This window comes from Rhamphochromis longiceps, linkage group LG23 (genome assembly GCF_057381845.1).
Source record: "Rhamphochromis longiceps isolate RC_006_pf linkage group LG23, R_longiceps_female_GT1.1, whole genome shotgun sequence".
Classification (NCBI taxonomy): Eukaryota; Metazoa; Chordata; class Actinopteri; order Cichliformes; family Cichlidae; genus Rhamphochromis; species Rhamphochromis longiceps.
In genome coordinates, this window is record NC_140578.1 from 29394229 (window position 1) to 29455176 (window position 60948).

A 60948-nucleotide genomic window follows, 5' to 3' on the forward strand; every position below is an offset into this window, starting at 1 on the left:
TGGCCTCAATTTTTTATTATACTAGCGGCTTAAGTCTTACAAATTTAAAAGAATTTTCCAGATGTGAACAATATGCCCTAGGCAGTCATTATGTAGTAGTGAGCTTCATGTGGGTCTGTAGGTGGGTGAGTGATGAAGATTGGGGATTTTACTTGTTACCCCTGAAGATCACTGCATAGTAGCCCCATTACAGGCTACATCTTAATGACTCTCTGGTTGCTATCTATTTTGTGAAATGCCAAAGGTCGTATCCTCCGGTCCTCTGACCAAATGCAAACTTTGGTCTTTTGGCTCAGTCCCACGTACCATGTTCAGTAGTCTGTAGAAAATACGAATCAATTTTAATTTAATAACACTTCATTTAATTAAACCTTGACATTTGTTCAAGCACCCGTTGCAAGGATCAGCAACAGCAGATGAGTCTGTGGCCATGGGCTTTGTCAGAACTTTATCATAACAGCCCTGGCTGAGTGGTTTTTAAAATAGATTTTAGGGTTGCAGGAAAGTCAGATAAACTGAACAAGAAATGTTAACAGCTGACTACGCAGCTAAAACAGCCAAATGTTGAAGTCTTACATGACTGCTGCATTTGATAATAAGGTTTTTTTTATTCCAGAGCTGGCTTTAGAGATTTGTACCAGTGAGCCATACACCAAAAAAAACAAACAAACAAACAAAAAAAAAACTGTGGGTTTCAAGTTGTTCAAGTTACTCAAGATGGTGAATTAGAATAAAAAAAGTAGTCGGGAGGAACAAATTTACAGTTGAATTATTACCAGTGTTGGGACTAACGCGTTATTAAGTAACGCGTTACAGTAACTACCGGTACGTTATTATTGTGGTAACGAGAACGGTAACTAGTTATTATGCCAAAATCAGGAACGCGTTAATTGTTGCTGGGATTTAGATAGGCTCGTTATTCGTTACTTCGTGTGGTGGCTATCGCAGAGCTTCCACAGATTCAGTAACATTAGCAAGTGGTGGAGGCCAGCAGGTGGATGAGGGAAAGGGGAGGCAAGAGGAGAGACCCGGGGCGGCCGCCGGTCCGAGTGTCAGGTGAACTGAACTTCAGGTAAGAAGTTATGACCTGCAGTCCATCTGGGTCAGATATAAACCAAGTTTAGGTGGAGTTTATTTTCGTTATGCTGACTTTTTCGTACTGCGTGCTAGCTAGCATGACAGGGTTTCTATACAGCTGGATGGGTGCTATGATGTTACTGATGTTGAACTTTATTTTGTTCATAAGGTTAATTATTAGAGTTGCCAACCGTCCTGTAAAAAACGGTATTGTTCCGTATTCAGAGAAAATATCATGCGTTTCGTATTGAGGTGAAAAGGAACAGTTTGTCCCGGACTTCAGCTACAATGAAAAAGACACAAAGCTGGAGTTATTCTGTCTTTGCGCTGTCAGCTGCTTCTTCTTCTTTCATTCTCCCCTCTCCCTCTCCTGTTTCTACACCAATTATGAAACTGATCAATGATCAGCTGATCGGCTTTTCTCTCTTGTTTGTTTATCTCCCACTTTGCGCCAGAAAGAAGAAACCAGCGGAGGTCGCGTTAAACAACAGCAGCACTTTTAAGCTTGATCAGCTGTTGTTAGAATTTATTTAATATTACTTTCTAGTATCAGCTGATGTTTGCTGGAGCCACAGCTGTAAAAGCTGCTGGTCATTATGTCGGTTTGGATATGTGGTGAGAGGGAAACATGAAGATGAAACCAGGAGATGCCCTTACTGAATCATCAGAGCTGAACAGGTGATGGAGAAACAGGTTTACCTTTTAGGTGACATGAATGAGTTGAAGGGAAGTTATGAACAGTTTCTGAGAGACAAATAACACCAGGATCCTTTTCTAAGTAGCTGACAGCTGGTAACTGTGCAGGGGCGGGTCTAGCAAAGTTTTGCCAGGGGGGCCAGGTAGGGCATTAACAGGGAGAGGGGGCACAAAGAATACTTTTCTTTCTTATTCTCATTTAAAATGTCTAGCTTTTAAAAAATAATTATCTGAATCTTACAACAAACGATTGATAGATTGATGCATATATACCATCAAGACAGTGTACATCACTGTCACAACAGTGTTTGTTTTTATTCAAAGGCTTTATGATTTTTCCTATAATGGTGGGCCGGTCAGTCAAAACGCCCAGGCCGATTTTTTTGTCCCAGTCCAGCCCTGTATGCAGCTCATCTGCAGTCTGGTGTTACCTACATCTTCCTATTGAGAAGGCAGAATTTCCGAGTTCTGAGTACAATCAAAGCACCACGACTGCAGTTTTTGTGTTGGATGTAAAAAGCGCACATGACGCTGTGACGTAGGCTAGAATCATGGCGGCGGTCAACGACGGTCCAGGCGTGGGATTTCTCTCGTGGAAATATTATTTTTTCCCTTCTATTGGTAGGTGGCACAGTGCACTTGTGGCAAGTAAGCAAGCTAGAAGACTGGCCATCTTGCTGAGTATCCAGTTACGGAAGCAACACATTCACAAGAGAATTCTGAGTAAAACCAAAGTTACTTTCCCTAGTAACTAGTTACTTTGAAAGTAACGAGTAACTTGAAGTAACTGAGTTACTTTTGATAGAAGTAACCAGTAATGTAACTAAGTTACTAATTTAAAGTAACTTACCCAACACTGATTATTACTTATTTTAATATATTAACAAGGCTCACAACATAATTAGATGCCAAGTCCTTGCTCATCTGGGAACATGTGTTTGTAGAGGTTTCTTTTTAATCATGTTGAGTCTTTAGATCGTAATATAAAGTACTTTTGAGACCTGAGTATGTGGGAGTTAACATTCCATGTACCATGTTGATCAAGCACTCTTCATGACAGCAGTGGTCTCCTCCAGTGGGACAGTCTGCCTATTATTCTAAATATATTAATCAGAAATGGTCTAGGAACAGGACAAAAACTTCAAGAAGTTCACCTCAACTCCAAGTCCTGCAGGTCCCACCGATCAAGCATCACTGGATTAACCCAAACATCATCACAGGACACCCCACGTGGTCAAATGCCCATGTGCTGAAAGAAAAGAGCTGTTTTGTTGACATGAAGATGACATACAGGACTGTGCAAAAAGTCTTGAGTTACCCCCATTTCTTTATATTTTGCCTCCCAGGAATCAGACTTTCTTGTAATTCTTTAAATGTGGTCTTGTGCAATAGTTTTCCAGACGGTTTTAGTTTATTAACACTCAGCTATGAACCATTGAAGGATAAATAAAGGTTCTAATTCATGACCCACTGCTGCATGTTGGCACCTTTCAATAAATTTCTGCCCATTTTCCTTGCAAAATAAGGATACATCTTAATACTCTGTTAAGATGTGGTTTCAATAATGTGATTGATATGTATGATTACATTTTATGTGACTAGTCTGAAAAAAGCTTAGAAAATTATTTTTGTCAGTGGACCTGCTCCATTTAAATGAATGATAGCATATTTTTACCCAGCGCTGCTGTCTCTGAATCTGACAATGAAGCCAAAATTGCGTTGTTTGATACTGGGTTGTAAGGTCACAGTGAGTCTTCCATTTCATAGAGGTGAATCAAGTACACTAACAACAAACTGAGCATTTGTCACAGTGAAACTGAAAATCATCTTCTCCAAACTGTTGGCACAAAGTTGGAAATATCTTATTATTAAAAAAATCTAATTGTCCAATGTAGAGTACAAGATACAGTGGGGCAAAAAAGTATTTAGTCAGCCACCGATTGTGCAAGTTCCCCCACTTAAAATGATGACAGAGGTCAGTAATTTGCACCAGAGGTACACTTCAACTGTGAGAGACAGAATGTGAAAAAAAATCCATGAATTCACATGGTAGGATTTGTAAAGAATTTATTCGTAAATCAGGGTGGAAAATAATTATTTGGTCACCTCAAACAAGGAAAATCTCTGGCTCTCACAGACCTGTAACATCTTCTGTAAGAAGCTTTTCTGTCCCCCACTCGTTACCTGTATGAATGGCACCTGTTTGAACTCATCATCTGTATAAAAGACACCTGTCCACAGCCTCAAACAGTCAGACTCCAAACTCCGCCTTGGCCAAGACCAAAGAGCTTTCGAAGGACACCAGGAAAAGTATTGTAGACCTGCACCAGACTGGGAAGAGTGAATCTACAATAGGCAAGCAGCTTGGTGTGAAAAAATCAACTGTGGGAGCAATCATCAGAAAATGGAAGACATACAAGACCACTGATAATCTCCCTCGATCTGGGGCTCCACGCAAGATCTCATCCCGTGGGGTCAAAATGATCATGAGAACGGTGAGCAAAGATCCCAGAACCACACGGGGGGACCTGGTGAATGACCTGCAGAGAGCTGGGACCAAAGTAACAAAGGTCACCATCAGTAACACACTACAACGGCAGGGAATCAAATCCCGCAGTGCCAGACGTGTTCCGCTGCTGAAGCCAGTGCATGTCCAGGCCCGTCTGAAGTTTGCCAGAGAGCACATGGATGATACAGCAGAGGATTGGGAGAATGTCATGTGGTCAGATGAAACCAAAGTAGAACTTTTTGGTATAAACTCAACTCGTCGTGTTTGGAGGAAGAAGAATACTGAGTTGCATCCCAAGAACACCATACCTACTGTGAAGCATGGGGGTGGAAACATCATGCTATGGGGCTGTTTTTCTGCCAAGGGGACAGGACGACTGATCCGTGTTAAGGACAGAATGAATGGGGCCATGTATCGTGAGATTTTGAGCCAAAACCTCCTTCCATCAGTGAGAACTTTGAAGATGAAACGAGGCTGGGTCTTCCAACATGACAATGATCCAAAACACACCGCCCGGGCAACAAAGGAGTGGCTCCGTAAGAAGCATTTGAAAGTCCTGGAGTGGCCTAGCCAGTCTCCAGGCCTCAACCCCATAGAAAATCTGTGGCGGGAGTTGAAAGTCTGTGTTGCTCGGCGACAGCCCCAAAACATCACTGCTCTCGAGAAGATCTGCATGGAGGAATGGGCCAAAATACCAGCTACTGTGTGTGCAAACCTGGTAAAGACCTATAGTAAACGTTTGACCTCTGTTATTGCCAACAAAGGTTATGTTACAAAGTATTGAGTTGTATTTTTGTTATTGACCAAATACTTATTTTCCACCCTGATTTACGAATAAATTCTTTACAAATCCTACCATGTGAATTCATGGATTTTTTTTTCACATTCTGTCTCTCACAGTTGAAGTGTACCTCTGGTGCAAATTACTGACCTCTGTCATCATTTTAAGTGGGGGAACTTGCACAATCGGTGGCTGACTAAATACTTTTTTGCCCCACTGTATGTTGGCTGGAAACAAGGAAAAATGAAACACACACACACACATTTGTATGCATTTGTTGAAAATAAAATTGACCAAAGCGTATAAAAGCAAACTCTCATAAGCCTCTGAAAAAAATCAAACAGGGCAACCAATGCAACCAATGGTGGAGGAGTAAAACCAACAGGTGGTTAATTGAGACTCTTCTTAAACGTTGTAGAGATCAGCGTGAGGATGGGTTGAGAATTAGTAGATTTTAAATAACTATGTTCACAGACTGGTTCAAGGAGTATTGACAGAAAAATCCTTGATCAGGTGGCATTTGAGTTTGTGAGTGCAGGAAAACAGAAGAAGACACGATTGAAGACGCAGGAAGAAACAGTAGAAACTCACTCACAAAGAGGGGAAAAAAGGGAAGGGTTTTTATTGTGCTTTTGACAGAGCTTAAAGTAAAAATATCTGTTTGAAAAGAAGCAATCAAGTGTGCACAGTCACAGGAGATGAAACGTTTTGGATAGCACAATAGCAAGAAACAAATTTTATCAAGAAACCTGGGCGAGCATATATCTTTGTCTCCTTTCACCAACGCAGATTAAAACAGCGCCCCACTATTTTTTTTAAAATGAAAACTACCAGTCAGAATCAGGAAGTTGCTGCACAAGGAAGGAGTGAGTGTGAGGAATCTCCTTTCTTTCAGTCTTGACTTCCAATTCATCTCTTCCTGTGGGCAAAAATGTCAATAACTGAGCAAAGAATGAAAAGATTTTTGAATAAAGAAAATGTCAAAGCTTTGGAACAAATATATATTCAAAAGGTGACCAAGATAACCTGAGCCGTTCATCTTTTACATTTTTAAAGACGTGAAGGGGGTTTGGCTCGAACCTGGTGTCTAGCCAGCATTTGCAGGGAATACCAGCTATGGCATGGTGTATCTGCAATGTCTGATCTTCATGCAGCTTTTGTTGCTGTAATTGGTGTCATATTGTCCTGTGTGATCACAGTGAATGCCACAAGGAAGACAGAGTAGTAGCACAGCTAGTACACCAGCATGCATTCAGACTTTTGACCTGGTCTCCTCTTGCTTCTTTTTCTCGTTAATGCATGTGGTACATTTTTCTTCTTGGCTCAGTTTAAATAATTGGGCAGGTCTAACTTCTGAGCTGTTTACATAAAGAACTCTGTGTATTATTTATAATCTTAGGAGGAATCAGACGTGCGTGCAAGCAAGTGCACAGATTTCCTTTCACAGTTTAGCAGTTAGATTACTCTCTGTCGGCTTGTCGCCCCGACTGGGGTTCCAGCCTCGGTAAAATACACATCTCATCATGTGGAGCTTCCTTGCTTTACCTCAGAGCCTAGCTGCCACTCCAACACAGTAATTACCTTGTCCTCCTTTACTGCTAATGAGAAGGTAAAATATGAGCGTCTGGCAACCGCAGTCATTTGCGACCTTAGCTCGCTCCCGGCAGGAGTAAAGGGGGTGGGGAACTAATTTCTACCCACAAACCACCACTGAATGATGCCATATATCCTCAAACCACCTGTACAAGTATCCAAGGTAACCCTCCGTATGTTCAGCATGAATAATCCAGATTGTTTCTAAAAGAATCACGCATGTTTAATAGTATCCTTACTACATTCTTGTGACCTTTTCACTTTTTCTGCAACTGCTAGAAGATAAAATCGACTGTTCACTAAAACCCACTGTTGCTCTGCTTGCAAAGCTTCCATTCCCACACAGCACGTATGCAGGCTACAGTGAGAACTGGAACAGATTTACCTCTCTAAATGTTTGATTTTTGACACAATGGAGTTCTGATTTCACAGGTGGACAAAAGCCAGCTGCTCGTTTCTAGACAGCGACTTTTCATTTTCCAGCTGAAATGACATCTGGCAAGATTATTTCAGTTTTATAGACTAGAAGGGCCCAACTGCAGACCTCACATCTGAGACGACGATTGTAGGGTCATTGTACATGAGCACTCATGAGCACTTCTGTACGCTGTTTTATTTACAAACTCATACTTAAAACTTTTAAATCCTATTTAAATAACTTATAATATCTTATTAATATCTTCCAACTTAACAAGAAAACATAATACCTTTTCTTGTGTAATGTGTTATTTCGTTAAGATTTCATATGAAATTTGCTAGTGACCTATCTGCATATGCAGATAATTGCAACTTATGCTGGATCTTTTAAATGCAGTGACCAATCACTTCCTCATGCTTTTGCTTTTGTGTTTAGTCAGTGATAAAGAATAAGGAGTCGGTCTGCTATCGGTTTGCGATTGAGTTCAGTTTCCTATTAAAAAAAAGACACAACACAGACAAGTTCCACTCCCTGGCTCAGATTCACCATGAGTGTTGGCAGTCTGTCTTCATACATAAATTAGATGGCAGTTATTTGCAAACCTTTACCACTCAATCTGACACTGTGTTAGTCTGGATACAGCTTGCCATCTACCAGATGACCTGTGCAATTGCTTTGGGATCAAAAGTGATCCCCAGATGTTGAGTCCTTACATATGTGTGAAATCCAGTTTTGAAAACTCAATTTGTTCTACGCTTTCTTTCAGAATAAAAGATCTTGACCTTCAGTGTATGACCGCTATATGCAAAATTGCCTAAAAATTTATTTTTTTCTTGTATTAGTGGCATAAAGTAACTGAAAATTAAATACATTTGTATAATTATTCCTTAAATAATAAAATAGTAAGTGATAATAAAATACAATTTTTATTATGTATGTATAAAGACATATACCAAACAGCAAGTGAATGAATATAATTCAAGATCTTTTAGAACAAATTGAGATTCCTTGTACACAGCGAAACCAAACGTAGAGTTTAGCATGCTTACTTTAGCTTGTTTATTTACTAAGACTATCTAAGTCTCTATGTCCACCTTTTGTTCCGTCTTCTGTAGAGATTAGCATGCTATCCATAGCTTGCCTCCTCGCTAACACTGTTACCAACAAAATGCTGTCTGAAGTCACATAAAGTTTTGTTTTGCCCTCATGTGAGGGTTCAGTCATTTGTTCACATTAGTGGTTATTAGAGTCCATTTCTAAGTTAGCCAAGTTTGCTCACAGTTGTAAATTGTTGATACAGGGGACTGGAAGAGATGTTCTCAGGAAGCAAATGCCCTTTGGATACTTTATTCTTTACACAAAAATAGTTCATATTTTGTCAGCGTCAACTGAGAGAGTTGAAGAAGATTTATTTTTCTAGTTGCATTGTTAACATACAAATTTAACCCATGAAAAAAGCTAAAAAGGGTGAATTATGAATTGGTGAATGAAATAGTCTTGAATATGAATTAAATTTGACATCACAAAGACAACGTTCACCCTGTTTTCAACAAAACATGCCATCAGAATCAATCACAGTGCTTCGTAGGACCATTCGACTCCTCATTCAACAGCCTAAAGTTTCATGTCATCACCGCTCTTCTTTATTCAATTATATAATTTTTTATCACACAGGAAACAAATCAAGGCTTTTCACGTGTCAGGAACAAAAGCAATTTTCCTGTTGAAGGTTACAGAAAAGCAGAATGATGTAAGTTAAAAAGATTATATTGGTGCCCTTCAGATAGACTCCAATGTCACACATGAGAAGACAAAGAATTTCATCACAGCAGCAGTGGTTTTTGAAGGCAATCAGTAATATTTTATGCTTTTTGTGGGGCTTCATATTTGCCATAACATCTTAGAGATTGACTCCCAGCCCTTACAACAGGGGTGAAAAAAATCCTATTAGATTAAAAAACAGCAAGGAACATTGAAAATGTATTAGGGATAATAACAGAGATTGCCAGATGCATTGCATTCAGTATGACTATTTTAGTGGAAATAATAGCACCGGGGCATGGAAAAATGTAATTTATTTGAGAGGATCATGTAAATGCCAATGTTTACTAGTTACACAGACACTTCCATTAGAAAACCATTAGCAGGTCTATAAAGGTGATTAATTTATGATCGACTTAGGGCATCAATTTGCTGCTGACTATTTTGCAATGGAGTCACTGAATATGAAGACTTGTGTCAGTGTCTATTCAATAAACGTTAGCCACAGTCTGTAGTCGACCTGCCCCTGGAGCTACTGAGTGGATTTAGAAGCCAAAGATTGGAGGTGCAACTTGCCAATAGAGCGCTGTTTCAGTAAACCTCCTGGCCTGACCTCTAGTTTCAACAAACAGAATTGAGCTCGGCCAGTGCAATTACAGATAACACAAGAATGATTGGATTGGAAAGTTAAAGATGTCACTGCAGCCGTGTCTGCAGCAACTACACTTGTTCATTTGTTCTTGAACACATTTTTTTCTGATGAAATCATTCTTCATTTCTCAGAGGTCATGTGGAGGTTAATTCCAAATTGTTCGTGGCACATTAAGGTACGTGTTCTAGCTTTTTCAACAACACAAACACACGAAGCATGGCTTCAGGCTCATTTTAGCCATTGCTGCAGAAAGATGCCCATACAAAGTATTTTCTTAACCTATGTTTGTGTGTTTGCATGCATTTGTAGACTTGTATATGCAGTATGTATCCCCATATGGAAAAGATATATATAAAACTTATAAGGTTTGTATCTGTCTTGTGTGAAACTTGTATGAAAAGCATACAAGAGTAAAAACAGATATAAGATCCCTTGAAGAATTATATAATGAAACTTGTATGTTTTGGATACTTACTAAAACAATATATGAAAGTAATGTGAAAGTGGCCACTTTCATGAGTAAATCATGTAAGCCTTATATGATTTACTCATGAAAGTGGCCACTTTCATGAGTTAAGTCATATAAGTTTTTACTATTTCTTTTCCATATGGGTCAGGCTGGGATGAGGCCATTGCCAGTAAGTGTATGCATTTACTGTGCAAGAAGACACAAAAGGCTTGAACTGGCAGATACTCTTGTTGAAGGAAGGGTGCCAGTAGCCTTTTAGAGCCTGCATCTGTGCTGAAACTAATTAGATTGCATTTTTTAAGTCTCTCTGAATTAAAACGCTACCCTTCTTTTTATCTTTGTTATTCATCAGGGCCTCCTATGAGCCAGGCGTAACTGAAGTAAGCCAAGCCATGTTGGATACCTATGTTTATAGTATATAATAAAAGTGGCTTGCCACAGGGTGCTGAAATATGATGTCTTGATGTGTTTGTGCTTTGCTTTTGAATTTGCACTTAGCGCCATTCAAAGAGTTCCCAGCCTACATGACTATATGGCTTTTTCAGTACACTGCACCAGAAACACTTTTTGAAAGATATAATGGTAGTGGTAGTCGTAATGATTTCATATTGCTTTGGTATGAAAATGTGAAATTGTCTGATTAAGCCTGATAGCCCACTGGAAAAAACAAACAAACTGAAAAATAAACAGCTGCACAAATTAAATGCAGATTGTGGGAACGGAGCTCACAGTAATGTTCCTGAGTAAAATGCAAATGTGCTTTTTTACAATCAATTGCTACTGCCACACTCACCACCGTACCTTTAATGAGTTATCTGCAGGTTTATGCAGTTTTCGACTACTCTTGCCATAATTTTTTAAACATTTGGGGGGGGGGGACTATTTAGTTCAGACAACCTCTGAGGTTCTGCTTAAAAAAATAAACTCTTTCTCACTGAGCCTCTCTAAGCTACCCCACCCCCACAATACTCGTAATTAAATGGGGGCTTGTACATCATTGTGTGCATTGTTCGGTTACCAATCAATTAACTGCAAGTACCTCTGCCTGCTTCAGCCTTTTTATCATGTAGTGTTTCTCTAATTGACTGAAAGTCCTAAGTCTGCTGTTAAAGTTCTGAATATAAGCACTACTTAGACCGACTCTTTAGAATTAAATGGATGGAGTCAGTTAAGTAAACACTTGCTACTGCCCCAGTGTAAAATGCTGCAAATGGGAATGTATGCTTTTGTTCCATTAATAAAATCTGCTGGGGTAGATTAGCCTTTACAATCCTAAAGCTGCTGAACAATGTTGTTATATTCTTATCAATTTAGATTTTTAAAATGTGTCTTCTGTACATTATGATCTAATTCTCCACTTCATGTAAATGCTGCATCATGTCATTTTTCCCCCCCTACACTTACGTTGTCTAACAATAAAGTTAAAGCCCTGGGCCAGTGGCTGTGTTATCATTTGTGGGGGTGGGGGAAGTTTTGTCTCAGTCCCAACATCTATTGTTTAGGAGAATGCCACCACAAACAGTTTGTTATTCTTCTCTTCCAATCATCATTCTTTGTAGTTCCTCTTGTCTGGGTCTCACCTCCGAAGTACCTAAATTTTCATAATCTTTCAACAACAACTGCTTGTTCTTTCCCTCCCAAATAGCTCTCCATCTACAATTAACTTGAATGGAATTTCATGATTGTTTTCAAATACATCAGATGCTTTTCCAGATGGAAAAGCATGGTCAAAATCGGACCATGCTTTTCTGTGTTCATAATTTCATCAGTTTTGAAAAGCTCTCCAACACCACTGGCTGAAATGCAGCTCAAACTACGACATAGCCTCCACCATATGTCACAGATGGCTGTAGATTCTCACTGTTGTGCCTCTCTCCTGAACCCCTGGGGACTTTCAAATACCACACAAGACCAGTTCTTGTGTGGTGGTGCCTGTCCACCGAGACCATTTCTTATGGAGTTTTGGCAGACAGTAGATGGATCAAGTGCATTATCAGATCCAAGGCCTTTACTCGATTTATTCCCGTTTCTTGAAGACACGACTTTTCACTGTTTTGTTTTTTTGGGGGTTTTTTGCCCTCTGCTTGCTCAATTTCCACATTTTTCTAAGGACACACTACACATCATGGTGAGATATGCCATGTTTAGCTAATAGCTCTATGGGAATCACGATAGGGTGCAAAAATACAAATTTATGTCTATCAAAATGTAGGTATTTTTCTATAGTTTCATGTGAATTTTTCCTCTAACTGAAAATGAGAAAGCAGTCCAAAACCTTTCAGAAAACCTAAAGAAGTGTTGCTCAAGACAACTTAAAAAATTGCAAGAAAGTCTGGCTACTTGGAGGCACAATAGAAAGGAATAAGAGGCGCAAGACTTTTGTACAGTTCTGTAAGTCAGACAAATCATAATCAGTATTTTTAATTAATGGCATTTTATTCATGATGAAGTAGTGAACAAAAATGTGGAATCACCAACAAGCTAGTTCCAACTGTCTTAGTGTTTGTGTGGGTAATGTCTTCCACTGCTTTAATCCTCTCAGGCTCAAATTAAGTTTTTGTTGCTAATGCACAAAAGAATACCTGCAGTGGTACTTCTGAGTAAAAAAAACTCATAAAATATGTATGTGGGGTAATCAGGTTGTTAGCTTTTACTTGTTGCAAATCTGCAACGCCTGCCTTGAGAGGGTTAAGGCTTCATAACAAAGAGTTTCATATTGAAGGGAAAGAGACAGCCTGCTTTGTCGCCTGAGGATTGTAGGTGTAATAAAATATTAAGTATTTCAAGTTGTGATGTTGAACTGTTCAACATGTTTGCACACTGGGGACGGGGCAATGTCAACCCCCCAAAAATCTGCTGGCCCCCACTCGTGGCCCCCATGGCAAGACTGTCCAATGTTGGTAATAATTCCAATAAACGTGAGCACAAGAGAGAGAAAGACCCTACAATGAAACATGAAAAATTAACTTGTTAGTTACTGATCTTTAAATTAGATTATCATACATTTCAAAATCTTATTTAGTTTTTCATATGTACCTATTTTCAGTGATATCAATTTCAATAGCAGCAAATTTACCAGGCATGTAATTCTTTTCTCTTTCTCTTTTTTTGCCATATTTCTTAAGCATCCTATATTTGGCAACGGCATAATAAAACTCGAAATTCTGTTTTTGATGTGCCATCCTAATGAGGCCGTAAGGTCACACCTTTGAAAATATTCTACAGGCACCATATAGCGTAACCGTGCTACACAAATAGGATAATTTTTCATTATTTTAGACTTTGTCATTACTTTATAAAAAAAAAAAACACACTGTGAAGAGCAGAGTTACTGTTAACAAAGGTTAGCTGGACAGCAGAGCTTTGCTTCACAGCTTTCTATTTTATTAATGTGTAAAGTAACACTTTGATGACAAAGGGATCATTAGTCAGTTGTCCAGGTCATGCTAGATTAATGACGCTGTACCACAGAGCAGTAAACACAATGGAACAATTGCAACTCATTATTATACAGTACAACATGCTCAACATTTTAGCTAACGCCCATAGGCTTCACTTCTGACTAAGCTTTCCTGACACACCCCCTCAGGATGCTACAGTAATTACTGACAACTGCAAAGGTAGACAAAGACGTGTTTGCCTTTTGTATTTAAACAGGACATTGCAGACATTTCTTGGCTTTACTCAGTAAAATCCAGAAAAGTTTAATTACAAACACTAAACTGGACAAGTTTTTTTTTTATGGATTTGCTTTAAAAACACCTCATTATATAAAACCTAGTAAAGTAAATAAAATGCATAATATCTTAGATTTTGACCAACTAAAGACTTCTAAACAATGTATAAATTGCATAATTAATGATACTTTATTGTATTTACATTCACTCAGATTCAGTGTGGAAACAAATAGACTGACTCAATGAAAATTGAAATGCAGTAAAATTTAGCCTATCACATAAACATCAACATGTGTCCTCACAGTTATAGCTGGGTATTCCAGATGCCTAGATAAACCTCTAATATATTTACTACTGTGTTACATCTTAGCCACTGGTACCCTTTCCTCTTGCTGTTAGTCACTGCCTCAAATCCAGTCATGGATTGGGCTCCCCAGAGCCCAGCCCCAAACAGTATTAAAGCATGAATAAATGCCTACTGGCTCCAAATTAGAAGAGTTAAACAAAGTATGAGGATTACATATTTTTTTCTAAAGGTTGCGCTTAGAAAACAGCAGTTCCATTAAATTTAAGTCAAGCAGAAATATTCAGTGATAAGGAGAAATCAGAGGCTCACTAAAGCTTATAGGCTTCATCTCTGTCATTTTCTTTTTTTTCCTTTTACTGATATTTGTAGATTGGACCAAAGTGTTAAACCAGTCAACATTTTTTAGATATTGAGCAACATCACAAATGCAGATAATCCTTGAAATTGTACGTTTCAGGTCTACAGGCGTGTACTTTTTACATTTAGAAAGACAGTTATTTTTTGAATGTGTTTCCTCAGTAGTAACCACATATTATGTAATCCAAGGAACTAATGCTGTCTGTACTAAAACTAAATTTGATCCTCATAACACTCAGAACCAGGAGAGCCTGCTTAGATATTCTACACAGAGTTTATTAATATTAACAGTTTGGGAATTGAAGCAGTGGATCTAGATCTCCTCTAACCGCACAGCTACAGCTATTTTTGCTTTCATCAAGATCTGTGAGTAGTCTTGTCGAGAGCATGTTTTAGTAATTTTCCCTTCTTCCCAAGTGGCAATTAAAGCCAAAATTACCTACTGTTTTTATTTCACTCAGTGAATTTAAAACCAGAAAGAAAGAAAGAAAGAAAGAAAGGAAGGGAAATTTCTAACAACCAGGGACTGATGAAAATCCAATGCTAAAGCAAAGCAGATCAGAAAATGACATCTCCCTATTTGGATTGACCGATTCCTGTCAAGGCATGCTTGTGAGAAGCGTGCGCTCCAAGCGGCTCGTACAGAAGGCTAACCACACGTAGATAAGGCCGAGGCCGACTGGTGACACGCCTGGCTTGGAGGGAAACGCAAATCATTCAGGACAATCTATTCCCGCTGCTGCCAGTCACTTCGCTGCCGTCAATTCAATAGCATCTGCTCCAGAGCAACACAGTGGCCTGTGAATACCATTTCCATATAATTATTCCCACATAAATGGTAGACCACTTGCTGTTTCATCAACCTTTTCGACCACATGCTGACAAATAGATAAATAAATAGGAATCGCCTCAAGTAAATATTCTTGGGGGTGAGGACATGCTAATGGAATTGTGCGTCCTGCAAATGGACAGCAGGAAGTGTTTTGCAGCTGCACACATATTCATTGTTGGGTGGGTGACCCTCTCTTGTATTAACATTTGTCACCGGTGAAACATTTTCTCTTTTGCAGAGACATATGACATATACAAAATAAATACATAGTGTTGATCACTTCGGGCGTTGAGTTAGTGCAGATTGTTTCCCTCCACGACTGCATGGGGCCGCATTTACCAGAAGTACTGATGATGTACATTTTGCTATTCCAAGATGAGTTTGAACAGCATGATCAAACGGTTTCTGAGCATAAAAGACAAAGTTCACTTTTGAAACTCTACACACTCATCAACACCAGTGACTTTTCCTTCAGACTCTCCCCTGCTGTGAAGTTAAAAGCATTTGCATTTCACAGCCACACTGGTGTGACTGAAGCTTTTATCCACCTAAATGCCCTTTTGAATTTCTTAACATGTAATTTGAGTATAAAGCTCCCTTTACAGCTGTCATTCTTAGCCAACACTGGTAACAACACTGTCCTAAAACTCAGCACCTTTAATTAAACATATGTTACCGGGAGGATATGTTGGTCTAAAACACTTCACAAAAATGATGATGATTTGGTTTCAGTGATATGAAAAAAGAGAAGAAAGGCGCTTGGGAGCAGCCCACTCTGACAGAATTCACCATCTCCACATGACGAAAGAGAAGTGAGGTTATGGAACTTGTAGAACAGTGACAAGTGAATCATTCAAACATGAATCAGACACACTTGAACCAGCTCATTTAAATTATTAAATGAGCTGCATTCATGCAGCACTTAAGTAAATGTCACAGTACAAACTCATTCGTACAGAGGAAAGCATAAAGTCAGAACAACAGCTTTTTATTTTGCTGAAGGATTTGTCTCTTAGATTTCACGTTATTGTCTGTAAGTCTAAAAATTTGTACTACACGACAGCTGAAAGATTAACATACGTGTATGTGCAGATGTAAACATCCTCATGATGAATCTGCAGAGACTTTTTTATGCATCACTCAGTCAGATTGATCTCAGTTCGACAGTTAACCACTAATCACTCATCTATGCTATTATTTGATTGGCTCAATAGTATCGACAGACACGGTCTGCATCGGCTCTAAAGTTTTAACTAGGGAAATTGTGGACTTTCTGGATTGAGCCTTACCTTTCATGCTGTTACGTAATTTTTCATCATATAATATAAAGAGCTAGCAGGCACTAATTAGTCAGTATTAAGCCAAAAATATGCAGAAAAGAATCAATATCATGCCTTCAGAGATGATTATTGATTTCTACAGTGGGCCGAGTAGCTCTTTAAACATAATTAGTTATAATGTATTGGTGTTTTTTTTCTAAATAGAAATGAGAGAGGCAGAAATGGAGGGAAAATTCTTCTTTGTGTTAGAGAACACTTTGATGGTTTTTTCTACTCTGTATGCAAGATGTAGGATCATTTTAAAGCATACATATTACTACATCTGCATGAAGGTTTAGTCGCCACAACCAACCGGAAAATGAATATTCTTGTTACATGTTAATGCAGTGCTTTCCAACTTCAAAGGTCACATTGATTTACAGATTAGGGAATGCTAACTTGTGCTGCAGACAAAACAGTGGATGGATTTTGGAATTTCGTCTCATCTTTGTTAGCAATGAAAAATCGAAAAGACATTTCATTTGAGAACAAAATGTCCAATCCATTCAGCTCTTATGCTGCCAAGCTTTTTATCTGATTGTATCAGTGTTTCCATCACCAACTCAGTAGTAGAATTCTCACCCACCTGAGTCTTTTTTTCATCTCTTTCTCCAAACTGTGTTTAGATAGATAATTAAAAAGGAGTAAAGAAAAGAAACAGACATGTATTATATTGTTACACCTTTTAATCTTTGAACTAAGGTTTTTCACTTCTACTGCCACATTTGTGTGGAATCGAGCCTCTACCCATACGCCTGCCTTAACAACCATCTGTGAAACAGCGGGTCGGACTCAGTGTTGGTCAAATTACTTGAAAAAAGTAATCAGTAACTAATTACTGATTACTTCCCCAAAAAAGTAATTCCGTTACTTTACTGATTACTTATTTTCAAAGGTAATTAATTACTTCAATTAATTGGATTAATTACTTAATCCATTATACAAAATGTAATCAAATGGAAAGGTCCCTTTTTAAAACTTGTTTTATTAGTTTTAATCTTTTAACTTTATGCCTGAAGGAAAAATGTAATTATATGCAACATTCTCTGACTGGAAGAAATTTATTTAATATTTAAACCTATTTTCTGCACATTCCAGCACATAATTTTTTTTTTGTGTGTGTTTACACTTACTCTTTCAAATAGATGCAAGTAAAACACAGCAGAAAATAAATAAAGTCAAAGACTAGCGGTCCTTTTGCTCTATTTTCACCTGTAAAGCAGGAGTCGGGTATGTGGAGGTTTACCCTGGTGCAGGTGTGCCGCAGGCGGTCAGTGGAAGAATCCGCAAGTTTCTCTGTGAATTTCCCATTATGTCGTAGCGCACTCAGTGTTTGCTTGGAAGTTTAGAGGGGTTTTTTCGGTGTAACAAGAAGTTTTCTTCCCACGCACAACGGACACTAATGTTTTTGTCACTTTTAATGGAATCAAACTCAAAGTAAGGTCAGTACTTCCACGCTTTAAACGCTGCATGCTCATACTCTCTCCTGCACTCGATATATTTTCCATTGTTGATCTGCACACAGCTGTTGTCAGGAACATCGCACTCGCTTACATCACTGTCATGAGACATTCTCGCAAAAAAAATCACGGTTTTAGTAACGCAGCGTTCCTACGGGAAAGTAACGGTAACCTAATTACCGTTTTTGCAATAGTAATCCCTTACTTTACTCGTTACTTGAAAAAAGTAATCGGATTACAGTAACGGTTTACAAGTAACGCGTTACTGCCCATCTCTGGTCGGACTAAAGATGCCACCGCTGCAACAAGTCAGTTCATGATAACTATTTCACTCACTAGTGTCCTGGCAGTAGTGATGGGATTTCTGGCTCTTTTTAGAGATCCGGCTCTGATCCGGCTCTTCAGGTTGTTTTGTTGCTTTAATTAATTTATTATTAACAATAATATAAAATTATGCACAAAAGGAATTACTAACGTAAAAAAAAGTGGTTTTATTTATATATGTTTATATATAAATATATGCGGTGGCCCCTAGAGACAAAACACGTACAAACTCCAAAACACATTTCTAGCATGAACTGAACTTCCAAAGCAGAGCTACCATGATCATTTAAATTACACAATTGAAAGCATGAAAGCATATGTGTATTGTTTATGTATTTATACACAGGCACTCATATATATTCAAATAATTTAAAAACAATGTTCATTTACCTGTTACTACCACACACCAAATCCGGTCGTTGGTACTTGCTGGCTTGTGTAGCCACTAGGTAACAAAAGCTCAACACTGCACCTAGCATCCTGGAACACTTCTGTTGTCTTTTGTACGTTTTGAGTTTTTATGTGCTTCTGAGTTTTTACGTGCTTCAGAGTTTGTACGTGATTTGAAGTTTGTACGTGCTTTGTCTCCAGGGGCCACCGTAAATATACTTTTATTTATTCACTCCACATAAAATGTAATAAATAAATCATATAATACAAAAATCAACTATTCACATTTCAACTTTTAATTAATTAAATTTTCAGCTTTTTCCTTTTACAAATTTAAAGTGAAACAACACAAAACACTGCAAACCACAACACAATTAAATATAAATTAAAATATGAAAACTAAAAGAACATGCATATTCTCTGTCATATGGACCTGCATGAATAAACTTTCTGAATCCTTTATCATCTGCAACTGAAAATAGTTGTGGATGATTACTAAACCTTTCTAATGTGACGTTGTTGTCCCTGGCTCTCTTTCTCTCCCTCTGGCTCTGTTCCTGTGCTGAGTGTAACTACCGCCCCTCCCCCCTCTTCCCAGCGTAAAGCACACGGCTCACGTGCGGAGTGAAGCGAAAAAAAGTGCTAGAGGTTGAGAGACAGAAGAAAAAAAACCCACGTGACGGCTCGCGATAAGGAGCCGGCTCGCGTCGTTCACGTCAAAGAGTCGGCTCTAAGAGCCATTTCGTTCACGAACGACCCATCACTACCTGGCAGTTGTTCTGAGGTCTTTAGACACATCTCTCACTAGTTTTCTTTCCAGAGTCTTTGAAATCGTTTCCTACCTCTGCCAGGCTTGGTTTGAATTAAAAGAAAAAAACTACTACTCCTTGTAGGAAAGGAAAATACAACTTCTAGCACTGAATATTATGTAAAGGTCTGTAAATTCAAAGAGACACTGTGTGTCTCTCTTTGAATTTTTTGATGATACTTGTCACTCTTGGAAGCGCTGTGATAGCTTCAGATATCAATCTTTGGCTTTGTGAGCATCAACAATTCTTTTTCTTAAGTCTAAACTGATTTCTTTTATTTTAGGCATGATGTTTTATCAAGTGAAAACCCTAGAATTTTAGTGTGTAAATTGGAAGATTTTATAAGCTTCAAGCATTTATAAAGTTAAAGCACATCATTGCACAGTAGCTTGTGGTATGAATTAATGAAAAGGTCAGTTTTTAAGTAGTGTAATAATATTGACACTGGTCATTTTTGTGCTTTCTGAAAAAAACTAGCTCAGATACCACTGGGCGAGTGAAAGAGGATTCCCAGGACAGATTGCCAATCTCTGGGCTAACACAGAGAGCCTATTTGTGTGTAAACAGAAATCATTTAGTCTTTTTTTTTTAAATGCAATGGTGAATGTCATGTGCCTGCCTGCTTCAAGTCCTCCACCATAATCCCTGTCCCCAAGAAACCTAGGATCACTGGACTAAATGACTACAGACCCGTGGCTCTGACATCTGTGGTCATGAAGTCTTTTGAGCGCCTAGTTCTCTCCCATCTCAGGACCCTCACGGCCCCCCTCCTGGACCCCCTGCAGTTTGCATATAGAGCCAACAGGTCTGTAGACGACGCCATCAACATGGCCCTACACTTCATCCTGCAGCATCTGGACTCCCCAGGAACCTACGCCAGGATCCTGTTTGTGGACTTCAGCTCTGCCTTCAACACCATCCTTCCAGACCATCTCCGAGACAAGCTTTCCCAGATGAATGTGCCTGATCCCATCTGCCGGTGGATCACTGACTTCCTGACGGACAGGAAGCAGCATGTGAGGCTGGGAAAGAATGTCTCGGACTCCCAGACCATCAGCACCGGCTCCCCTCAGGGCTGTGTTCTTTCTCCTCTGCTCTTCTCCCTGTACACCAACTGCTGCACCTCCACCCACCAGTCTGTCAAGCTAATCAAGTTTGCAGATGACACCACCGTTATTGGGCTCATCTCTGACGGGGATGAGTCTGCCTACAGGAGGGAGGTTGAACGTCTGGTGTCCTGGTGCAGCCACAACAACCTGGTGCTGAATGCCCAGAAGACAGTGGAGATTATTGTGGACTTCAGGAAGCATACAGCCCCCCCCCCCCCATCCTGACTGACACCCCCATCACCTCTGTGGACTCATTCCGCTTCCTGGGTACCACCATCACCCAGGACCTGAAGTGGGAGCCCACCATCACCTCCGTCATCAAGAAAGCCCAGCAGAGGATGTACTTCCTGAGGCAGCTGAAGAAATTCAACCTGCCAACACGGACGATGATGCAGTTCTACACTGCAATCATCGAGTCCATCCTCACCTCCTCCATCACCGTGTGGTACGCTGGAGCCACTATCAGGGACAAACAGAGACTGCAGCGTGTTGTGCACTCTGCTGAGAAGGTGATTGGCTGCAGACTCCCATCTCTGCAGGACCTGTACACCTCCAGGACATTGCGGCGTGCAGCTCGGATCTCAGCTGACCCTTCTCACCCTGGACACAGTCTGTTTGACCTGCTCCCCTCAGGCAGGAGGCTCCGGTCCATTCGCACCAGAACCTCTCGCCATAAGAACAGTTTCTTCCCCTCTGCTGTTGGACACATGAACAATAACCATATGACTGTTCCCACCACTAACACATGACCCTACACTGTGTCACTGCATCATTCCATGTTTGGCACTGATCACCACCTGCACTCATGTATATATCTTTCTACGTAGCACTCTTAATTCTTATTCTCATGTATATATCTCATGTATAGCTCATGCACATATCTTTCTACGTAGCACTTTTAATTCTTATCCCTACTTTTATTTTTTCATGTCTATTTAAGTGCTATTTATGACACTGTTTGCACTGAAGCACCGCAGCAATTTCCTAATGTTGTAAACCTGCTCAACATTTGGCAATAAACCCCTTTCTGATTCTGATTCTGAAAATCACTTGCTCTATTAAAAAAGAGCTTCTTTGATTAAAAAAAAATAAACAAACTAATAATTTGTGCTCATCTGTATGCAAGTGTTAACAGCAGCACAAAAACCTCACGGCATGGTTGTCCATAGCTGCTCATTTCCTATAATTGTAATGTCTACTTTTGTCCTTATAGCATATAAGTAGAACTGATTATGGTATGGAAACAAAAACTTTTATCAATCTTCACTAATTATAATTTCTTTATTACTTATTTAAAAAATTAAAGTAGATATCTTTTTCGACCGTAAAGGAGACAGGAGGCCGACTCACTGCTTCGGCCAAATGGAGTTTGTGTGGCAAGGTGTTTCTGCGCAGTGTACCGGGGGAGAGAGGGCGCAGCGAGCATAGAGATATTTTTTACCCTTGACATTGAACACTAGGCCTGAAAGAATGATTTGACTCAAACATCAACATATGTAACATACAGTGTTGGGAAGGTTACTTTTAAAATGTATTCCACTACAGATTACAGAATATATGCCCCAAAATGTATTCTGTAACGTATTCCGTTACGTTACTCAATGAGAGTAACGTATTCTGAATACTTTGGATTACTTAATATATTATCATGCTTTTTACAACTACGTGAATGTACTATTGCTGTGTGATTTATTACTATTACTGAAGGTCCGCGACTCCGAACTGTAGTAAAGGGACCTCTGGCTAATACCGTGGGTTCCGTGTTGGGCTCGTAGCCGAAAACTAGCTTTACTTTGTTGTATGGGTCAACTTTGCTTGCGAGAGACAGAGAGAGGCGTTGAAAGGCTGCTCCAACGGAACTTATTGTTTTTGGAGGAAAACACGAACACAGTGTACAGTCGAGTCTTAATAGCTTACTTAAAACTGGGCTCGTCAGGCACTCTTCTTGGCTGCAGTGGTTATTATTATATTTACATGCTTCCAGCTCTCGTTTCTGCTCGATGACAGCTTGTACTTTTCCTTTTTCTCCCTCCCTCGCTTACAGACACATAACGGGTGTGGCAGTCCATTCTCCCTGCAGCACGGACTACACTGCCTATGATGCTACATTCTTTAGAGCTATATCTGTAGCATTCTGCCTGTTAGCTTAGCACAACAACAACAAAAAGGTGCTCTCTCACCCAGGAAACACGCAGAGAGAGAGTCACCCTGTAACCATGGCAACCATAACGCTGCCGCCTGGAACAACAGAACACAGCTGTCAAACAAAACCCAAACAGTCCTGACCCGCCACAATATGAAACAGGAAAGTACCGTCCTGTAATAAATTTATTTCAACAAAGTAACTGTATTCTAAATACCACCTTTTTAAACGGTAACTGTAACGAAATACAGTTACTCATATTTTGTATTTTAAATACGTAACGGCGGTACATGTATTCCGTTACTCCCCAACACTGGTAACATATTATTTAAAGAGTCCATAAGCAAACAATTGCTGTGTTAACACATCAGTTTATATTTTGTAATATAATGAATTTAATAATGCTGTATTAAGAAAAGAATAGTTATTAATAAACATTATCCTTACTTGCTTGTTATATTGACTGTTTAAACAATATATTTGAAGTCTGCAGTTTAGAATTTCACTGGGAAATTGTTCTCTGTTTTTCTTGTGCTAAAAATCTGAATTCTTTTTAAAATTTGTTGAACTCCAGCTTGAATCCATTTTGCACCTGTCACAAGCCTTTCTTCAAAGCCAGGAAAACAGCAAGGAACAAACATTTCTGGCAGCTTCTGACCATGAAAAGTTCAGGTCTGGCTGACTCCTTTGAGCTGACAGCATCATCTAACAGTGCTCCGGATTTTTCTGGGTACCATAATTCTGTTGTAAACAACTTTTTCATAAGGAAGATCAAGGGCCTGTGTTGCTAAGCAGGTTAAGCTTTTCCCTTACCTTTCCTTATCAGCAATGCCCCTAAGTGGTCACAGGTGGTTATCATCTCTGTAATCAACCCAGGGCTTTTACTTTTATTATGTGCTTGTTCATGTTAAAGAGGTTGGGCAGTATATAAGCAATGACAAATACAGGAAGGTATACTGGTGGCTTACAAATGAAGACAAAAATGCAAGATAGTATTAGATAAGGTTAAATGCACAGCGTGACAAAGATTACACAAAGGATTGAGCAGAGTGTAAGTGCCCATATGGAAAAGAAATAGTAAAAACATATATGATTTGCTCATGAAAGTGGCCACTTGCATGAGTAAATCATATATAAATCATATAAGGCTTACATGATTTACTCATGAAAGTGGCCACTTTCTCATTACTTTCATATATTTTTTTTAGTAAGTATATAAAACATACAAGTTTCATCATATAATTTTTCAAGGGATCTTATATGTGTTTTCACTCCTGTATGCTTTTCATACAAGTTTCATACAAGACAGGTAAAAACTTTATAAGATTTATATATATCTTTTCCATATGGGTGTGCTTGATATATGTGCAGATGTACTCTATGAACTTCTATGCTGGAAAAGCGCTGTATAGAGAAAGTAACTTTAAAGCTATTAGAGAAACTAGTAAAAGATTTATAATAAATAAATGAATGCAAGCTGTGCAGGATAATTGACTAAGTCAACCATTAGGACACAGGAACTTTGACTGTAATTATGATTTTGTATTGTTTGTACTGGTGTTTAGTAGAGGTGGGAATCACCATACATCCCACAATACGATCTTATCACAATACTTAACGCACGATACGATATTATTGCAATTTTTTAAAATATTTTGCGATATTCAGATTCTGTACATAAAGGTAAACTTTATCAATATTCATTTTATCTAATATCAAAGTCTCACACTCAGTCTTTCTCTCATTTCAGTCAGTTTTATTGTTGACAAACTTGAACGGTTTGTATTACAGACTAGTCCAACTTAACTGAATGCAACCATCTGGTACAATTATAGCTATTCTGAACTATGCAATTTATGAAAACTATGCAGCCCATTCAGCAACTGAAGAATTTGAAAGTAAATTAAAACAAAATATAATTTTACATTAAATAAAAAAGTTTTAAACTTAATTAAAATAAAACATGTCTTAAATTAAAATAAGTAAACTGTCATGTTTATTGCTGCCAAAAAAAAGTTGAATACATTTGGACAGTGAAGGAATGTCAGGATTCTTGCCCAGAAAAAGGATCAACATGCTCTGAAGTCAGAGCGTGTTCCAGTCCACAAAAACTTTTTTTGTAACAAAATATCGATTTCTGCTGTCCCTGTATCGATACATTATTAGCAAACAAAATATCACGATACTACACAGTATCGATTTTTTCCCCCACCCCTAGTGTTTAGAGATGTTGGTTAATTTTTTCATCTGCAACCCTGGTGTTTTGACATCAGGTTAAAAACAAATGTTGAACTTAAAATGGCAAGCTATGAGATCAACAAATACCTTTCATGTTTAAAAACTATATCAATATACAGTCATTAACACATTTATTAGACCACCTAATAAGGTGTATTAGGTGGTCACAGTATTGATAAGTACCATTTCCTGAATGTTTCTGTAATTGTTGTTGTCATCCTTAAATTTTTCTTTTTCTTTTTTTACAAAAAGCTGAAAAAAACAACAACTGTATAGTCCATAATTACGTTTGGATTAGTAGTAGTAATTAGTAGTTATTTATTTGCCTTTCTTTTTTTTTACTAGATTTAGTGATTGAATACTATACTTGATTAATTTCCGACTTCTCAGAGAAGTTCAAGGTGCTGGCTAAAAAGTGTGAATTTGGTTCAGGGAATTTAGTCAGTTGTTTTGGGAGACAACGACAATGATCTTAGGCACTCCTGAAAATGGAAGCCCCTCTTACCTGCAGACCCAGATCAATGAGCTCTTCCAAGAGTGGTGAAACTGATTGATGGGAATGACGGGGGATTTGTGAATGATGATCTCAGGCTTACTCCAGAGCAGCAACAACAGGTGTCATGCAGCATTGCTGCAATATCATGGAGTGCTTAGTCACACTTACAAATGTACATGATGACTGTGTCACTTACAGGAGTGAACTTCATCTCCATCACTTCCCTCTTCACTTCCTCTGTAAACAAACACACAATTATGTACTTAGTGCACAAACATTATTCACCAACACTCGTTGCTGGTAGTCATTAAAGTCCCGTGGGCTCTTTTCACTTGTACTTCCTCAGTCTCATAGATTTCCAGTGCTAATAATCGTTAGAATTGATGTTTCCCTTCTAAGCCTCTAATGATGTTTTTAGTATTTATGGTTACAGACAGCCAGGCAAGCTGATTCATAATAGTTTCTCCCTGCCACTTTATTGGCATGGCGTTTCTCACATTCGCATCAGTAAATTAATTTTGACCCGCTGATGCCATATATCACAGCAAACCACTGCACGCTGTCTCTCCGTGACCAGGTTTTCTTAAGTTGTTGGCGTAAAGAATGGTTTATCGATCCTCCCTGCTGACGCTTTAATAAGTGCTTTGCATAACAAGTGTTTTACTGCGGGATAAATCGTGTGGCCTGCTGGCACCTGTCAAATGCACAGGCACACACACATATGCAGACACAAAGGGAGCACATAGCATAGGTGGATGAAGAGACAGAGAAGTTTCTGATACTCGTCCATAATTGGCTTTTTTAAGGCATGTCAGTGTGAGCGTAAACAAGAGTTATTTTTAGCTCATAAAAAGTGAGCTAAGTAGTCATTCAGCAAAAACCATGGCAGAATGATTCATATCAGGTTTCATCCACTTAAATAATGTCTTGCCTCTTGCTAGCAAGCAAGCCTACACCAGCAGATCTGTTAGGAGCAGGAGGAATTCAATCAGGGAGATCCATGTGCCGGTGCGGGGGCCCGTGAGTGAGATCGATGGTTTGAGAAGCGGGTCGCGAAGGGGGCAGCTCCCTGGGTGCACTGTTTTATCCCCGTCCTGTTGCCACTTCTGTTTAGGGGGTGCGACTCAGAGTGGAGGGGACAGTAAGGGTGGCCAAAATCACCGCTGCATCCAGGTCCCAGAGGGACAATCCAGCCCAGGCCTACCACAATAATATCATTTTATGTCAGCCATGAGTGAAAGTTTCTCCAACTTGGGGAGGGCTGATTGATGGCTGCTGTAAATCAATGTTGAGAGTGCTGCATGGGGGTTTTTATAGCCAGGGAAAATGTTGTGGGTTGTAACTCACCAGTGTCTTCACCCAACATCTATGTTTTTACATACATTTTTACCATTCAAGAAGTCTTAACCAGAAATACACATCAGCTGCCATCAGCTATTAAGGTTACTTAGCCCAAACCTTAACTGTATTTAACTTCAGCACAATCTTGCCCTTCATTTATCATATCACAGTTTTCATAGTGCATAGTTCCAAGTTGAATAGATACCTAGTTTGCAAATGACCTGATGTTTTTGAGCAGCAGGAGCAAATGTAGTCACCACAGCAGACTATTTCTTTAAATGCACATCCTCACTTAACCCCTGTCTGTATCTACGGTGCTGCACATTTAGAAATGTTTGCACTATTCTCTCTTTTTCAGATGTTGATGATGATGATGTTTCAGATTATCAGACAAAATATGGTAGAATACGGGTTGCCTTTCTATACTATGAGAGAATGGTAACCAAATATGTGCAAAATGCAGTTTTTAAACTGCATTTTGCAGTTTAAAAACTGCATTTAATCATTTCTTTACAGAATTTTTTACATTTAGCCACATGAAGGTTTTCCAAGGTGGAAAATGTGGTTTGATAGCCATTCAGATAGCCATTTGATAGACAGAAGAGATGATGGTACCATCAATAATACCAGGTTGTTTTTCCTGCTTAATAAATGAAATCATAATTTTAAAACTGCATTTTACTCATCTTTGTTTAATATTAACAACTTATTTGATCATCTGAAACATGTAAGTGTGACAATATGCAAAAAACACTTTTTCATAGGGCTGTATAGCTAACTGTGGTACCCATCAGGCTATGAGATTAAATATGTGATGTTTCTTCTCTGGGTTTAACTAGCATTGCTGACGAATGTTAACTGCAAGTGAGCAATAAGAAATTAAAGCATCATTGTGAAGTCCAAAAGGAGAACTTGATTGAGTGATCCATACCAAAGCTTTGTAACAATGCAGAGCATGCTCTTGATGTGATCACAAACCCCAAGAGAAAAGCAAAAGGGGGGGGGGGGGGGGGGGGAATCAAAGGCTTTGATTATCGTGTTTATAGAACCATCTGTGAAGTCTAGACTAAAAAAGGAGCGTTATAAATAATCTATCAGGCTCAAAGAAGCAGACAGAGAAAAACATGACTGACAAGATACAACAAAATGAGAGAAAATAACAAAATGCATAGTATTAGGAATATTGGGAAAATTGACAGTGTGTCTGTACGTGTGTTTTCTGAGAGACAGTCTAGGCCAAAGTTATGCCAGTTAGATGTCTGTGTGTCTTCAAAGAGAAAGGAAAAACTGAGACATTATAAGGGCAAAAGCTGTTACCAGGCCTAGAGCTACTGATCCAATTAGAAGATGTGTGTGTTGTTATTACTGTTATTATAAAACATGTAATATGTCATTTGGAAACACTAAGCAGCAAACAAAGACAGGTGTAATTTCTGTGAGGAAGCTGTGAAGTCAAGGTGTGATTTCAGGGACATTTCTATCTTTAAAATGCGAGAAGCAAAAGATAGGGAACATTAAAAGCATCCATCCATTCATCCACAATAGCGTATAGAGAACCATAATGACATATAGCTTTTTTGACTTTTTCACCCCTCAAAATTAATTTCCTTATGATCTACCAAATGCTTTAATTTTGGATTGAAATATCTCCCTTTGCCGTTACTGTAGCTTACTGCAAGTTCTGCATGCATGTCCATTTCACAATTTAGAGTCGCAAATCGTGGACATGTTGGATCGGCGTGCTGGTTACATGTTTTGCTGTGATACTGGGTAGACGAGAGCCTGATGTTTGGCTATAACAGGGGTCAGCAACGTTTAACACCCAAAGAGCCAGTTGGACCCGGTTTCCACGCAAAAGAAAACACTGGGAGCCGCAAATACTTTTTGACATCTAAAATGAAGATAACACTGTATATGTTGGTTTTTTTACCTTTATGCTTTGTGTGAACAACTAAAGTAAGTAAGTAAGTAAAGTTTATTTATTAAGCGCTTTTAACAGACAGGCAGTCACAAAGCGCTGTACACAAAGATTAAAATAAACAATACAATCAATATAAAAGATCAAATGTAAATAATGTAAAGAATATAAAATACGTAGATCAACAAAAGGCTTGTTTGAACAGAAATGTTTTTAACTGCTTTTTAAAAGAATCCACAGAGCAACTAAGGTGTGTTGCTTATGAAATCCATGAAGTGCTACAGAGAAAATTACATTTTATTTATGTAATTAACACATTTTGAACTCTTAAAGAAATATAACAAAAGGAAAGACACCCAGCTGAACTAAAATGATCCATGTAGCAAACAAAAACTGTTGTGAGCCGCCTCCCTCATATAGCCTTTGGGCTTTTGGAGCCTTGACCTGACTTTTAAAAAATAATTGGAAAAAAAGCACTATGCTGCTAAAAAAAAATAAATAAAAATAGATATTTGCAAAATTCTGCCTAAATATGTATTTTACCTGGTTAATGTGTGTGGTGGGGGGTGGTCTGCAGCGCCGCTGCAGGTGCGGCGGACGCACCTCAGCGGCACCCGCAATCACGCCTCGCCTTAAAGTCTGTGCTCTCTCTGCTGTTGTGTTGTCGGGCTGTGAGCTGCAAAGCTACAGCCGGCTGTGTGCGTACAGCAACCATGTGTGAAAAGTGGTCAATAAAGAGATGCTGAAATGTAACGATGTTTCATGGAAACATGCGGCTACATAGCTGCAGGTTGCCGACCCCTGGTTTAGGCGTTAAAAACGTCTTGGTTCTGCTTAGAAAAAAATCAAGGTTTTGTGTTAAAATACAATAGCTAGTTCTTGTAGCTTCTTGGTTGCCATGGTGATGTGTCCCTGCTTCTTTTGGTCAAAATACTGCTGCAGACCCATGCTGCCAGTCATGAAAAAAAAAAACAAACTTGACCTACACCATACTTGATGCAGATAGATAAGAAATAAACCAACAATAACAAATATTTACCAAATATATGTTTCAGTCTTGGTTTTATCTGTCTGCCAACAATTTAATCACACTCAAGTACAATTGAAAACAGTTGAGAACATTTAAGCCTGTGCTGTAAGCATAGACTGTATGACAGTTAGTTATTGGTTTGCACATCTTCACCATCGCTCTATTAATGCCAGTTTATCCAATGAGTGGTTAAGACTTGCTTATGAAGGCCAAATATATAATGCATTTTTTGAAATTGTTCTTAAAACGGTCCTTGAAAAGCAATGAGTGTGATTTTTAAAATGGTGCAGGAACCCCAGGGTAGATAGCGGTCGCTGTTGCCTTTCTCATTTGTTCGTTTTGTTTTCACACACATTATTTCTTTTACGAATGTGTTTACACAGCAAAAACACACGTGAAAGACTGCTGAAAAGCAGATTCACACATTCCCAGAATTTATGTCGTGTGCAGTTTTGGCTTTAAAGAGCAGTGCTGTGCTACCAAATGTGAGACACTGGCAAATCAATCTGCAATATAATCCATAATGCTGTGCTGCAGATTAATGGTAGAGACTTAGCAGGTGAAAACAAGCTCAACATGGTTTTCAGCCCCATCAGATCTTGACTCTCTCGAAGCTTTATTGATCTCATTTCCTTTTTCAGCTAGCTTGTTTTATTGCAGTACTGCTTTTTTCCCCTCCCTGAACCTTTAATTCAGCTCCAGATGAGCTCTGACAGGGCCAGAGATCGCCTGTCTGGTAGTGTTGTGTGTGAAAAGCAAACAATGGTGTAAATTCTGCCCTCCCGTCTTCAGGTCATTCATCTGCATGTGGCAGTTTCCCTATTTTTCCAGACACTGTGCTCTCTTTCTTCGTCTCCATCAGCTCTTTTCATCTGGAACAAAATGTTTGCCACAGCCTCATTGACGAAATCCTTTTTTCTGTTGTTTTTTTTGTGTGTCCAAGTGGTTTAAAAAATAGCTGGTAATTGTTTAACTTCTTCTTTAATGTGGTATTGTTCTGCACGATAAACCTGAAGAGAAGTGCATCCGCCAAATGTGTAGGAGAGATGCGTACTGTAGGAAAGCTATTAAACTAGCTGTTGTCAGCAAATGTAGGGATGAATGTAAGCGTGATGGCTCTGTAGTTGCATCTTCAAGGTTTTTACCAACCAATGTACTGTAAAAAAAAGCCTGCAGAAAATGGATACCTAGAGTACACTATTTACTGACACAGTGCAGCAGGTATAATGCTCTGTGGTAGCAATGAGCATCAGTTGTAGCTTCATTCCAGGCGACTGTAAACACTGAACCAGGCTTTTTCTTTCTAGCCTGCAAACTTTATAGTTATTTTCTTTATTGAATCAGTAATTATGTTATGTTATGAGATATCTAATTCTTACGAGACTTCTTGATTTTAGGACTACAAATGATTCAAACTGTTATTCAGTGCAGTTTTTGGTTCATACCCTAAGGAAAGATCTGCTTTATCCCTTCCCCTGCCCAAATTGTAATGACAAAACTTGATTTAACATAACAACGAGACCAGATTCTCTTCTTAAATTTGACTACTTTTGTGTCTGTCAGCCCAGTCTCATATTAGGACCATAAAACGTCCTCTTGACATAACAGTAAGATCCAAAAGAAAACTTGATTGGCCTGTAAATGAGCCCGCATGGAGTCTCAGCTCTGTGGATTATCTGTTCTTAGAGATGTCTAACTTGAAAAGTCTAGATATAAACTGCAGTTTCACATTAATGTAATTAGTACGTTCAGCACATATTATACTTTTTGGTGCACGTCTATTGAAATTTTTATTTTAATTATGATTTTCTGCTTCATGGTGGCTTCACGTTAACTTTCTAATGTGCGCTTTCTCACAATTTCTCAAATTGCTTCCTGATATTATTAGATCAGTGTTGTGCACTTTAGTAAGATTTCGTAATTAGATACAGTTACTTCTTTGGAAAGTAACTAAATGACTTTATAATGGTGAAAGTAATTAGGGAATTTAGCGTTACATTTAAAACTCATTTAAATATATACACTTCAGTTCTCTTATGAAGGAAGATATAACTGAGACTTTTTGTGTTGTATATAGCTACAGGGGGCGAGCTGATGACCGAACTGTTAACCGTTTCTGTAAAACTTAATAAACAAATAAATTATGTCCTGTGGTCTTTTACTTCAGTGGAAAACATCATGGACAAGAAACTGCAGTGTTACACTTTCTGAGAGTATGTGGGAGTCCTCTTAGTTCGTAAATCTCTTATATACTTATAAGTATCTGTGTTTTCTTGCTATGTTTTTTCAAATAGACTATATAAACTAGGACATCCAAGTCTCAAGTAAAGCAAAATGGTTGTCGCTTGACTTTGTGTTTTTTTTTGTTTTTGTTTTTTTTTAATATTTCATCTCAAAAAACTAGAATGTCATTCAAAAAGTACATTTTGTAACTCAATTCACAAATGTAACCTTTCAGATGTTCCATGTTGATTACATGTAAAATTATGGCTCAAAATCAACAGCTCATCAATCAAAAAAGGAAGAATGTCAAACGTCTGGAAAGTATCTTCATTTATATTACTCTAAATAACTGATTGGGGCTCCTTTAACATGGGCGCTGGTGAGGGGTCACTGTAGCTGTGGTTGCTTTGATAGTAGCATTTATCTTGTTTGTATTATTAGGTCACGTGTTTCTCATCTTCCTCTTCACAATGCATTCACCTCAGGGAAGTTAGCTACCCAATCAAGCACAGGATCATGATAGTCAGCAAACCATTTGGTAGTAGTTTGGGCACTGTGGCAGTTAGAAAAGGAAATTGGCATCCCCATAAAACTCCAAAATGTGCTGGCAGATAGCTGCTTAGACTTTGGACTTGATAAAACACAGTGGGCCAACCAGCACCACCACCACCGTGAGCTCACATGTCACCCCAAATCATCACAGGCAGTGGAAAATTCACACTGGACTTCAAACAGGTTGGATTCTGTGCCTCTCTGCTCTTTCTACAGACTCTGGGACCTTGATTTCCAAATGAAATGCAAAAAGTCCTTTCATCTGAACGAGCGCTATGGACCACTGAGCAGCAGTCCACTTATTTTTTCTCTTCAGCTCAGGTAAGACTCTTCTGATGTTGTCTCTGGTTCAGGAGTTGATTGATATTTGTAATGCAACAGTTGCAGCCCATTTCCTGAAGACTTCTCTGCGTGATGGCTCATGATGGACTGACATCAGCTGAATCTGCTCCTTGTAAAGCTCTCCCGAGTTCTTGAATGAACATTCCTCCATTATTAAATGCTGTGGTCATCCCTCTGGTTTGTGCATCTTTTCCTACTTTTCTAATCCAACTTTGATAGAGAACTTTTCTTTTCTTCTACCACCGTCTGCGGTTCCCTGTGGACGGCCCTGATAATACTCATCTGGATACCTTTCGTGTTAACATCTCTACTCCATAATTGTGGTTGCTTATACTGAATAAGCTAGTTATAGCCAATGGTAATTTACTTCAATTCACAATGAAATACTGTAACATACCACATTTTTACATCCTTAAGTAATGTATGTAAAGTTTTAGTTCATGGCACTCTTAATTTTTTTAAAAAATGCACAATGTTGTATTTAGTTGTATTTGTTGTATTTAAGGCAACATATACATGCCTTATGTTAAGAAACACTTTGAGGTAATAAAAGCAATAAAAGACTGATTTTTTTTTCCCTGTTTGTCTGTTGTAGTTTGCAGGTGTTAGCGTAAAGAGTGGACATGCCAAACAAAGGTCAGGGTTTGTAGAATCACAGATTAAAGACTTTAGCTAAAATGTTATGCTTGTTCTGCCATCGTCTATTGTTGGTCTATTGAGTTCACAGTACAGCTGCTCATATTTTGTTTACCTTCATTTTGCATTAGCAAATGACTGAGGTTTGGTTAATAGGAGCTGCAAGTACACACATTATTGTCGCCTCCTTTTTGTGCGCAGAGGTTTTTAAAGACAAACTCTCTTTCAAGACAAAGACAGGTCATTACCACACTCTGATTCAGATGTAAAAGCTCTGAACAAAAATAGGAGCCATTATGATACTGTGGCAATTTAACCAATTTCATGTTGTTTCTCTCCGTCTTTCACAGATGCACAGGTTATTGTGCTTAGACCCACACAGATACACACAGGCACGTGCACTCACCCACACCGAGCCATAATCTTTCTTACTGCATCTAGCGATATGAGGAAAACTGACTTTTCCACATCAAGATCGAGTGGGGGGAGGAAAGGCATTATCAGCACCAGAAAAAGATAAGAGTTACGTCAGTAGGCTAGGAGTCTTGTGTAAAAATCCAAAGGTCACCCGAGCTTGACTTCACACCGGCAGACATGGAGACACTGAAGGTCAAAGAGAATGAAGGAGTAATCCATTCACAAGGATGACAACCAACACCTACAGTTTCACTCTGATCCATTTCCTTGCAGACACACTGTGCTTTTTCCCTCAGGAGGTATATTTCTCTCAGATTGTTTATCCTTTTGTGCTTTTCTTTATGCCAGAAAATACGTAGGGATTGTTTTGTATAGGTAGAGAGGAAAAATTACAACTACCGGTAGTACCCACCAAGACAGGTGACCAAGACAACGAGAAGCAGCAACAGTAATTAAAAAGACACCTGAGGCTGAGCATTGAACCCTGGTCATATCAAGAAGCATATTAATTCTACTGGGGCAGCGTGGATAAGTGGGGCCCCTGGGCGCTGCACACTCCGAATATAATCACGAAGACACTGCCTTCGATAATGTAATAAAATATACAATATAACACTGAGCTGTGAAATGTATGTAAACAACCCAGCAGCAAAGACAATCATGAGGATGAAAATTGTAGATGATGCAGATTATCAATTCACGAGATATCTGTTTCAGTGAAAATTGAAATGTGATCAAATCTTGCACAAAAAAAAAAAAAAAGAAATCCTATCCATCCAATTTCTGCTCAACAACCGAAAAGAAAAAAAAAACAGTTCCTGAAGCACTATGTTTGTTGTAAAATAATATAATAATGTTATTATCCGGTTGTTCAGTGATGACACGACGAATCCTACTTCCGGGCCTAAAGTAGTCTGCGTTTAATATGGCTTTTGTGTTGTTAACATGTTTAATGTTATGTATTTTCTTCTATTTGATCTCAAAAAGCTCCTAAAACAGTCAGTGATCCCTGTTGACCTTCCTCGGCTTTTATTACCACTAGTCATTTATTTAAGCTCAGTCTTTAAAACCTTAGGATGTAACTACAGCCCAGCCCATGCAGCAGTATATGAATGACTAACCTCGTATTGTGGATGGATTATCTCAGTTGTTCTCCTGGCTGAAGTTTGGTCCTTTTACAGCATCCTGCCATGCGATTACATTTGTTCCTGACCACCGAGAACACTCACGGTAACTTTTATCGAGTGGAAAAAAAGTTAGCTTGTTTATATTATGCTAACATAGCTGTGTCGCTAGCGGTCACGTAGCACATCATTATATACCAGCTAGCCCAACTTCAGTAACCCTAAAAACGTCACTGCTGTTTAGTTTTCTGTCTTCATTTATGCTGGAAGTGATAGCAGAGCTGTACGTTTTAATTTGTTTCCAAAACCCCGCAGTCAGGACATGCTATATTGTATTTAGATAGAAACTAGCGAGCTAACTCCCTGCTAACTTCTAACTCCGTTAAATGTCATAAATTCCGTTTTCATGGATGCCTGGATGTTAAACTCAATTGTTACACCTGGTAGAGCAGAACGCTGATCATTTTATTAAAGATGAAAGACTTTAGACAGTTTTTCAACTCTCAGTAATGCCATAGTGATCGTTTGATATATGGACCTGCAGCGGGGTTTAGACCCAGACGTCAGACTGAACAATCGGATAGTAGTATTATAGTAGCAATTCTCCAGGAAGAGAATCAACAAACATGCCTCAGCAACCTTTTCTTTTAACATTGAGCTTGCATCTGAAGAGCACCTGTCAGATTAGCCTTAAGAGCCTTGCAGCACTTCAGTTTTCTCTTTATTTGATATTCAGTTTCTGCATTCATAGCACTTATGCACACTTTTAAAATGATGGAGGAATGAATGGACATTGAAAGTGAGCTTTTTTTTCTCTTCCTCTGGGGACATCAAACATCAAATGCTTGTGTACTGTTTTTGGACCCTACTGTGGACCATTTATTCCCTTGGTGCAGTTTGTTTGTGCAGCATAGGTCGTTCAATACAAATAAATAACCGCACCGAAAGGTCCAACTATATAGTGCACTGTGCAGTTTGTCAAGAGTGAAAGTGCAAGACAAGCTCCTGCTGGAAAAACTGTACAGCAACCTAAAACAACAAAACAGGTTTTCTGATATCTGATAACCTGAAGTTCTTCAGGACTGAGAATCATGCTGCTAAAAAATGAAATAATGGAAAATTGAAGTCCAGACTGGCTATCATATTCAGCTTTTCTTCCCTGTGCTCTCTACTGCTCTCAACAGCAGAGCATGGGAAATACGAGCAAGTCTATAATTCTTGCCACTTCCCAGTGATGGCATCCATCCATTCATCTTATCTTCGGTCACCAAATCTGTTTGTGACTTTTATGAACATCAAGGAGTGGTAAGTGTGCAGCTTGGTGTCTTCACTGACCTGTAACCTCACACATTTTGCAGCCAAATGTAAAGCTGGGATGTGAGCCAGATCCTTAAATTTCTGAAGCCTTAGAGCACTCAGGATTTGAACTTGTACAGTACCATTAACTACCATTGCAATAGTTTTACCTTAACTCATGTGAATGACCTTGAGGGATTAACAAGGCCCAGATTATGATCAATAAGGAATACTTTAAACTTGGAATTTACTTTAAATACAGGACAAGATGGCTCTATACCTGGAACGTGCTCATTTACATTGACAAAAACTAGATTAGCTGTAAGATCAGCTGCGAGAGACTGAGACACCCCAGAGCGTTGAAGGAATAAAATATTCCATGTGGGATGGAAATGATTTGGGATTTGGAACTGGAGAAGTAGCTAGGGAGAATGACATCAGGGATTATGAATTTATTATCCATGGATTTTAAACCATTGTCACACATGAGAAGACAGGAGTCTGACCTAGCTGGACATTAAAGTGTCTTTAACATTCAAACTCTGTCATTGACAGTTTGTCTAATGTCCATTTGGTGCGGGTAATAGATGAATTCACAATAAGAGAGCTTTTTGAAGAAGTGCAAATCGCGTTGAAGCAGATCACATTGTGTTGTATTCAGATGTGACAACTTTGGACAGTGTCCCAACTTGATTCTCCTGTTTTTTTTCTGGAGTTTGTGCACGAAAACAGCTTTTGTTTCAGAAACCAAAACCATGCGAAACAAAGCAATCTTCTAGTATTCAAACTGAATAAACTGCAGGCACAGACAAACCTTTAACAGCCTCTTCAGTCTTTTATGCCACATTCTTTAGATGTCTTTAGTTCCTGGCCATTACCTATAACATCACCCCCAGCTTGAAGACAGTTTGCCACACAGTGTGGAACCATTAGGAAAGAAAAGTTCTCCAGAGGCTAAAACCCCTGTTTGATTTTCTCAGCCTCTCGCCCTATGACCCAGCCTCGTGTTAGCTGAGCCTAATCTGACAGGACGCTAATAGATCGTCTAATTAACATAATGTCCACCCATTAGGAGTGGTTAACCTTTGACTTATCATACTGACAGGGATAATAGGAGGAGCAGAGAGAAGCTCACAGATACATGCACTATGAACTCATGTTATTTACATATTTCATCACCTCTCAGTGCCGGACACATGTTAACGCAGCTCTTTTGTGTCTTTCACACGTCTTGACACACACATTTCCAATTGCTGATTGTGTTACTGCACCGAGTGCTTCAGTCCTCAAGCTTGAGCCACCTTACGCAACTGGACCACAAATCAGTCGAGTTGTCGTCACTGCACTTCACTGAACTACTGTCACACTTTCACTGACAGCAAGGAGCTAACCCAGCCGGTTTCCTCAGACATGAACTTTGGGTTGCTCCTTACTTGTGCAATGCCACACACACGCGCACACACACTACAGGAAAAAAAAAAAACATGTGCGTTCTTGCTGCTGATCCTCCCTGACGTCTCATTCCACCTCATTTCCTCAGACCCCTGCTTCTTTCTAATTGAGGCAGCGGCGAATACAATTATGGTGAGAATCATCCCGGACTGATGTGAGGACGGATTAACGGGATTAAGAAGATAATCTGTTGACCCTCTGGCCCCACCGCAGTATGAGGCTGGGAAGGCAATTTGAAGCCGAAAGAAGAAGAGATAGGGGGCTTTAATGAGCGAGCTGACGAAAGCCTCTGACCACCGAGAGGCTCGCTTGGCATGCCGCTGGGGGATTACTTTCTGCAAGACTCCCCTACGTAATCGCACCTAACCCCTTCTTCACTGCCCACACACCCACCGCTTCTCGAGGGATGTTCAGGAATGGCTCCATGAGTCTGCAAATAAAGGCAACACTCGTGCTGCATCATTAGTTTGTCATTACATGTGGTAATTGAGGTTCAGAAGTAGAATACAATCTGGAAAAAACGAGAAAAACATAGATAACCAAGATATTAACTTTTCCGAGGTCTCAACCTGCACAGTTTTCTTCATATCCTTTTGTGTATTGTTAGCATTCATACTACTTGTATCCACCTGAAGAAACGTAAGACCAATATTTTCTCGGCTTTCATTTCATTTCCATCAGCTTATGAGGAAAATTTTTGGCTCTTTAGCTCACTAAAATTCTACGCTGCACATTCAGCCACCTAGGCACTGCCTTTATCTGTGTGGATTTTGTAACTGCAGGTAGTGTGCAGTGGATTTATGTCTGTTTGCTGAAAACTGTCAACCGGAAAAGCAGTAAAACAACACCACAGAACCAAAAACCAAGTCAAAGAAAGCAAGCTTTTACCATTTCTTTAGAATCACCTGTCATTGCAATCAGAAGTTGTATTCGGGAAATTCAGAATGGGAAGAGAAAAAAAACAGATGACATTTCCTCCACTGGTTTAAACCAAACAAAATGAAGTGCAGATACAACCAAACCTTTAAGAGCTTCTTCAGTCTGATATGCTACATTCTTGAGATGTCTTTTGTTCCTGGCCATTACCTGAGAGTAAAAATGCTGCCATTATCACTTCCGTATCATTAGTTTCTGGGCCTGATAATGCCTTTTGTTCCTTTCTCATGTTTCTTACTGTTCTGATTCCTCATTTCTCACATATCCAACACTTTCTTCTTTGTGTGTCTCCTTTTCATTTCCTTCCTCGGGTCAGTCACAGTCAAACAGTGCACATTATTGGAAAGAAATTTGACCTTTTATATGCTCATTTTTATGATTTCTTTCGGCATCATTTATATATATATATATATATATATATATATATATATATATATATATATATATATATATATATATATATATATATCAGCAACTTTAAGCCTTTAAAAGATTTAAAATAAAATAAATGTTCTTCAGATTTTTATGCCCAAATCTGAGACGAGTTGTGGAGCGATAGAACTTTTTCTTTCTTTTTTAGGATTAAGCAAATAGGTAATGCTAATTTGGCAACTTAATCCAAAACTAATAATAACGTGCTTCACGGTTTTTTCTGCCTTTTTTTGTAAAACTGAAAGTTTGAAAATTCACAGATAACAAAAATAATAAAATTTTAGCATTACAAATATCATTTTAACATTTAATCTACCAGCTTCAAAATATCATTTTCATACTGGGGGATTAAATATTGCAGAAACATAAGGAATTATTTTCATAATTACCAGTACTTTTAGTGGGTATAAACCTAACATTGTGTGGTGGTCTCATAAATTTGTCAAGCACTGTGTACGGACAGTAAAGCCTCCATCAGCCTGTAGCATATTCTATCCTTATGCAGGCAGCAATATTGAGAGCATAGAATATATAGAAGTTATAAATAATTAAATATGGTAGTGTTTATAATTGCTGTTGCATCACTTAAGCTAACAAGATGCTCTAAATAATATATTCATACAATTAAAAGACATTTTCAGTAATTACAATCCTCATATCTTATTTTGAATGTTTAGAAAATCAAATAATTATACATTGTGAAAAAAATACTGCAGAGCACATACAAATCCATTTCTTGTCCATTGTGCAACAGAATTATAAATAGCTTTGTTTTATTTTTTAACATAAAAACTAAATAAGCATTAAACATGCAGTATTAAAAAAAACTATTATTATCCATCTATTGCATTTATCAAATAAATAGCAATTTATATTCAATGACAACAACCAAAACCTGTGTGAACATCATCACTAGCACCAACTTCATATCATCATCCAGTGAGAACGCAGGATATCCTTGATTAGCAAACGAGGGTTTCCTTGGTAACCAGAGCCTGGAATGACAGCTGGTGACAAGTCATCAGCAACAAAGCGATGAGCAAATTGCCTTCTGTGTGGATGCAACTTAACCACTTGAAAATTTTTAACAAGACTCTAAGCTTAAGAGTTATAAAGGAAACGTTTCTGGGCAACACTGAGCAAGGAGGGGAATTAAGCCTTTACCTGTGGTGAAGTGAGGAGGTATGGCTGGTTATGTTGCTAGGTATGACAAATAGTCTGAAACATGACTGGTTGGTCAGAAAAGGGGGAAGAAATGCAGTCTAACTGGTAATGGAAAGAATGGAAAACTAACAGAGCTAATCACAGAATTCACTGTGTTGAAATAGTATAATTATGAATACTCTAACCCAGGGGTTCTCAAAGTTTTGATCACAGAGTACCAATTTAGTGAGCCGGCACATGAGCGAACTACCCACAAGAAAATGACACACATCAGTCACATTTAATTAGTGTTTTGAATGTTTCTGTCACAAAATGGTGCTTTTTGCTTGTTAATTGCAGGCGCTGCACTGAATCACAGTTTCCTTTTAACCATTAGAGCAACGGCATTTCACACAGAGACAACAGGAAAGTTGGGAAGGCTCAGTCTGCTTTAATGTCTGAAACAGGCAAGCTCAAATTCAAAAGAAACGCTCATCCTCTGTGCTTTTTATCATGCCATGTGAGACGAACTGGGGATGAATGAAAAGTACAATAGTGTTATTTCCTTTCTCTGTTTGTTGGCCTGCAGGTTGTACTTTGAGAACTCTGTAATGAGCATCTCTACTGAATAAATTGGGAGCCATATTTAACCTGCAAAATGTGTCAAATCACACACCTACCTGTGTAGTAGGTAAATTCTGCTGATACTTATATGCTTGCTGACTTTTATTTCCTATGCTTGTGTTTCTAGCAGTTAATCTTATATGGCTCATATGATATTAACATAATAAAGTGTTTAGCTTGTATTATTTATTATTACTAGCACACCTGCTGTCAATATAGTTTAATTACCTCTGGTTATGAAGTGTTTCAAGGAAATGTACTTTCTTTTTTGTTTTTCCATCTAACCATTGGCATTATGGTGGCAACTTTATTGCCAATTAATTCATCAAATGTAACTGACCATGTGATCAAATGTAAGACTGCAAAAACAGTTCAGAAGGTTAGTTCTGGAGTGTGGACATCATGAAACTAACATGACTCAAATATGCACGTTCCAGATTTGACAGTTCAGTTAGTCAGACCTGGATCCTTTAATGCAGGGATGCCAAACATGAGGCACGGGGGCCAAAGGTTTCAGTCGAAATCACTGAGCATCTTTAGAAAATGCAAGTGAGGTGAATTTTAAACTTTTAACAGTGTTGTAAGTTTTACAGGTCTTCCTACCGATAAAAACCTCCTAGACTGCAATTTGTACTACACCAAAGGAAAAAAAGCAATGGTGAAAAAACAGGAACTTTGTGTTCAACTGTCTATTTATCTATTAGAAATAGAAACTTAAATTAAATAAAGAAAGATAAAGAAGCGTTCTATCAATTAACAAAAAATATCTGTATCCTGTAAATACAGGAGAGCCTGTGCAATGTTACGCATATTTTCAACCTCAGATTTCTTAATGTGGCTCATTTTCTCTGAAGAACGTATAAAATAACATGTTTCCAGTTACTTCACACCCCCTACACTTTTATTTATGCGGTGGGTCATGAAATTATGGAGATGCTGTGTCCCTTCACTCTGTTTGTTTGTATATATGTGCCCGTTGTGTGGTGTTTTTTTCTTTCTTCTCATGCTTTTCCCACTCAATGTTCCAACACTGTTACGATTCAAGCACCTACACCTGCCTGTTCCCACATTCCCACACATTTTACTTTCAGTTTTATTTGATTATTTCTTTTCTTATGCTCCATCACACGTGGGACACAACAAATATGTAGCTTTGAATGTGTGGCTCCTTACTGACCAAGATGACGAAAAGATTCTCTACTCAGAGATCCTGAGCCATTTTAAAACGGTAAATGGACTGGTACTATATGATGCCTTTCTACTCAATTTAAGCACTCAAAAGCTTTCTTAAAGCAAGTCTCAGTCACCAAGTCACACACATATATTCAAACAGTAGTAGTGTCTGAAGTGAACAGAGATGGGCAGTAACGCATAATCTGATTTTTTTTGGTATGGTAAAGGATTATTATTGCAATAAAAAGTAATTAGATTACTGTTACTAAACCATGATTTTGTTTGTGAGAATGTCTCATGACAATGACGTACGAGCGTGCGACATCCGTGGCAGCAACAGACGTGTGTAGATCAACTACGGATAATATGGAGTGCAGAAAGAGTACAACCATGCAGGGTTTAAAGCGTGGAAGTACTGACATCACTTTAAGTTTGGTTCTGTAAAAAGTGACAAAAAAATTAGCATCCGCTGTACACTGCGTGGGAAGAAAACTTCTTTCTACAGCAAAAAATTAAACTTGAGCAAGCACCTAGTACACTGCCACTGGAATGTGAAATTCATAGAGGATCCCCCCACTAACATGACCGCTGCAGCACTGGGCAAACCTCCACTGGCCCCACTCCTGCTAAAAGGGTGAAAATAGACTTAAGAGTGACAGGACTTAGTGCTGCTGAATCTTTGATTATATTTATTTTTTGCTGTTTTACTTGCATCTATTTGAAAGAGTGAGTGGAAACACAAAACATTATTTCATTTTATATGCTGGAATATGCAGAAAATAGGTTTAAATGTTAAACAAATTGCTTCCAGTCAAAGGCTGTTGCATATAATTTAAATTTTGCTTGATGCATAAAGTTAAAAGATTAAAACTAATAAACAATTTAAAAAAAAACTTTTTCATTTGATTCAGTTTTATATCATGAAATATGCAGAAAAAGATTGGTTTGAAAGGTCTATTGCTTTATAATCATTATTATTATTATTAATATTATTATTTATTCAGGTTGTGTATCATGTTGTTAAAAAGTAATAAAATAACTAGTTACTTTTGAAAACAAGTAATCAGTAAAGTAACTGGATTACTTTCAGTAATTAGTAACTAATTACTATTCTCAAGTGACCAACACTGGTAGTGAAGCACTTTTATTTAACATTTACAACTTAGTATCAGTACAGTTTGAGTCCCAAAGGACACTTTTATGCATGGAGAGGTGGAGCCAGACATCAAACCACTGATCTCTTGATCCATCCTCAAATTTCAGAAGAGAGGAAGATTTAGTCGGTGATGAAGACTTTTCAGAACGTGAGGCCTTTTTGCCTTAACCCTTGTGTGGTGTTCATATTTTTGTTACTCAGCCAGTGTTCATGGGTCTGGTGGACCCGCTAGAGTTTTGGCTTTCCAAATTAACACTATCAAACAATTTTACGTTAAATTACTCAACAGATGTTTAGTTCATCCCAATTACAAACCATATGAACAGCAAACATGGTTAATTTTTTCCCTTTACCTTTGTTAGATCACATTTGTGAATTAATGTGCTTCTCGTTTTTTTTTTGTTTTGTTTTTTTATAAAATGTTATAAAAAAATAAATCAGTTATAATCAAGTGGAGTGAGTGGAAAGACACAACACATTTACACGTGAAGCAATATGTTTCACAACTAAATGGGATCAGCTGCTCATCAATGGTGACATTAGGCCCAGGGTTGTAAAACAGGGGAGGTGGTGCACACACTTATCCCACACTGTCCTGATGGCAGCTAGCTTGTCTCTCTGCTGTCGAGCTGGTCTGTCGTCTCGGTTATCAAAACGGATAATCCTGGAAATTTTGTGGAAGTTTTCCAGAGACATTGATGCACGGAAAGGTTCTTGCTGGTTTCTGCATCCCACAGGGATTCTGTGGATTCCCCTTTGGACCTGAAAACTCCTGCAAGGATAAAAACCCCAAAGTAGGCCTTTGGGGTTCTTAGATGAATTTGGTCCATCTCCTTCCACCTCTCTCCAAAAACACACCTTCCTTCTAGATTACTGCAATCCAGAATAATTTTCTGGATGGAATCTGGGATGAAAAGCTCAAATGAAGACTTGATGTCCTGCACATGAGTAACTGTCAGCCGTGTTGGCCCTGGCTTATCACAGTAACAGCTCTGCAGGGTGGCTCATTTCTTGGGCAAGAAGACCATTCAAATTCACCAGTTATTGACATCCATATTTCTTCACTTGCTGTCTGGTGGGCTTGTTCTGGTCCTGGAGCTGGCTGCAGATGGGGTACTCGTCTTCGTTTTGTTACTAAATGGTGCTCAACCTCATCCTCTTCTTCAAAGTCACTGTCAGACTCTGAATTTTCAGAAATGTGAAATATTCTGAAACCTCTTTGTCAACATCATCATCTGAAGCCCCTCTCTCTTCCAAAATCAACTGGATGGCCCTCGCAGCAGATAATCTTTTGTCATCTTGATCAGTTGTGATAAAGAACCACACTGGCAAAGTCTTATTTATAGTATTATGCCCCTAATTTGCAGGTGGGACAGGGTATGAGAAAATAAAATTTGGATCCCTCAAGAAAGAGGGTAAAATGTGCAGGAATGTAAGAGCAGACGGTGTTGATAGTTGAATTTTCAACAATGTTGCAACTTTGTGCGGGAGCAGGAGGGGAAGAAGAAGAAAACACTATCAGCAGCACCAGAAAGGAGGAAGACAGAGTATGGGAACACAGGACCTACACTTTCAACACTTTTATTAGACCTGGGTCCAGTGGACCCGAACACCTTGTATGTAATGTAAATGCGTGGGGGGAGGTACAGTATAAGGTCATTGAAAATTGGTTCGGATTTATGTTCTTCACAGAAAATAAGCCAAAGCCAATGAATTTCAGGTTGAAAAAATAATTAATTGTTTAATTTTTCTTTTGAGGAAAACTGAAAACGGGTCTCACAGACCCGAACACCATACAAGGGTTAAATAAATATAACTGTAGTGGAGATATCAAAGATAGGCACGGCTGTGGCACTGATTCAGTCTTTGAGCACTACGGTCACCCCGGTGTGTCGGCCAGAACACCACTTAAGGCCAAATAGACTACTTGCACTAGGGCATGTGACGTATTTCCGTTTCCAAATAGTACCGCTTGTGCGTTTCCGGTACGTTTGCTTATCTATCGGTAGCTATGCTAATGTCGCTTCAGAATGAGTATAAAAAGGAAAGTATTTAAAACAGAACATTTTCAAAAACAGGAGAAGAAATACTCCGAGCATTGCTGTGTCCCACTTTGTTCAGCTTCAGCCAAATTTAACGGCATACTAAGTTTTCATGCCTTTCCGACCCATTCCGACTTGAGAAGACAATGGCTGGTAAATATACGCCGGGATCATTTCACGATTACCTCTCACACCAGGGTCTGCTGCAGACACTTTGCCAGTGATCAACTCATAGAGCCAACAACCCTCGATGGTCGAAGGCGGCTTATTAAAGGTGCTGTACCAACACTTTTTGAGTGGAATGGCTATAAAGTTGAACCACCGCGGCGTAGTGTTTGGGAGAGAACGGAGCGACGCCCTGAACTAGTTCCTCCTGACGATCAAGAAGAGCACAGTCTTACAAGAGATCATGACTACTGCTCAGTCCCTGAGCCGTCTGCATTGGACATATCTGCATCAGCTGCAGAAGACCTGTCCGAAGACGTGGAGACTGAGGAAGGAAATACAGGAGTTACGTGTCCAGCGAGAATTTGGGTTACAGCGTTTTGCTGGCTCCGACACTGACATCCGATTCTATACCAGGTACATCTAAGTTCTATTCAAGCTAACTGTTTAAAATATACCAAGGTCACCATCAGTTAAATTTAGAAAGTTTTTCCAGTCTTAATGAAAACAAAATAGAAATTTACTTTTTCTCTGCTGATTGTATGTTTTATGTAGATGCTTTAGTATTTAAACAATATCCTAATGCTACAGGTAAAATACAACACCAAATACTCTTAATCAGACTATTTTATACAGCATTCCATTAGCATATTTGTCACAGTTCACATTATTTTTATGTCAGTGTGTAATGTTAATTAATGATTGACATGATGTATGTCTCTCTCGTGAATAGATTTCCAAGCTATGATCATTTGATGGCATTCTGGGTTTTGATTGAGCCTTGCATCTATAAAATGATCCGGGTTTCAAGAGCCAAGTCAGCTGCCAATCGGAACGAAGAAGTGTTGACACCTGCACGCACATCAACAGTAGGTTATGGGTTTGTTGGTAGTTAGAACTAGAGGTGTAATGTTATTGTATTTATGTACAATAACATTACTTTATGTACAGTAGCATACATACACAGGTGTATGTATGCTAGACTCAGTATCCTTTACATACATACACCTGTGCACTACAGCACCTCATTGTTTACCCCATGGTACAGTATGGTATGCCTAACCATTACAAAACATTTAGCCAAGAAAAGAATAATTTTACTAGTTCATAGCTTAAGGAGTAACATTTTCCCTTTTGTTTTCACCTTCCAGAGGCAGCTGCTACAGCCAATTGATGAGTTTTTTCTTTTCCTGGTTTTCCTGTCAGTTGGTTTGAAGGAGAGGGACCTGGCACACCGATTTAACATACACCAGTCCACAGTGAGCCGCATTATTGCAACATGGACAAATTTTCTTGCCACTGCACTGGGGTCTCAGTGCATCTGGCTTACACGTGAAGAAGTGCAAGCTTACCTCCCTGAGGAATTCAAAGATTTCTCAGACACCCAGATGATCCTTGACTGTACAGAGCTGAGGTGTCAGACACCATCCTCACCACTTCTCCAAAGTGAAATGTACTCTTCGTACAAATCCCACTGTACGATGAAAGCCCTGGTTGGCATAGCTCCACATGGTCCAGTGACATTCATCTCTAATCTGTATGCTGGTTCAGTTAGTGACAAGGAACTATTCAAACAATCAGGCATTGCTGAGAAGTTGACTGAAGACATGGCAGTGATGGTAGATAAGGGCTTCCTAATCACTGATTGTTGTAAATGCAAAGTGTACTGCCCACCTTTTCTATCTAAGCAGAAGCAGATGCCAGCATACCAGGTTAAGGAGACGCAGGCCATAGCCAGACTCAGGGTACATGTGGAGCGAGTCATTAGGAGGATCAAACAGAACAAACTTTTTGATAGCATCATTACCATGTCACATGTTTATAATATCAACCAACTGTTTGCAGTGGCATGTATGCTGTCAAATTACCAGAACACAGCATTAGTTAAAAAATGGGTTAAGTGAGACAAGATGGATTTTTCCCAAGACACCAGTGCCAGTACAAGTAACTTATGGAAAATGACCTGCAGCTGAGGCCACTACAGTTGAATTTCTTCCTTCTCAGCTGACAATACTTGATTACAGAACTGGTACTTGAGTGCCGATAGTTGAGTTTCAGTTATTGATAATTCAAATTCATTGCAAATGTTTAATGTTAATAATACTGTTTAATTATACTATTATTACTATTCAGATTCAACAAAACTATTTATCAAAATTATAAAGTAAATCACTAAATCGTTTTAAAACCATAAGTGACATTGAGCTTTTGGAACATCAAAAATACCATTTGTCATTTTCTACAGTTCAGTTGTGTTATTGTCTAAATGTATATCAGTATGCTAGGCATGGAGTTTTAAATACTTACCATGTAAATAAGTTCTGCACAAATTCAACGTTTTAATGTGTGTTTTTAAAAATTAAATTGATGCCATTGCTTAAATAACAGTTTATTGATGTCACATAAAAGTAACATGTAACAACAAAAGAATTCATGAAATATATTGAAAATAAAACATCAGTTATTTTGTTCCAGCCGGCCTGAAGGATCTGTTTTTCTTTTTGCTGTTTTCACTGTTCATTTTTTCAAACACAGGTATCTTGGCATATATATGTAAAAAAAGAAATAGTCTGCCTTTTCTCTGATTGCATTGTGCACATCTATATCCATGTATATTCTTTGCACTAGGTAGTCCTCTTGTGCCCACACAACAAAGTCACACCACTGCATCCCACTGATGAGCAGTTGTCCTTGCACTTGCCAGTAATATGCGTGGCTCTTTTTTAGTTTAGGGGTACCACATTCCATCTGCACATATTTGCAGTCAATAAAGTTTTGTACATTGGGACATTTGAATTCGACGAAGCCAAACTGGGGGTATTCATTGGGGTCAAAAACAACACCATCAGGAGATGCAGCAAGCCAGGGGGCAATGGGGTGAATGACCAGACCACAGGGTGAGTAGTTAACATTCATTAGCCTACTATACTCTGCTGCTATTGCAGGCTCCATCTCAGTTCCTCTCCTCATGTCTGCTGTCTGCCTTGTTCCCTTCAATATACGCTCTGCTAGTGACTCGGCCGAGCTCTGGCCTCTGACGTGACACACCTCCCGAAACCTAGAGGCAGTCACTCTGGGCCTGCAGAGCTGATGCCACTCAGACGAAGAGCTTTGCTCACGTGTAGCTTCCTCTATTTTGTGAGCCATTTCCAGAGTTACAGACAAGCTTTTCAGATGCAGAAGCTCTTCTTCTGAGCACACAAACACACAATCTGATGGCAAGATGTCATACCCCTCCAGAGGCAAGTGCGGTGTTGGTGGTGCATCGCGGTGTAGTGTGATGTACCGGGTTGTCAAAACCGGCTGCTGATATGACAGAACACTGCCCTCCTGCACCAGCCCAAAGGCACTTTCCACAAGGGGCTTGTCAGGTCTCATGTTCATTGTGGTCACAAGTGGCCTGTCCTCAATATTAAATTTTGCATATGCCTCCGTTATTCTGAACAAGCAGGGATCTGGTAACGGACCCACCATGCCTCTGTAGAAGCCACTCCTAAAGAAAACATCAATGACAATAATGTAAGGGAGAAGGTTATTATACTGAACAACAACTAAACTAAAAACTAAAAGGTGTAAAACAGTGGTGCATAAGTTAGAGACTGGGATGTATATGTACATGACTGAGTTAGCCGTCTTCAGAAAGTGTAATGTTGTATGTAAATTAATACCTATTCTGACACATGTATGTATGAAAAAAATAGCAACATACATTTGTAACACGTGAAACCAAATTTTACAAATCTAATTACCGTACTCCAGTCTGGGCCATCCTATTTGGTACTGGCTTAGTGAAGATCATGGAGTTGGTGGGTCCTGGCTTCACACCCTAACAGAAGACACATTTACTATGGATGGTGTTGCTGTTCATATGTAAACATGGACTAATTCAAAAACTTTAACCTCATTTAAATTACCACTGTCCGTGGCTTGTGCCATTGCTGTTCAGATTCCGTGCAGCTATGCACAGGGGGGACAACCGGCACTCTGAGTTGTGAGTAGTGTGCTGTTTGGAAGAGCAGTGCCACTGTGTGATTGCACATAACAGCGCCTGCCACACAGGAGCACTGGCTATGTGTCAGTATCACCGGCGATGAATCCAGAAGCTTAATCTAAGAAGAAAGAACGAAAATTAAAAATGTAACATCTTCATGGAAGAGCTGAACAGGAACATAGTTCAGTGTTATGGTTACGTACCCTCCTGAATGCTTAGTGTTTCCTTCTCTCCCTATTAAAACAACTTAACCATGCTTGATAACTGTAATAACTTAGATTGTGTATATTTGCAGTATTAACTTGTTGTCAAATGTTTCTGATCACCCAAACACACGTTGATTTAACTATCTGACTAGTCAAATTAGGAGTGATAAAGCAGGGAGACAAGGAAAACATTCAAGTTGATGGGCCTTTAGGAATGAACTTAACTAATGCTTAAATGAACTGAACCCCACTGAACGGGGATTAACAACTTTACACAGCTTCCTGCCTACACTTAGTCTGTGTGGTGCCTCACTCTTCCTCATCGACCTGTAGCACAGGGCTCTCACACCGACCTCCCCTGACAACCTGTCTTTATTGGACACTGAATAAAGATACAAGTACCATTAGCATTATTTCTGTATTACTCATTTCAGCATGTCTTAAACATATATATTTTACACTTAGCAAGAGTAGCATTAGGTAGTTAACTACCTCCATAGTTAGCCAACTACCTAACGCTAATATAACAGTGTCTAACAACAAAAGTGACATTAGTTAAGAAAACCTCAACTATAGTTTAGGACGACATAAAACACCGTTTAAGAAAACATGTAATGTAGAGAACTGACATCAAATGAAGGACATAGCGGAGTAACGTAGTGTTTGCATTTGACGTTAGCTAGCGTTTCTTTGTCGGTTAATTTACGTTTTCTTACCTTCGTAGTTGTGTATATAAGATGCAGCATATAACTTAAATCCTTTATCTAATTTGCTGGCGGGGGTAGTCGTCACTCTGCAAATCCGATGAACATCGGTGATGTTCAATTTTGGGAGCTCTTGTAGGCATCGAGTGTAGAACGTCGCCATGGTTTAACCGCACCGGAAGCACTGGAGCAGGACTACATAGAACGCGGAAGTGTTAGTGCAAGTAGTCCATTGTCCCAGAGTATGAAAGAAGAAGGGAGATTGAGGTTCCGTTTGAGGGACTTTATTGTCACCACTCAATTTCTGGGGCTGTAAACACAGCGGGTGTACACAAGTGTGTGTCTATGTGTGTGTGTGTGTGTGTGGTTTCCTACAAAGGAAATAAACAAGGGAAATAACGATAAATAAAGAGAATAGACAAGTCAAATACTCAAATATAAATATAATACAACATAGTTAACATAATCACATATAAAGATCAGAAAAATATAATACACTTCAAACTGCTCACACTATGCAACTAAATAGCAATAGTGCGAGGTTAAGCAACCGTCAGTACACAGGAACTACTTCCGGTAGATGTACAAAATAAAAGCGTCCCCTATTATAATCCGCTAAAATGCTCTTATTGTGAAGGGCAAGCGGGACGCCATACTTCGTTCGCTATTTTATTAATCCACATACCTAATTGTTCGCTACAAACTCCGCTACTTCAAAGTAAACAATCACAAGCATCACATACAGAGTAGGTCTCATAACACAGGACTGACATTATGGACATACGAGCGACCGTACATGCGTCAACAAAGCTAAACCGGGGTAAGCTAACAACATAAATTAGTTTATGAAATGAGGGTGAACTCACGCGTTGCATGCGTGGCCTACCGCTCCAACTATGGACTACATTAGCGCCTAAATGGTAACATACTACAGTACTGACACAAACAAAAGCAAAATACAACACAGGTCACTACTTACTTGTCATTCACGCACACCTAACATTCCCCAGGAATCAGTGCACCCCCTCCGGACCAACACTGCTCATCCGACATTAAACTGCCCACCTTACTAACCGGATGATGTCCCTAGAAGGTGGGCTGACCCAGACAGACAGAAGACTGAATATTAAATGAACTTATATAAACTTATAAACACCAGTTCATAGAATAGTTCTAAAACTATTCTATGAACTTTGGGGCCTTTTATACAATAACAGTGCAAACAGTAGGCAGGAAGGTAGGGAGATTTTTTATATTTCTAACCAATCAGATCTTCCATATCAAGTGCTGATTACTCTGAGGCAACTGTTGCTGTGATTTGGCACTTTATAAATAAAATTGAATATATACGCAGGAAATGGTTACGGGCAGGCTTAAACTGAGGCCCCTAGCCTTTAGTACATGGGTCACCTGCTCAACCAGGTGACATGTAGTAGCACCGTCTAATCAGGGTCTGACATTGAGTTTTTAGATGAAGAAGAGATTGACTATAAGTCAGCTCCAAAACAAGCCCTCCAGCAGCCAACAAGGGGAGAAATATGGATGGCAAAAAAACGGTGAGAGTGAATGATCTTCGTGCCCAATGATTGAGGCACCCCACATGGCTGCCAGCATGAGGAGCCAACCAAAATGGTAGTTACTTATTTTGAACTTTTCCTCCTACATGCCATCTAAAAACTCATTTGTATCAGGAAATGTTCCCTCATCTAAATTCCCTTTTAGATCCAGCAACAACAAAACAAAGAGCTGCACTGTGTCTGGGCCCAGGATGGACAGGAAGACTCAGCATACATGCATCAAAGGCAAGAATTACATCTACCCCTCATTCGTTGTACAGAATAGCACAGACAGGCTGTTTGTTCAGTGGGGCAGGTGGGGAGGAGTATACACTGACATGAATCTGGTCGATTCCTAATTCAGTGCACACACTTAAACATCAGTAATCATCAGAAACCTTTACTTATTTATATTTGTTCAAGATAAACATCATATTTCCCCCATATCTTGATTTTTCTCTGTCTTTTTATTACCTTTTTCACCCCTATCAGTTTTTCACCTCAGGAAATCTTTTAAGGCAGGGGTGCTCAATCCCAGTCCTCGAGAGCTACTGTCCTGCAGCTTTTAGATGCATCCCTACTCCAACACAGCTGAATCAAATGTTTGATTACCTCTTCAGCATGCCATCAAGTTTGGAAAAGGCCTGATAACAAGCCATTCATTTGATTCAGCTGTGTCGGAACAAGGATGCATCTAAAAGCTGCAGGACAGTAGCTCTCGAGGACTGGGATTGAGCACCCCTGTTTTAAGGACTAAAATGCTTTATGAAAAAGTTTCATCATGACCAGGATTTAGTTTTAACTTTCAGTATAAATTTGTAGAAAATGCCACAGCTCTAAGAATTTTCTTGAAATCTCTAAGGATTTCAAAACTGTGAGGAACTTTTAGTGGTAGGAAGCTTTGTGAATACTGAAACTTTATTCACTTTTATTCAAATCAATCAGTCATCTACTGCGCGATGATCTCCTAGTTTGTTTGGGTTTTTTGCATATTTGTCATGCTCAGTTTTTTCAGATGAGCAAACAAATTTTAATGCTGGAGAAAAATAACCTGAGTAAATACAAAATGTAGTTTTGAAATAATGATGTCATTTATAAAGGGAAAAAATATGCAAATCTACGTGATCCTGTGTGAAAATTGACCCCCTTGTTAAATCATGAATTAACTTTGATTAATCTTGAAATCACTTAAACAGAACTTATCTGACAAAGTGTAAAAGATCTCAAAAAGCAACACATCATGGCACAGTCTAAAGAAACACTTTGGAAACAAAGTCTATAACGTCTGTCACTCTGGAAAGGGTTACAAAGGCATTTCTAAGGCTTTGGGATTCCAGTGAATCGTTGTGAGAGCCATTATCCACAAATGGAGAAAACTTGGAATGGCGGTGAACCTTCCCAGGAGTGACCAGCCAACAAAAATTACTCCAAGAACGACTCATCCATGAGGTCACAAAGAACCCAGAACTGCAGGCCTCACATGTCTCAGTTAAAGTTAAAGATCACGATTCAACAATAAGAAAGAGACTGGACAAAAATGGCCTGTATGAGAGAGTTCAAGGAGAATACCAATGCTGAACAAAAACCCGCAGATTTTTGGATCTATATATAGGATTTAAAGATGCTAACACCTCACTAGTTGAAAAAAGGGACTTAACGTTTTCACTTTAAACATGATAATTTGGCTTAGATGTAACTTAGAAGAAGAGTGCAGCTTTAAATGGCAGCATGACCAGCTATTTTTATATTGCATGTTAGGCAGAATATGCACACTATTAAAAGTGCTTTTAATATTAGTAATGTTTCTTAACTCTGTGTTTTCGATAGCAGTTTTATCAGGAAAAAAGCTAAGGGGGAAAATGTGATGTCCCATCAATAGTGCTGCATAATTGTAGGTCCAGACAGCTTAAAGTCCTAAATGCGGTGTAAAATTAATGACACCCTTAGCTCATTAACTGTGTAAACAAATGAATTTTTACAGCTCCTGTGTGACCAAGGTAAATGACAGGCTGTAAAAAGTTACTTATGGATGGAGTGAGAAGAGTTTGCAAGTTTGCAGTTCCTCGTGCCTTTCAATAGAAAAGTGCTTAGAGCAGATCCTGGCTGAGTGTCGTGTCCCTGAGGTTTTCCTGCAAGAATGAAGAATTCTGCATTCTTCTGTTTAATGCTCTGAGAGAGGTATTACTGTATTCCCGCTGACTAAAAAGTATATTTTAATAACCAGGAAAAATTTACTTTGACATCCTCCATCGAGTTTTCAACCGAGAATAAGAAGTATTACTGTTACCGTTTGCTCAGCAAGTCAAATTGGCTTTCACAATATAACCTGTATCAAACAGGTCGAGCCATTTTAATAGCTCTGATACAGTTGTTGATCTGCAGAACTCTCGATCAATGGACTGAGATTAAAAATGAAGTTTAATGGATGTTTGATGGATTTAAGTAATGCTTTTGACTTAAGCCGCAAATCATCTTCTCTTTGCTGTCTAGTATAAGCATCTACGAACATAATAATGAAAGGCTTTCCTTCAGGATGAGATTTTCCTCCTTTGACATCTGTCTTGTTCTTTTCAAAGAATAATAAGTACTTACAGTTTCTGCTTGACAAGATTAATAATAAATATTGCACTTTCAGACACACTAAATGATGAATCCTACCTTTCTATGTTTCTCCTGGTTATGAAAGTGCCAAAAGTTGTGTGTGACACTCTTTAATGAGAAATACAAATACACAGACACGTTCAGACTAAGTGCACCATAAGTGCCAGCCCTTCGTTATTGTGACTGATGGTTTTTTTTTTTTTAAGTTTTATTAAAAGATGTAAAAACATTAACCAGAAACAGATACATTCAGAACTTCTTAGAAGTTAAGGACAAACACACTGTGTTAAACAAGTGAAGAGAAACAGTGGCTTTATCTACATTTGTGAACAATGAAATGCTTGTTGGGTAAAATGAGTCACGGAGAAGAAGTGAGACAGTATATTGTACAATGGAATTGAGTAATTTATTGTAATAAAGCGCTACAGATTTCTCATTTATTCTACTTTATAAAGCAATATTGCACCACAGTAATTTTATTGTAGATTTATTTGACTGGATAAACATATCTGCATACATCGTGGATCATGACATCAGACTTTAGAGGACTTAAAAATATATTTAGAGTGCTTGTTAGCTGCAGAGCAATAGGGATGGGAATCGAGAACTGGTTCTTGTAGAGTTCTTGTAGAGAGTTCCACTATCTTTCAGTCTACAGTGTGGATATAGACATTACTTTTATTTTTATTGCAAAGGACGAGAGCGCGACAGCCAAGTGGCTGTCAGGCTTTCATGTTTCCAAAGCAGAATCACCGTGGTGATCGCTTTAATGTCTCTTAGAGCTGTTTTTTTTTCTTTGATTTGTGTTGTAGCCTTTATGTTCATGTCTGAATAAGAGAAAGATCATATGTGTGTCCTCAGTAGGACAGGTGTGTTGGGCTGCAGTCTATAGCTTTATATTGTGAAATGGTGACTATGAGACAGTTTGTTTCAGGTCATTTTAATGTAACAAGAAGTGTAACGAATTACTTTCTCCTGGGAGTAATTAAGTAACGTACCACACTACATTTAAGAAAAGTGTTCTGTGTAATTCTCCAAAAGTTGATTCTGTTTATCTGGACGTAGATTTTTCAGTGGGCTGGTTTCAGTCATTATGCAAATGTACTGTTTATAAGTTTGGTGAAACCTGCAGTCAGCTGAGACTAAAGAAGTCAACTGGATGACTGACGAAATGTTTCTCCCACTGAAAACGCTACATCCAGATGAACAGAATCAGCTTTTGGAGATTTACTTACCTGGATGATTGAGAATGCATCAAGATGTTCAGTGTAATATATGTAATGTTTTTTTTTTTTTTTTGAGAAATGACCCACCACTGATCACAACAAAGAGTGGAAATACTTCATAAATACATGCACAAACATTTGACCACACGGCATACAGCTAACTTGACTGAATGCAATGTCTTTGATACATTATGCTGCTCAGAGATGGAGGTGACTCTCAAAGCCGAGCCAATGAGAATCGATAAGGAATTGAATCGATAATGGAATCTGATTTGCTAAATCCGTATCAATTCCCATCCCTACAGACCAATCAAAAAGCACTGAACAGGTAACTTAATCAAGTTTACCGCTGTGTAACAGCTTACCTCCCACATGACCTGTGAACTCTTTTCCCAGAGTTTATAAAGTTCCTTTACATAAAACAACCAGTCACAGAAGAACAGCGTCCCTCCAGCTGAATAATTATAATAACATCCTGTAAAGTTTTAAACCAAACATAATGACACAATTTTGTCTCAAAGATAATGATTAATATAGAAACTTGGAATATAACATTTAATGTTTGATACTATGCCAAAGACTGTGCCAGTAATGTATAAAAAGCTCCAACAGTATCCCAAACAGGATTTATTACATAAAGGTTTGTAGGCATGATCCCAAATAATACTTTGAAGCTCTTAAATGTGGATCTTGTAATCATAGATGTAGCCATTCTGCCACAGCGGTTCATACAGTTTTTATTATGGAACTCAAGGAAAATTCAAGAAATCAAAATAGCTGGTCAAACAGTGGCAGATTATGAAGACTTTTCCATGTATAGTTCACCGTGTTTATTCAAGCCAGAGAACACAGACAAGAGCTAAATCTACAATAACAGCACAGACCAAACAGCACGGAGGAACAGGAAACTGTTTCACCTTCCCAAAATCAAGTGGAAGAAAATCCTGAGGCCAGTCAGCCCGCGAGACCAAATTGCCAGCTCTCTGCAGTAAGCAGCAGTGATTACACGACCGACATAGCAATCACACGCTTACAGGACATTTTTATAATATGTATGTTTACCTCAGATGGAGCTGAATCAGTGATAGGATGTGCTTCTGTTCTCAGTGATGAACAGGTTTATGAGGGTATGTGCTGTACTGCATGTTCTTTTCGAAGAACTGATTTTTAGCCACATGATGTGAAGCAATTTGACATAGTGGGATTCTTCAATGTTTTCAAAATGTGTCTAGTACATGAATGGCTAGAAAAGCAAAATACAAGCTCTATGCCTTGTTCATTTCAGCCACATTAAGGTACATGAGGTCCAATCAAAAGATTCAGAGACCGCACCCACTTGCCAATTTGCCGACCTTCCAATTTGAACTTCATTTTGGAGAAAAGGACAAAGTTGAACAGAGCCAAATGTAGAAAGCAGAGCAGCTGACTGTGCTGGTGTTCCAAATAATTTCAGCCTTTTCCATGTGCTGTGAGCCACCGCAAGATAGCATGATCACATGCTATCTTGCGGTGTTCTGCCTCAAACGCCCGAAGACCTGGAGTAAATCTCGGCACTGACTCTCTGACCCTGAAGGAGGAACTCATGCATGCCCACATGAATATTAAGAATAGAGAGCACCATCCTGGTTGTGCTCCTGACCTAATGTGGAGCTTTCAGTTCTGGAACATGAAGCTCTTCCACTGAAGACTGCTGTTTGGGTTTTTTGGGTCAAGACTAGAGAACCAACTTATTTTGACATGAAGGTTGGGAGAGCAGATAACAACTAAAATTAGGCAAAGCTGTTGCTTTGATATACATTAGATACAGTTTATTTATAACACATTTTTTCTCATGTTGCCTCTGTGTGCCACCACAGTGGACTATTTAAGTATTTAAGAAAAATAACTACTTGTTTTTTTTTTTTAGGAATTATGACCATCTTTACATATAGTACACAATTTTCAGAGGCTCAAAGTAACAAACATTCTACATACTTGATTGTTTTTAATAATTCAATTCAATGTTATTTATACACAGCCAAATCAAACTGGTTTAAAATCCTCAAAGGTGACAGTATCAGGCTAATTAACAAAGAGGTTTTCCAGGAAGTTAAGATACTTGTTGTTATAGTTTCAGCCTTTTTAAAGAAGAAATCTTTGAGTTTTTTGTTTAACATGCCTCAGGACTTTTTCCAGGATTAGGACTTAGAATTTTGGAATTTATTGCATCAAACAAAAACTTTGGCTTTTGATTAGTTTAAAAAAAAGTAAAAAATGAAAAATATGCCATCTTTGGAGGTCCAACCATATCCTGAAATCTAAGCAAGAAAGATTTCAAAATTTGCAACCATAGTTGGAGCTTGGATGCATTCTTTCCTGAAAGCCAGAACAGAATCACTCAGCCAGGTATTTTTTTCAACCATACTTTTGTTTACTCTGGTACCAATCAGACGTGAACTCCAGACGAACCAAAATGAGTGACTTGAAGGTCTTAAATGTTTCATATTTGAGGTCTAAAAAACCAGTTTCCTTCATTTTAATATTGTTCTATATAAAAACCCTGTCGCCAAACATGACGGAGAGCTTGATCATGGTCATCAGAGGGGCTATTTACAGATTTTTTTTAAAACATCTCAAATTCCCACACTTACTGAGGACACAGGATTTGAAAATTCCACGATAACATTTTGCTCATTTCTGGTGGACTGTAGATGAGAATTCGTAGCAGCAGGGTTGTAGCCCGAATGTTAAAAATAAATTATTATTTTTTAAAAACGATAGAGTTTAGTGGAGACGGGAGCATTTAAATCAATTTTTTAAAATGAGTCCAAACTCCTACACCTCATCCAACAGCCAGCAGTAAGTTTAAAAAGTCACAGTCTGTGAGGCATAGATCAGAGAAGAAACTCAGGTCACTGGGACACAGCCAGTTTTCTACTAAAAATACGCAGTCCAGCTTTTGAGAAGCAAAAGAAATTGCTTTAAATGAAGGCCTTATTTGAGACTGACCTTTTAAGAGTTAAAGAAAAGCCTTCCCAGAGGCACGAAAGCACGAGTGCGAACAGGTAACATGGAAATCTGCATCCATTTTTTTAAACGACTCCTCAGCTTTTCAGCTTTAACTAAAAAAAAAACAACACTTTTTTTAATACAGAATTTGCCGTAGTCGCATAGCAACACAAAAAGCCACCACCTGCACTTCCCACAAGCATCTTTTTGTACAATACGGCACTCAGAGAATGTCCAAATACAACTACCCGAGGTGTTTGTAATCAATTTATGTGTGCAGGATACCAGTGAGGATCCAAATGTTGAAAAACAGACTCAACTCTAAGATATCAACAGGCACTTTGCAGATTTGTAGTATCACCCAGCAGAACGATGCAGAAGGTGTGAAAGTCTTTCACAGAAGCAGTGTGTGTGTATATGCTGCATGCCATTTTTATCACCGAGGGCTTCAGTGATCCTTCAGCGCTGTCCACGCTGTGTGCTGAGTCAGGGCGAACAGCCTTGAAGGAGTAACTAGTTTCTCTGACTTACTCTCACTGTCTCTGTTTTCTGAGGTCTCATTAAAATCAAGCCAATAAAATGTGTTTTGTTTTTTAGCTATTAGCCCCTTAACATGAACACCCTCTCTGTTTTACTTTCCACCTCCTTTCGTTTCATTTTCAAGTTTGTAGTAAGATGGTGTCACAGTGCTAACTGCTGATGCGTACTTAACATGATTAGTTCAAGGGGCCATGTTTGCTTTGCTGTCCTTTTTGATCCCACGAGATCCCGTAAGCACGTCTTTTTCTTTTATCCCCACTTTATGTGGAGAACTGATATATTCTTCATGTTGGTTAGCATTAGCATCCTTGTCATTTTCAATTCTGATTAACTATTTCTGAGCAGTTCTCCAACCTTTGTGGCAAAGTTGTAACAGAAACCTCTTATTATGGTCTCTTGTGACCTCAGTTTTATTGGATAGTTCCTGTTTTATTTTGAAGATTGTTATTCCTTGTGGATCTCTGTATTTTTACTTCCTTTGTGTTCGTTCCCCCCTCATTAGTGTCAGAGTTCATTTTTTGTTTTATTACACTTCTCCCTGGTGTGTCTTTAGTTTCTATGTCCTCCCTCCATCTTTGTGGGATAATTTTAGCACCGACCTACCTTGTTTCTGCTTCTCTCACTGTGTTTTCCTTGTTGCCTCTTTTTTTGGATGTTTTTGTCTTTTTTTTTTTGGATCCAGACATTTATTTTATATATGCGTCACTAATGCAAATATAGAATAAAGCGAGATATTGCGAGATGATCTGCTGAAAAAGGTTTCACTTCTTATCAAGGCTTTTATTGTGAAATCTTTGCAAGAACATGTTACATAAAGTCCTATTTAACTACATGATTATAGCACATGAGATTATCTTTGACAGCTGGTTGCTAATTCGAGTGTGTTTGATTCATAGTACTGAGTTAAATGCATCGTGAAAAGCAGCTCTATACTCTATACTCTCGTAGCTGTTGCCTATGGCCTCAACAGCTACGATAAGTCTGCTGGGAAGCAGTATGTGGTGTAAATGCAGTATATTCAATAGCACAAGGAAAATAGTGTAAACATATGCAGCATTCTCGTTTTTATAGTCCTGACAATACATATATAGGCTCAGTTGGTTCTTCTGCTCTTCCTGGCTTTCATTAACCTAACAGATTTATTAGCTCCACGTCCAACACAAACAGCTCAGTTTCTTCATGATGGCAGAGCAATGCAAACACACCAGCACCACAAGTATACCACCGTGCCAGGAATTCAGCACAGTACTATAAATTTTCTGCCACACCAGAGCAGGAGTGAGGGAGAGAGAGGGCAAACATCTTTCAGAGAGAAGGAAGAAGAGGAAACAGGAAGGGAGCAGACCGATGTGGGACACATGTAGGCGTTGGTGGGGGGCTGTGGAGACGGAGGACTTTATAATCTATTCATCAGGTCATTCATTTGCTGATGTGGCCACCTAGAGTTTACAAATGAATGTGAACTTGCCATTGTGGTTATATAGCCTTAGAGACACGTATGATTGTCTGCTGTCGTGGTGGTAACGAAACTTAAGAGATGTCACTGCATTCACATTTTACAAATTCAGATTCTGTATTCTCTTAATGTATCAGCTCAGCGTGCCAGGCTGAAACAGGCTGAGCATGCTCTGAAGGGAGCGGCCATCTGGAATTTCTTTCTAGGATGACAGGCATTCAATTTATCTAAGTCTACATCACTTTGGACTATTTACTGTAT

General features: G+C 38.8%; 2 protein-coding genes across 2 annotated transcripts; one reads left to right on the forward strand and one right to left on the reverse strand.

Moving 5' to 3' along the window:
* Window positions 1-45138: 45138 nt before the first annotated feature.
* Window positions 45139-47493, forward strand: LOC146642346 (uncharacterized). Its single transcript, XM_085398605.1, has 3 exons — window positions 45139-45836; window positions 46153-46288; window positions 46571-47493. The coding sequence occupies exons 1-3, from the start codon at window positions 45664-45666 to the stop codon at window positions 47321-47323; spliced, it is 1062 nt and encodes a 353-aa protein (XP_085254731.1). The 5' UTR covers window positions 45139-45663; the 3' UTR covers window positions 47324-47493.
* Window positions 47494-47903: 410 nt separating this feature from the next.
* Window positions 47904-50582, reverse strand: LOC146642347 (uncharacterized). Its single transcript, XM_085398328.1, has 4 exons — window positions 50333-50582; window positions 49334-49528; window positions 49169-49245; window positions 47904-48912 (listed from the first exon to the last, which is right to left on the reverse strand). The coding sequence occupies exons 1-4, from the start codon at window positions 50360-50362 to the stop codon at window positions 47937-47939; spliced, it is 1278 nt and encodes a 425-aa protein (XP_085254454.1). The 5' UTR covers window positions 50363-50582; the 3' UTR covers window positions 47904-47936.
* Between the last annotated feature and the right edge of the window lie 10366 nt (window positions 50583-60948).

Coding starts and splice junctions, on each gene's coding strand:
- LOC146642346 (XM_085398605.1), top strand. CDS start 45,664: ATGACTACTGCTCAGTCCCTGAGCCGTCTGCATTGGACATATCTGCAT. Junction 45,837..46,152: donor GACATCCGATTCTATACCAG/GTACATCTAAGT, acceptor TCTCGTGAATAG/ATTTCCAAGCTATGATCATT. Junction 46,289..46,570: donor CACCTGCACGCACATCAACA/GTAGGTTATGGG, acceptor TTCACCTTCCAG/AGGCAGCTGCTACAGCCAAT.
- LOC146642347 (XM_085398328.1), bottom strand. CDS start 50,362: ATGCTGCATCTTATATACACAACTACGAAG. Junction 49,529..50,332: donor TTATATACACAACTACGAAG/GTAAGAAAACGT, acceptor CTTTCTTCTTAG/ATTAAGCTTCTGGATTCATC. Junction 48,913..49,168: donor ATGGCCCAGACTGGAGTACG/GTAATTAGATTT, acceptor TGTTTTCTTTAG/GAGTGGCTTCTACAGAGGCA.